Below are 70,184 nucleotides of genomic sequence, written 5' to 3'. Positions count from 1 at the left end.
TTTGCATCTGTTACACAGTGGATCAATTTGTGGGTACATTTGGGCTAATCTGGCTTTACAGAGGTGAGCACGATGCACAACCTTAAACTGCAATAGACAGTGTTTTGCACAAATCGAGGATGAGTTGATGTTCCTCACTATATTTTCCCAGTCTGTTTCATTAATGGTTTCATCAAGATCCTGCTCCCAATATGTTTTAATGGTTAGCATCGAGGAAGACTCTATGGCTGAGATCATGCCAAGCAATTTAGAGATGGATTTCTTCCGGGTGGGATTGAAGATCAAAATGTTATCCAGAGTATTTTGAGGAGGTTTAATAGGGAACCCTGTGATGGAGGTCATGATGAGATGACGCACCTGCAAGTATCTAAAAAAATCTGAGTTAGGAACATTATATTTGTCGACCAGTTGCTGAAAAGTGGCAAATTGATTATCAAAAAATAAATCGTTAAAGGTCGTCAAACCGTGTCGCCGCCACCTCTGAAATGCAGCATCCAACAATGAAGGTTGGAAAAATGTATTGGATGCTATTGGAACTTGCAGGCTCATCCCTAAGTAACCAAAATGTTTCCTGAATTGATGGCAGATTTTAATCGAGTTATGTACTACAGGATTATCAATAGTCAGAGGTTTAGTCAGTGGGAGTGCTGCACCAACGACCGAGGGTAACAGACCAGGTCCAGCAGAAAGTTTTTCCATCTCCACCCACGGCGGTCCAACATCATAAGAGTAATGTGCCCAGTATGTCACACAAAACAGATTAGCAGCCCAATAATAATAGCGTAAATTTGGAAGTGAAAAACCACCATGTTGTTTTGCTTTCTGCAGATGTTCCTTGCGCAGCCGTGGTTTTTTGCCGTTCCATATGAACGCTGAGATAATAGAGTCAAGTTTTTTAAAGTAACTATTAGGGATATATACGGGGATGCTCTGAAATAGATATAGAAATCTGGGTAATACAGACATCTTAACCACGTTCACTCTCCCAACTAGCGAGAGGTAGAGGGGAGACCATTTAGCCAGGTCCTGTTGTATTGTCACCTGCAGTTTCCCAAAATTTTCTTTAAACAGATCACAGGGTTTTTGTGTTACAGTTATTCCTAAATAGACAAAGCTAGTTTTTGTTATCTTAAATGGGAGAGTAATTTCCTTCATGGCTGAATCAGATATGTTAAGTGGCAATAGCTCACTTTTCTGCAGATTTATTTTGTAACCGGAGATAGTTCCAAACTTACCAAGCAGTTCTAAAACGTGAGGGATAGTGTCTTTAGCCTTAGATATAAACAGCAGGAGGTCATCCGCATAAAGGGCTAACTTATGTTCTGTACCCCATCTTGAAATGCCACAAATGTAATTATTTTTCCTTATTGTTATTGCTAAGGGCTCGATGGCTAACACAAAGAGTAGTGGGCTGAGGGGGCAGCCCTGTCGGGTACCACGGTGCAGACTAAACGGTTTGGAGTAGGTATTATTAGTGAGTACTGTAGCAGATGGACAAGTATACAAAAGCTTGACCCATGATAGAAAGGATGACCCGACCCCAAATTTGTTTAGAGTCTCAAAAAGATATTTCCATTCAATCCTATCAAAGGCTTTCTCAGCGTCCATGGAAAGAAGGCATTCAGATTCGGTTACACTAGGGGTGTATAAAATATTGAAAAGCCGTCTAATACTAAAAAATGACCGACGGTCCTTAACAAAACCAGATTGGTCATTAGAGACAAGACTAGGCAGGACAGTTTCGAGTCGGCAGGCAAGGACTTTAGCCAGGATTTTATAGTCAGTATTCAAGAGTGAAATTGGCCTGTAAGAACCGCACTCTAGTAGGTTTTTATCCTTTTTAGGGAGTAAAGTAATACTGGCTTGGTTCAAACTATTAGGAAGAGTACCTTTGCAGAAAGAGTCTGCAAACATTGTGGTCATCAAAGGGGCCAGTTTTTCAGCAAAAGTAGAATAAAACTCACTTGGCAGACCATCGGGGCCTGGTGATTTCTGTGGATGTAAAGCCCTAATTGCTTTCAAGACTTCCTGCTGTTGTATAGGCGCATTCAACCTCGACAGTTCCTCTGATCTCAGGGTGGGTATTTGTAGGTCTCTAAAAAATTCAGAAAGAAGGTTAGAGTTGCACATATTATCAGAGCTATATAATTTGTAGTAATAAGATTGGAAAGCATCATTTATTTCCTGCTGGTCAGTCAAAACTGTGCCATCTGGTGCAGCAACCCCATGAATAACTTGCTTGGCCCTCGCACTTTTCAGTTGCCTCGCCAGTATTTCACCTGCCTTATCCCCATGTTCATACATGTTGCTCCGATTTTTCATTAACAAGTATTCAATAGAGTGTGATGTGAGCCTGTCATGCTCAGCACTGAGTGCCAAGCGCTTTTTATATAAATCTTGTGTGGGGTTTTGAGAGTGCCTTTGATCCACATCAGCTATTTGTTTTTCCAGATCTTTCTGCCTTGATACAGAATCACGTTTCTTTTTGGCCATAAAAGATATCACTTGACCTCTAAGATAGGCCTTAAGAGCCTCCCAAACAGTTGCAATAGGGACATCAGATGTTAGATTAAATTCCAGGAAAAAGGAGATCTGGTCTGAGATGAAATCTACAAATGTTTCGTCACTCAGTAAAAGAGAGTTAAATCTCCAGTGTCTCCTGGGAGAAAAGGAAGCAGGTATATTCAGTTTTAGCACAAGAGGGGCGTGGTCAGATATTACAATTGGTTGATAATGACATAGCTGAATATTTGGAGTCAATTTGTTATCTGTAAAGAGATAGTCGATTCTGCTGTAAGACTGATGCGCATTTGAGAAGAAGGAATATTGCCTGTCTTGTGGGTGTAAAAAACGCCAGATATCCAAAACGCCATAGGTGGAGAGGAATGATTGAACATGGGCAACAGATTTAGGTACAGAGTATCCAGGTTTCACAGACGACCTATCCAGCCCAGGGTTCAGGCATAGGTTAAAGTCTCCTCCCATAATAAGGAAATGTGTGTTAAGGCACGGTATCTGACCAAAAACGCGTGCGAAAAAGGAAGGATCATCGCAATTGGGAGCATAAATATTGACCAAAATAACACCAAGATTATAAAGTGAGCCAGTAACTATGATGTATCTGCCAGCCGGATCAGCCAGGACAGAGGAGCATGTAAAAGAGATATTTTTTCTTATAAGTATTGCAGTCCCTCTAGCTTTCCCTTGAAAGGAAGAATGAAAAAGCTGCCCCACCCAGCCACATTTCAACCGGTTGTGATCCGAGATTTTGAGGTGAGTTTCTTGTAGGAAGATTATATCCGCGCTCAAATTTTTTAAGTGTGTCAGAGCCTTCTTTCTTTTAATGGGGTGATTTAAGCCCTTTACATTCCAGGTGATAATATTAATGGAACCAGCCATTACAACTTGTGTTGCTAGGGAGGGATGAAATAATCACCAGACCATTTATACAACGTTCGAGCTAGAAACATAGACAGCAAACCCCAAACAGCCCCCTCCCCCCCAAAAAGACAACAACAACAAACAAAAAAAAAAAAAAAAAAAACAGGTGAAACTAGCTGCAAATGTCTGCAGCACACCTACCTTATCTAAATGCAAACCTTCCATACTCAACCTACCTATCCTACAAATACTTAAATAGTAAGTTAAACTATTAAAAAAATAAAGATAAAAAAATAAAGTTTAAGAGAACAAGGTAAACTTTAAAACAAACACACAGAAACAGCAAGTAAGGAATGGACGTAATATCTTAAAGAGTATTTATGAAATACCCATTGTAAACAATTATTGGCAGATTGTAGCGTGAAGCATGGAGCATCACGCTTAGCTACACGCTAATGGTTTGGCATTAGAGCAGCTCCATACTTCACCTGAAGTAGACAGTTTAATCTCGTCCAAAGTCTTCCACAAACTTTTTAGCCTCATCCACAGAGTTGAACATGACACGGGTGCCATCCGTTTTGATGATGCGTAACCGTGCTGGGTAAAGCAGAGAGGGCCGCAAGCCTTTCTGATACATGTCCGACATCACAGTTTTATAAACTTTCCTCTGTTCCACCACCTCAGGGCTGTAGTCTTCATATACTCGGAAAGCCATTTCCTGGTATTTCTAATATTAGCTTTTTATTTGATTAATTCAGCAATATTTTACATTGATTAAAAAAGACTTTTTATTAACTTATCCTTTAATGCTTTAGATTACCCAAAGTGAGCGTTTATTCCTGATACTTGGCGTGGCGTAAAACTATTTTTTTTTCAAGTAATTGCATGCATGCTTTGCTAATTTGTGCACACAAAATGCTCATTTATGTGCACAAAATGGATACAAAATGTTAATTTGTGAACAGAAAATGCTAATTTGTGTTCACAAAATCTAAATTTGTGTTGGCAAAATGCTAATATGTGCGCTGAAAATAATAATTTGTGCCTATATGATACAAAATATGAATTTGTTCACTGAAAAAATACTCATTTGTACCCACCAATTGCAAATTAGGGTACACAAAAAACAAATATGCCTGCATTATATACTATTTTATATCCACAAAATTCTAATTTGTTCCAAAAAAAATTCTAAAAAAAATGTTTATTTGAGTACTAAAAATATTTTTGTGTATTTGTGGCGAATAGTTTAAGGGAGCAAATTTATCATATTTTTTAGATTAAAAAAGATGAAATTGTAAAGAAGCCCCAAACGTAGTTTTTTTTCAAGGTTATATTAGGCAGAGAAGATAACTAAAATTAAATTAAACAAAAAATCAAAAAACAAAAATCAAAACATATCTTTATAACAAGCTTAAGTGTCAAACAAACACCCCCCCCCCCCCAAAAAAAAAATCTTAAATGTCGTTTTAGTTAACTTTTTGTATATTTTTTCCTATATATCTTTTGATATATTTGAAGGATTTTATACACATTTCCAGATTAATGAAAAATAGATTGAAAATGGGGTTTCTTTTCAGGAATCTTTGTTTGGTAGAAGGATTCCAATTGTATCATCTCTAGAGCCACGGGAACTTCTTTAGCTCCAACCAGTTTTGCAGTTATGCATGTAAAATGTTTGTGTTTTGGTACAGACCAACAATAAATGGTCTATTGTGTCATATAAAGAGCATAGTTAAGTCTAAATGTATGAATGACATTCGTCCTGAACAGAGTTGTTGACCTGATTTTCCAACTCTGCTTCGGTGGCGCCCTCTTGTGGTCAAGTTGCTCAGCACAGCCTCTTCGGGTCCACGCGTTCAGGTGAGGTTAATGTTTCACCTGCGTGACCACGTCACGACATTCTCAGAGGTGAAAAAAAAACTGCCTCGGCGGACTGCTCTCCCACTTATGGTTTTCTCTGGGGTTTGATAGCGAAAGGGAAGACGGAACCACCGTAAGCTGAAAGTTGTTTGCTTATTAGTGAAGAGTTGCAGGTTCGAGCACGATGTCCGCCTCAGCTATTTTTGTGTTGGACCTGAAGGGAAAGGTAAAGATCGTCACCGGGGGTTAAGTTATTACTCTCGTTTTAACGGACAACACGCACATTTATGTCTTTATCTATTTATTTATGACATCGAAGCAACTTTTGAACCGACTTCAGGTCATTTTCCTCAGCCATTAAACATTCATGTATTCGTTAAAATGTAATGACGCGCGTGCGTCGGGATCATTATTCATTCACGGCTTCTTTCCACTTCCGGTTTTTAGCGGCTGCTACTCGGTGCGCAGCTGGCGCAGCATCTGCAGGGCGCCTGCGGGTGTGGGTGGGAGCCTCGCAAAGGCTTAAAGAAGATCGAGTGTGTTAAAGGGGGCGTCTGACGCCAAGATCATGAAGGAGTTGTGTGACATGCAATCCTGTCGGAGCGTTTCTCCTGCCTCCTCAGAGACCCGCAGCAGGTTTTCAGTTTTGCTGCTGCGTGTGTGGGGTGGGGGGTGGGGGGCAGGTGTCAAGTTTAGGGCTGCTTTGCATAGTGGAACTGGGAAATGTGAAAGCCATTGTTCTCAAAATAAAAGGAAGCTGCTTTGGTCTGCTTCAAAGTCTGATTTAGCAGTCCTGGACTGCAGGGATCATATCGTTTTCGTGACTCTTCTTCTTTTTACTGCACCTTGGAGCAAAAATGTTGCCCCCGCCACATGCTCATAATCTCCTTAAAATTTACTTGCACCTTGTAAATGCATGTAAATTAATTAATGGGCATAGTAAAGCATTTCCCCCCACCAAAAAAAAAAAGAGATGACAGTGTGCGAAAGTGTCTAATGGGGCCAAAATCTTATTTGAGGCTCAAAAAATATTTCTATATCCACTAACAAAGCACACCTGTGGGGGATACCCAAAGGAAGTTTTGAAAGTATTGTGGGATGGCCACAAGACCTACGACTTGGCGGCCATTATCGCACAATATGAGTAAAAATTTTCACACACCCCACTACAGCTCTGTCCGAATTCCCACCCTAATCCCTAACTACTAAAACACTATATAGTACTGGACTATGTAGTGCCCTGGATTTTAAAAGCAATTCGGACACCATGCTTACTACTTTTCTTTTCTTTTCTTTTCTTTTTTTATGGCGAATATGTTGTCATGGATTTCACGAAGTTAAAATATAATTGAAATGATCGTTTTGTGAATGCACTGTCTTATGAATACAAAAACGTTGATGGTTTATTAAAAAAATACATTTAAATACAATTTTTTTGGGCAAAAATTGTTCCTACGCAACACATTGTTGTCTATATTCACCAATCTAGTGACCATCGATGCACACTGGTTTTTCGCAGAGGCTTCTGTGAAATTCCTAAAGCACTTGATTTTTGTATTGAAGATTCAGACAACACTACAAAATGGTGAACGTACTATATAGTGAACTATATAGTGAGTAGTAAAGGAGTTCGGACACAACCTAAGTCTGCAACTCCACCGAAGTTTCGTTGACCTTTGACCTGTGGCACAGGCCGCCTTCTTGAATTTTCTTTAAAAAAAATCACCTTTTAAAAATAAAAAGTCCTAGAAATTTTCCTATTTTCCTATTTTCATTCTTAACTCCTCAAGCATCATTAGGAAGCCATTTGAAAAATCAAAAAAGTTGATTTTAAAGTTTGTAGATTCTGAACAGCATTAGCATAGTGAGCTTACAAATGTAGAAATTTAATTCAAGAATTTTTGGCTGAACGAAACGACGTAACATACAAAATCAACAAATTAGGAATGTTGACGTGGTTTACAAACAAACAAACAAAAAAACTCAGTTGCCAAGGAAAACCAAAAGTTTACTTTCGCAGATTCTTTTAAATATAACACAGATCTGTTCATCACCCCCAGGCAGACCCAAAAATTATATGGTTGCTATGGAGATAAAACTAACAAAAAAGCCGTCATTCTAAAAAAGGTGTTTTTTCGTAAATTTGCCACGCGCAGCGCTGACCACGGTGGCAAAGGCAGAGGGGATGAGTGAGGGTCATGTAGCAGCTGGTCAGCCACTACGGCGAGCGTGGGAACTGCCTGCAGGCCATGCAATGATGTTTGCAGCCTTTATTTGTGATGTTTTTTTTCAATTTGCTCTTTTTTTTTGGTGTGGGTCAAGATGCCAAAACAGGAAATCAATCTATACAAAAATATGCCATATTCTAAACTAAGTGCATTTGCAGGACTCCATAAGTAGCATGCTTTATGTGTTGCAAAGGTAGAATTATTCCTGTTGCCTCCTTTGTGAGCATATTCTAATGAACAATAGTTTTAAAACTTATGAAGATGTTGTAAAAATATTTCCAGAAAAGTTGCACGCCGATATTTTGAAGTAAAGCTTTTGTAATTGGTCTCCGAGTAGAGACATGAACCCTACTGACCTATGATTCGTGCCCAAGACTTCCCTGAAGAGTTTGAAAAAAGTTTAGGAATCAAAAATACAATTTTGTCCAGCTTCGTCAGCTGGTTGGTCATCTAACAGTTTTTTGCGTTGGCTATTTTTTTTAATGAAAAATAGGTTTACATGATACCAATCAAAGCTTTCCTATCCCACATATTTTATTCCGAACATGGCTTGTCAGACTTGTCTTTTATCCCCAACCGACAGCGTTTTGTGCTTTTCTACTTTCTGCTCAGGTGCTGATATGTCGGAACTACAAAGGCGATGTGGACATGGCAGAAATCGACCACTTCATTCCTTTGCTCATGCAACAGGAAGAGGAAGGCATGATCTGTCCTGTGATAACACGTGGCACCGTGCACTTCATGTGGATCAAACACAGCAACCTGTACCGTATCCTCATACTCTGCTTTGTACACATTAAAACAACGTTGGCTGCAGAGGAGCTGATAACGTCACCTGACCGTGAACGTGCTGTTGTTAACCAACCTTGACTCAGACTGTGTGCAGTTGTGGCAACCACGAACAAGAACTCAAACGCTTCCCTGGTTTACTCATTTCTTTACAAACTGGTTGAGGTGAGTTAAACTTTGCTTTATCATTTCAACCGGTTTGATAGATTTGCCATCTATCTGCTAAGCAGGTAGAAGTTTACAGAGAAATCTTTGTGTCTACCTAAAACCAAACCTCAGCTGCTCAGAGCACCAACAGATAAAGGATCTGTTTCTGTGATGCAGGTGTTTACGGAGTATTTTAAAGAACTGGAGGAGGAGAGCATTCAGGATAATTTTGTGGTTGTCTATGAGCTTCTGGATGAGCTGATGGACTTTGGATTTCCTCAGACTACTGACAGCAAAATCCTACAGGAGTGAGTGAGACACAGGCGCAGACAAGGCAAATTTAAATACAGCATGTAAGCGATGTTACTCCATAGAACTGAATCTCTTGGCAATTTTTTTCCCCCAGATACATTACTCAGGAGGGGACGAAGTTAGAGGTGGCAAAGACCAAGGTGCCGACCACAGTGACCAATGCCGTCTCCTGGCGGTCAGAAGGCATCAAATACAAGAAGAACGAGGTCTTCATTGATGTCATAGAGTCCATCAATGTACTGGTATGTTAAAGGATGAAGGTCCAGCTCAATTCAGTGCACTTTGAGTTTAAAGAGCAAATTCACATCCAACGCCTTGAGGCAATAGTGTTTCCTCGCTTATTGGGGGGTTTACGTTCTAAAAGTAACCTGTGAAAGGTGAAATCCGCAAAGTAGGATTACAGATGCTGTAAAAGCCTTCACTACACACTTTTCTCAGACATGAACATTTAGACATTTTTCTCTTTGGTTTAAACTCTCAAAGTTCAAACCTTCATAGAAAAATAAGTCCAGTGTCATAGAATGAAAACAAAGATCTGAGCGTGATCAAAGATTTATGTATCTCTGGTAAGCTGTACACATTCTGTACAGGAGACACAGCATGGAGGAGATTGATTGACAAGGTCAACAGCCAATCCAGATGCAGAACACAGTGTACTGTTAAGAAAAAAAGCATGCAAATCTGTTTTATGTCAAGTCCCCACATTTTGTTTCAAACCGTTAATAAATTCTGCAGTTCCTCAAATGACCACTAGAGGCAAGTTTCAGTAGGGAGCAACTCCCATTGACACACATGCTAAAAAAATGTACAACTTTACTACAGAATTCAATTTAAATAAAAGTCTTTTTGTGCTTTTTTTTAAGTAACAGATGGTTGAATCCAACAAAACTTTCATTTTACTTTGCCTTATCTAAGAGATCATTTTAGGAACTTTGTTTGTAGCCGGAATACACACTGATCAATAAACATGGTTGTTATTCTTTAGTCTTTATTTTACCCTTCAGATCCAACAAGTGAGATATATTGTTTTCAGTTTGTATAAGTGACATATTTAAAAAATATATTATTGGGTGATTACGATATGGTTACCTATTTGCCTGCCTCTAGAAAATATTTTACAAGAAGATTGTTTTTTAGGACTATATATCATTTCTACAGCTGCAATTTTTTTGTTGTTGAATTTTTATGTTTATATACCTTTGACTCCTCCCAAAAAGTACCAGAGAGCCTGGAAATATTTGAAACTGTTGAGACATCTCAGAAAAATTACCCTCTATCCACTGCTCTTTTGTTCAGCCGTGCATGCACAGATCAAACCTTTTAAAAGAAATTCTCAGAGGAGACGCTTTCACTATAATCCTTTAGTGATGCCAAACGCTAATCCCAGAGCTGGATCTATGATGCCTGTGCTGCAGCCAGCAATGTGGGCAACATTTCACTGGTTTGGAGAAAACCCAATTCAGTGAAAACAGCAGATTCTGGAAGCAGATTCTGTGGGGCTGCCATTTTTCAAAAGGAGAGTGCTGGTTTGGAAGTTGGAAGATCAGCGGTTGGAGTCTGTGCAGCTTGTCTTTTAAACAATGGTCTGCAGGAGACGCTGTCATCGCTTTGTGATCGTACCAACGTGGTAGACATCAAAAGACCGATGCAAAGATGAGCTGGCCGAGAAGAAAAGAGAAATCAGGCGGTTGAAAAATGGCATCAGATTACAACCTGTTGTCAAAACCTTTAGTGTAAAACTTCAAGGTGACTAAGTCAAAGCTTTTGCTTTGGCTCTTGCAACAGGAAAACCTGAACACAATTTACATTTATTAAAATACCAGAGAAACAAAAAAACCCTTAGTAAAGGGAAACCAAAAAAAAAGCTCTTGTTATTTCCAAAGTGGAGTTACGGACAGAAATAAAATACTTTTTGTTTGTGCTTTTGAAACCATGAACAGCAAAAAATTGAAAAGTCTTATTTACCACTGCACCTTCTAACAATATGATCTGCTATATTTATTACTAAATTAACTTTTTGTAAGAGCAACACAATATTTGATTTGATATTTTTATGTGTGTAGATTTCTCCATTTTGGTATTTGAAAAGACTAAAATAGGTTGTTTTTAACTCTAATTGAGTTCATCATTACTTATTTATTCCTCTTTAAGGTGAATGCCAATGGCAGTGTGATGAGCAGCGACATTGTGGGCAGCATCAAGCTGAAGACCATGCTGTCTGGGATGCCTGAACTGCGTCTCGGTCTCAACGATCGTGTGCTTTTTTCTCTCACTGGCCGTAAGCACTTTTGCTTTTTATGTCTGTTCTATAGCAGGAAACTGAATAGGATCTGTCTTCATTTGAAGCACGCCGGTTGTGTGTTTTGTGTTCAGGTGACAAGGGGAAAACGGTGATGATGGAGGATGTGAAGTTCCATCAGTGCGTCCGTCTCTCACGCTTTGACAGCGATCGTACCATCTCCTTCATTCCTCCTGATGGAGAGTCTGAACTGATGTCTTATCGCATCAATACTCATGTAAGGTTCACCACATTACTTTTTACCTTTGGAAAATGCAATTATTATTATGCGTTTATATAAATAAATAACAGACTTAATGTATGTTTTGCAGGTGAAACCATTGATATGGATCGAATCTGTGATAGAAAAATTTTCTCACAGTCGAGTGGAAATCATGGTTAAGGTACTTTGCTGCTTGTTTAAGACTAATTACAACTCTAAATTTTCATATATTTTTCATATATGTATTTATTTTGAACTCCATGTCAGCTAAAACAATTTATGTCAAAATGTAAGCATGGTGGTTGATGATTTGGGCTTGTTTTGCCCAGTAAACTTGATCAAAGCATAGCAAGGTTGCAAACACATTTACAACATTACTGGGTTCAAAATATGCAGAATTTCATAGTTGCAGCTTTTATATGTTACATTGGCTGAATGTCTGTACGACTTTGCATCTGAACCTGCTTGATGCTTTAAATTTCATTTTCAATGTTGCATCTTACAATGACATTTAAAAACAGTTTTATTTTTATATGGAACCGTATTAGTTTGCCTGAATATTGTTTTTTTAAGAAAGATGGAACTGTTAGATGTTTACTGAGTCTTGTAAGGAAAAAACAACTTTGTGTACTTTCTTAATAAGTTTTAAAACCATTCCAATATTGAAGTTGTATCCCAAAAAAAAGAATAATAACCATTAGCGATAATTTCACAAAATGACTTTTTGTCCTGTGTTTTTTAGGCAAAGGGGCAGTTTAAAAAGCAATCTGTGGCAAATAATGTTGAGATTCGGGTCCCAGTCCCCAGTGATGCCGATTCACCCAAGTTCAAAACCAGCACAGGGAGTGCTAAGTATGTGCCTGAGAAGGACCTGGTGCTTTGGACCATCAAGTCCTTTCCTGTGAGAAACACACAATGGAATGAGAACATTTCACTCATTTTACATTCTCTCCATTTACCATAATTATAAACATTTTTAATTGTCCTTGTCTACATCTAACCATTTAGGGAGGAAAAGAGTTTCTCATGAGAGCTCACTTTGGGTTACCCAGTGTTGAAAAGGACGAGCTTGAAGGCAAACCTCCCATTACTGTTAAATTTGAAATCCCATACTTTACAGTGTCAGGAATTCAGGTATGAATGCTTCAAAGTGTTTATTATATCAGTTGCCAATTACTGTATTGTCATTAAGACTTTTAAATAGTTTTTTTTATGTCCATTGACTTGTTTTGTCTTTGCCTTCTAATCTATATGCGATAATAATGTGTCATTTAACTTTATGCATTTTTTTTCAGGTTCGGTATATGAAAATCATTGAAAAAAGTGGCTACCAGGCTTTACCCTGGGTGCGCTATATAACACAAAGTGGAGGTATACTATAATAATTACGTATATTTGATTAAAATTCAAGTATGAAGTAGACACTATCTGTGTTTTAAATTGTGTGCATTTGTTGTTGTTTTAGATTACCAGTTGAGAACAAATGCCTAAGTAAAGCCTGCAAGATGCTTTACTGCATATCTCCAGGACTTCCAGAAGAGCACAATGAATTTTACCTTTTATCTGCACCTGAAGAATTTCTTTAATTTACTTCTTTTTTGTGTGTTTTAACTGTTTTATATTAAATCTCCATGCAATTTGATTTTATTGTCACCTTTTCAGATCTTTTTAAAATTGTTGAAATAAGATTATTCCTCTGAAAACAACTTGTTTTTTGTGCACCTGTTTCTTTGTGAGTTGTTCCTTGAGGACTTTATATGCTGAATTTAGCAGCCGTGGTGTGGTTCACCACCGTGCAATCAGTGCCGGCAAATTCCGCCTAAAACGAAAGACATGAACCCGCCTTTTTTTCCACACTGTTGTGAAGAAATACAACCAAAGCGTGGAAATGTGAATGGACTGTCTTTGAAGAAACAAACGAATACGAATCGCCCGCTTTCTTCGCTTCGCGCTCTGATTGGTCAATCCCCACTGTTACCACAGTGATAACGTAGTAACAGAGTTGTAACCACGCCTCTCTTACCATTTATGGAAGTACAACGCCTATTGGGCCACCTGTGATTGGCCAGCATATCTACTCTCCAATGTTTGTAAATTGTCGGCTAGATCCACTACTGTTTGGATCTCAGCGCGCAAATGTATTTGTCAATGTTTATAAACTCTTCCATTTTGAATTGTATTTAAAAAATAACCGGACTGCGGTGTCGGCGGGCTGAAAATTCGTATCGAGGATTCGGATACTAACGTATTGACGAAGGTAGGATTAAAGAGCTCGGTTTTTACGGTTAGCTTTTAGCTTTTCTGTTAATTTTCATAACTCTCTGTCGATGTGACTTAAGTGTCGGCCAATTTTCTCAATAAAAAAAATATGGATTTGGATATTTTCTGCCGTTTGATTAGCCCAAACAACCAAGTCAAAAACAGTACGCTTACAGTCACGTAACATGGCGTCACCGTAAAAACTACAAGTTACGTTAGCCGGATGTTGTTGTTAGCTAGGTGTAGCCGACAGCAATCTTCCTGGCTTTTTCAGTCTTCCTCGTGCATTTATGTGTTTTAATGGCCCAACTGTGGTTGATTTTCATGGTGTACGGGGCGCGTGTGCTGTTGAACAGGCAAGAACGGAGTTTATAATGGTCCTCAGTCAGATGGACGCTGGCAAAGCGTTGACGGCGGCGGCAGCCAAAGGGAATACCAGCGAAGTGCAGCGGATCCTGGAGGAATGCAGGGTGCATCCTGATACCCGGAATGAGTTCGGCAGGACGGCGCTGCAGGTGAGACCTGTCACGGTAGTAAGACATTAGTCATCTGTAGGCGGTTGGTTTGCTCCTCCACTGTATTTACAGCCCGCTATAAACATAAAACTCTCAACACTTGTTTCTTATAAAATCTTCACATCAAAAAGTGAGCTAAATATTTTTTTAAACCATCGTAATATACAAGGAATTGACTCTGCGCAATAAATAAGTCGCGCATGTTGCCAAATTAGTTCAGTAATGAATAGCCGCTTCCAGGAAGTTGCGCTGTTCCTGTTTTTGATACTTTTCACAGTAAAATGTTCGACGACACTTTCTGTAATTTGCAGACTTGACTGTACCGGAAATCTGATTTAGGCAACGGGGGTATTTTTTTTTTTTTTTACATTTGAGCTGCTTTAATTACGAATAAAAACTGTAAACACAGTAACCACACAACAATTACTATTCCAATATTTAATTAACCCAACATGCAGAGATTTCAAAGTAAAATAGTGGTATTTGGGTGGGAAAAAGGTTAGAAATTGTCCATTAATATTTATTACTAAGTACTGTATTTTATTTAATATATACTATTTATTGGTATACTATGGTAAACTAGTATACTATTAAATATAAATACTATTAATACTAAATCATCAAACAAGAATTATTGTTTTATTATTTCAATCCTTCACTGTGTTATGACTCCGTATTTTTAGAATTTAAATGTATTGTTTAGATGTTTTAATGTATTTGTAAGCAGCCCAGTACTCCCTTGGAATCTTAATGGGAATATCCTGATTAAATAAAGGTCAGAAAATAAAATATATTACTATTATTGCTGATGTCTCTGGAGCATCAGTGCCAGTGGTGGAGATACTAGTTGGTGCAACTTTTTCCCTATTTCCTTCATGGTCGAGTCTGTTTATATACTTTTTTTTAATGTACACTTCTATTATTCGGTAATTTTCCATTTGTGTTTTTTATGAAAAAGAATAAGTTAAAAAAAACGTGACAGAAATATTTTTTTTCTCCCACTTTTTATTTTATTTAATTAGAAGATTGTAAAACATGTTAAGTCAGGCTACTTGACGTGATGATACTGCATTTTTATAGCACACATAAAAAAATAAATGCTTTAACAAACTGTAAGCAGAAAAAATGAAAATGTTCTTTTTCAGGTTTAGTGCAGATCTCAAAGTAAAAGCTGTATTTTATTTAGTGTATTTGTTTTTTATGACAGTTATATTTTTATTTATTTCTATCTCTTATTATGGATGGATTTTTCTTTTCAAGCAAAAGTGAAGGCGTTCTGTAAAGGAAGTTGCTGATTTGTGCATGAGGGCTAATAAATATGCATACAATATTTATTTTTGAACAGGTTATGATGATGGGGAACTCCAAAATAGCAAGCTTGTTGCTGGAGAAAGGAGCAGACGCCAACGTCCAGGACAAACACGGCATAGCGCCTGTCCACGATGCAGCGAGGACAGGGTTCCTGGACACCCTGCAGGTCCTGGTGGAGAATGGAGCTTCGGTGAACATCCCTGACCAGAACGGCGCCCTGCCCATCCACATTGCCATCTGGGAAGGCCACCGCGATGTCGTGCAGTTCCTGGCTCCGCGTTCCAACTTGAAGCACGCCAACCAGAGCGGTCAGACGGCGATAGATGTAGCCCGAGCTTCCTGTGTGCCGGATATGATGGACTCACTTTTTGCTCATATACATAGTTAGAAAAGTTTTCTTCTCACTCGTCGTCATTCTTCATTTTTTTTTGGCTTCAAACCTTGTGACTTGAACTCATTGCTGTGTAAAAGATTATTTTTTTTTGTTATTTGTAGCTCAGCATTAATATGTGACACAAGACATATTGTCTTGGCAGCTTATTTTCAGTGGATGGGTGTCTATATACTGTAGATACCTCTTTTGCACAGTGCAATTTAGGCACCTTATACTTATGCATATATCTGTTTTCCCTTTTGACTGGGAGTGCACATTTGTATAAAGTTTCCGCAGTGTTTCCTAACTATTTCTATTGTGTAAGAATTCATACACGTGTGTTTCTTTTTAAATTACAAAACTTGACATGGTGCACCCTCGTTGCTTTGCCTAGTTGTTAATCTGAATTAGATGTACTTAGACTTTCAATTGACTCTTATTTATTGTTGGACTGAACATTTCCTGTGACGTTGTAAATACAAACATATTGTGATTTGTTTAAATGTTATTTATATAAAAACTTTTACGGAAAAAAGTGAGATTATTCACTTTAATATTTGAGGAAAAACAATAAAAGTGTTGAACTTCAAAGCGAAGTGTTTGAATTTTTCTTTTTTTAACTGATACTTTAAGTGTTCATAGCAACAGGAAAGTAAATGTGAAAAAAGGGGAGATGAAGTTAAAAAAAAAAGAAAATCATGTTGTTGCCTTTATTTTTACTGATTTTGTTTTCTTTTTTTTATAAGGAACCCACCTTTTGTATTTTCTTTCCCCCCCATGGAATTGAAGAAGAGTTTAATCAAATTCTTACATTTCTGAGATAATTTTAAGTATTCTTTAATAATTAAATTGTATAGATAGACATTTACTCCTAGTCCTCCAACACCCTGGATCTAATTTTGGCCTGAAATCTAGAAGAGAGGAGGAGTTAATGGGAATAAACAAACATGGAGTTACTAAGATGTATAGCTTAATAGAAAACGTGTTATTCTTTACTACTTTTTGAGCACAGATCCAGATTTTTCTCACTTTTAAATTTTTTTTTTCTACAGAAACCCGTTTAAAAATTGTTTTCATCTTTTTGTTAAGTTGAAGTGAATGTCTTAAGGTGAGTCATCAGAGGTACTGCTGGTGACTCCAGGCTGACATGAATGACACAACTAAAACTATTTCCAAGGTCAAAAAGATAACAGCACTGTGACCAAGTGAATGAGGGGATTGTTTGTTCGGACTTGGAGGTAGACGGCACGGTACAATGGCTATTTTGTTTCCTTCTGAGCCACCAGCCAACTCTGCTGGCCAAGAAGGAAAATAAAACGCAGCTACTCAGCGTAACCGAAACTCATCAAACAATTATTATACTTCTTCAATTTTTAATAACAATTCAGACATTTTTAGAAAGAATATTCATATTAGAATCAGTGGCAATTTTTTAAAGCTTATTATGAGCTTTTTTTAATTTATTTTTTTTAGAACTGGAAAAGCAGCTGTGATGTTTTTCTTTTCACAAAATTGAAAAAGTAAAAAAAAAAGAAAATTCAGCTTTAAAATCAGGCACTAGATAGAGCTCCGAGACTTCTCTGTGGGGAGTGTCAGCTGAGTAAATCCTTGCCCAATAAATGCTGTTTTGGTTAGTTTGTTCTGGAAGTATGGAGATTAACAAAAGCCCCCAGGTAGGCTCAGTTGAAAGAGGTGGGCGGATACATGGTAAAAAAAAAAAAAATGGGTCCGTCCCCCTTACCCCAGTGACATGGCATGTCATATCATGATCTGCGTGAACATATAACAAAAGAAGGACAAGTGGGCGTTCACCAAACGGTTGAAAGAAACATGCTGAGATGTGTGAGTAATGACACGTCCACACCCACCTGACTCATACACATATGAAACATTTGTGTTCTGAAGCAAAAATTCATTCTGAGTGACACAATATTTCTAAGGTGTTCGGTAAATGTAGGTTGTCTTTTTGTCTAAAACCCTTATTTACCCACCCAAACCTGATTCTTGAGGTTAAGACACAGGTGTGTCATCTGTAATCAGCAGCAAGCGGGGCAGAAAACAATCAGGGCAGTGGCTGGCGAGTTTGGGGTTGGGCAGACCTGTGACTGCTTAGTCATTCTTTTTTATAGTTCCTTACCGCAAGGTCAAAGGTTAAAAATGACCAAATAAGATTAACGTCTAGGCTGGCAAAAAAATAACCCCATCGTAAATGTTTTTGTCCGTATCAACACTGATTTTATAAAATTGAAATTTCTAAAAAAAAAAAAACTCAATGTAAAGACCAATGCAGAATGATGCTTTATAGATCCTTAGGGAAACTGCATGTAATTCTTCACATTTGACCCACCCCCTGAAAGAAAACAGCAGGAATTGTTGGTTTAACCCCCAATCCAACCCCTTAATGCTGAGAGTCAAGCAGGAAGGCATTGGGACCCATTTTTAGAATCTTTGGCATGACTCGGCCTGGATTTGAACTCACAGCCTTGCAGTCCCAGGGTGGACACACGGCCACTGAGCTTGATAAAATAAAACATTTGGATTCAAAACAGCAAGTTAAGGTAAATTCTTAACTGGTCATCTTATGATTGACTGATTGTAATAAATCCCTGCATGAAGAATCTGAACAATAAACACTTGCAGCCAACGAAGGTAAAGGTCTGATCCTCTAAATGCTTATATTGTAGGTCTACTGTAGAGGAGCTGCTCCCAATTTCACCTGAATAGGTGACCTCTGTCATCCCGACCACCTCAAATTCATGCTATTTCTTTACTGCAAAGCCTTTACCTCAGTTGCAGCCATATTTGTTTTGGTTAACGCCGGTGACACACTCGGCTGCCACACTGACTGCAAGGAGAAGAAGAGCCAATGATTGACTAACGCCTTGGTCTTTCCATTCTCTTTTTTAAACTGTCCCCAGTCTCTTCTAACTATAAAAGATTGAGCTGAACTGAGGTTTAATATACAGCCGGATGCTTTTCAGCTGCTTCCTACACTGCAAGCACAAACATGACTGTGCAGAAGTTCAGGCTTGAATGTTTAAGCTTCATCCCAGGAGATCTGCTGCTATCCCAAAGCATCACTAAGACAAAAACACAAAAAAATTGATAAATCTTTGCGAGACTTGAGAGACTTCTACAATATCAAAAGTTTATTGCACTACAATAAGTAATTACAGGAGTTATCTTGAAGCCATTTGACTTTCAGTTAGTTTGTCAAATTTTTTGAGAAACAAGTCTACAAACTGATAAAAAAGTTCATTTAACCAGTTTTTCTAGTGTTATCGAAACAATATAATGATTTGTCAATGGTATTTCGCAAAAAGTTTACATTTTACTTAAAAGTAAAAAAAAAAAAAATTAATTGGGTTTTTTTCTATGTCTACAAAAGTAAAACTTTAGTCCTTTCTCCGTGAGTCTGAACAGAGAGCTTTTATCAGACAACCAACAGACCTTTTCTGTTTGTTCTGAACCTGAAAGGGAGCAACATGAGCCAATGCAGAGCTGGATGCTCCTCCTCAGGCTGAATTAGCCTGTTCAACATGACAGCACACAAATCTCCCCCCAAAAAACAACGCAAAGCCCTGGATGATTGTGGCCAACGTTAGCTTGCTGCTCTGTTTGTGTAGTGTTGACTCCATGTTTTGTCCCCACACTAATCCAAGCCAGAGTTGCTAATCCTTCATATGTAGAACATTAAGTAACACTTTCGTTTACAGTACAGAACTTACAGGGTAGTGAAGTGGTAATTAGTGTGTCGCTACTCTCTCCTTACAAATTGTGAGTACCACAAAACACACTATAACAACTCGTAAATTTAACATACATTAAGCGGTACTTTCTGTGTACTTACCCTCTTCTTATTAATGGTAATAACCATGAAAAACACTATAAAGTACCAAATAAAATATCTACCTTTTTACATATGATAAGTACCATTAAACACACATAAACCTACTAAGTAAGTAAATGAATTCTGGTCACTCTTTTCAGGATATTTCTAAGATAGTTTTGGTTTACTTACTATCTTATTACACATGGAAAATCCTTAAAACATAGTAAGTTTAAAACATATTCAAGATACTTTGTTTGTACTTACCCTGTCCTCACATGTGATAAGTACAACAAGGGACTATTAACTCAAAGTGTAAGTACCCAGTAGGTACCATGTAAAGACCCAATGAGTACATCTTAAATACCCAGTAAGCACCAGGTAAGTATGAACCATATAGCACTACCTTATTGCACATCAAGTACCACGTAAGTGGTTACTACAAAGGTACCATGAAATAACCACTTAAATACCCTGCAAGAAATGTGCTGTAAAAGAAAACATTACCCATTTCGTTCATCTGCACCAGTGACACTAAATGAAAAAATATAATATCTGCAAAAACACCTGAAGTTTTTTTCTTGAACTCTCTCAAATCCTTGGATAACACAAAGTTTCTTCCAGGTTCTCTTATAGTTACTCTTTTTCTGTCTGTATTTCAGGTAATCCTGGGCTTCCCTGAGGAAACACTCGTGCAGTTTCTGGACATACATCTTCTTCTGAGAAGAGTCAGTAACGTCCTCGTCTCCACACTCTCATCCTTCAGTCAGCTTGTCTCGTAGGTCTGAGGGCAGCTGATCCAACAAACTGTCCTCAGCCATCAACCCACTGGATTTAAGCAGTGGACAGTCCCCAATCTCCACAGGTAAAGACTCCAGGCGGTTCCCTTTGACATCTAGTCGGACCAGCTGGGGAAGGTTGGCCACTCTGTGGCTGAGATACGATAAGCGGTTGTTGCCAAGATTGAGTGTTTTTAATTTTTTGCAGGAGAACAGCTCCTCCGGGAGTGATTCCAGGGAGTTAAAGGCAGCAGAGAAGAACTGAAGACCCTGAAGGATGTTCACCTTGGGGGGCAAACAGGTGAGCTCGTTGTGGGAGACATCGAGATGCCTCAGCTTAGTGCAGTAAAAGAGCTGAGAGGGCAGATTTTGTAGCTTGTTCCAGCTGAGGTCGAGAGTCTCTAAGGCGCGCAACTTACTGATGTGATCTGGAATGTAGGTAATTTTGTTGTGCCACAGTCGGAGCGTCACTAGGCGCCGGCAGTGCTGTAGGCTCAGAATCTCTTCCACAGTGTTCAGTTTGTTTTCCTTCAGGTCCAGCTCTTCAAGGTTGCTGAGGCTAAAGACAGCACTTGGGATGCGTTCAAGATCACAGGCCACTAACTCCAAAGACACCAGGGTGCTGAGCTTCTTCAAGCCACTAAAGGCCTGGATCTTGAAGCCCTCGTTGTGGATGCACAGCTTCTGTAACTTTGAAGCAACATCCCCAACACTGGGGGGAATCTTTCGGAGATTGGAGCGCAGATAGAGGACTCTCAGAGCTCGGAGTTCTCGCAGTGATTCCAGAGATGGACTCTTGGAAACTTCGTTGGTTAAAGGGCCAGATAGATACAACTCTTCCAGACTCTGAAGGGTGTAGATCCACAAAGGGATCTCCTCTGAGCTCTCAAAAGTCAGATGTAGAATCTTCAAATGGCCTCTGAAGTGGTTCAAGGCAGACTGTTGGAGCTTTGCAGTGCAGTAGATCAGCGATAGTTCCTGCAAGAGCTCCAGCTTTGTCACACTTACTGGGATAGTGATGTTACTAATTTGCTCTAGTTTCAGGGACTGGACTTCAGGAAGTTCAAAGACGGTGTCGGGAAGCCCAGGAAGCCTTGACAGGTGAAGCTCTGTGTTGTTGCTGGAGTTTTTGGCGAGGCGGGTACGCAGTTTTTTGGTCGTCCACTGATGGTTTAGGTTGAGCTGGTGGAGGCGGCTCTCGCTGACTTCCGAGAGAAAAACAGCAAACCTTTTGGGATAAAGAGCATCATACTGGTCCACAAGGTGGAAGAGAAACGCAAAATCATTTTTTACATCTGGTATGTCATTAATGCCAGTCTCAAATCTGACATGATCGAAGGAATACTCCCTCAGTGGTCGATGAAACAGCCAGTAAAGGGTGTAGATGCACATAAGGCCATACACTCCCACAAAGCAGATATAGGCGTAGGCAAGTTTGGAGAAGAGGTGGGCTTTGTTGTGGTTGCAGCAATAGATATCAAATCCAGTCAGCTCAGGAGGAACGTGGCATCGCACGACAATTTCAATGTTTGGTACTAGCACTGCAGTGTAAATGATGATGACAAGGAACTTCAGAACTTTTAGTGATGTCTGCAGAACATACATGTGATACAAAATGTCTGCCTCCTCCACATGAGTGCGAAACTTCTTCACCTTTTCAAAAAGAGCTTTGGCCTGCTCTCCTTCTTTCTTGTCCAAGACAGAAGCAGGAGACTGAGAATCCGAGACCTTCTTGTCAGGGTTAGACTTGACGGAAGCAGAACGAAGAAGCCCTACATTCTCCTCTTCATTCACTCGTCGCTCTCCAAAATCTTTTGACATGGTGTTATTTCTCAAAATAACCAAATTCTCTTCTCCTCGTTCCTCAGAAACTTCACTGATTGCCCTTGTGGTCCATGGCGAGTCAAAGCACTTCCCCAGAATGTTGACAAATAGGTCAATTTTAGAAGATGTACCAGGGAACTTGAACCAAAAGCTGCTCGCCACCATGAAGATCAGGGTGTGGATCACAACAAGGTAAGGGAAGTACTTTGCAAACCAGTGGACAGAGCGTTCGTAGCAATAAAAGTTGACAAAGATGTACTGGTGAATGTCCAGGTTGTTCTTGCGTCCAAACACCTCTGTAATGATGGGGTTGGCTGGTCTGACTGGTGTGCTCTGTGACGTCTCATTGTCCCTGTAGTTGCGGACGTGGCTGCAGTCGATGACCTCGGGGGTCGGGCTGGTGAAGTGGCTAGGCAGACAGGAGATGTTCTCCTGAGTGAGCTGTACAAAAAGGACAAATGCAATAAAATGATGCAATGCTGGAAAAGTGATGATACATTTGATCTGTTTAAGAACCACATTGTTATGGTGCTTGGAGAAAAGAGCTAACACCACATAAAAGAACTCTTGCACATTTGTTATTATTGATGTTCTTAACCCTTTAACACCGGAGCTGCTGTTAATGACAGCAAATAACCACGCTCTTTGAATCATGGGAACTGTTCGATCGTTGATGCTCTCAATGTAATTCCAAGAGATTAATAGGAAGAAAGGAAGATATGCAACATATTGCCCTGATGCAGAAGGGTGGCAATGGTGCAGAGGTGTGACAATCAATCTTTTGATATTCTGATCAGAAGATCGCAGGCTCAGTTACTGCCTTACCCACCCATGTGTCATTGTGTCCTTGCGCAAGACACTAAACCTCCCACTGCTCCTGGTGGTTAAACACTGGCACCATTGTTAGGCAGAAGAGCCGGAGCTGAAGCTCAGTTGTTTAATGGTTAAAAGCAAAACCAAACTTTCATGCAGAACAGCAATGATTTTTAGGGAGGGGCCCTCCAATTTCAGTCTTTTTTACTGAACATACCGGTAGTTAAGGCACTAATGAGGGATGGCCATGTTGCAGAGGTAGAGGGGTCGGGGTCAATGCGTCTTACACATCGCTCTTGGTGACGGCGCATGGCAGCCCTGCCCTTAATAGTGTATAAATCTGTGCAGGATAGGATTGTTACGGCAAAGTGCTTTGGTTCCTAAAGAGGGTTGATAATTGCTACATAAGGAGCCACTGGTTATGTCCAAATTCCCTCACTGCTCAATACAGTGTATACGGCGTTTTCCATTTTGTCGGATAATCAAAATCTACAATTCCAAATTTCAGTGTCCTGGAAATTTTCTAAAGTCTCTTCAAAGAACTAGTGTGCATCAACGCTGATAAGATTGGTGAATATAGACCACTATGGATTGCGTTTAAACAATTGGCCATTTCAAAACGGATTTTAAAGTTTTTATGATCTAAACAAAGTGGTTTGATGTTCATATTTATTGGATTTTCACTTTGGCAAATGTGTGACATTTTAATTGCCTATTAAAAAATGTAGAGTGTCCGAGTTCTGTTCAAATCCAGGGTAGTCTTAAAAAATGTAATTTTCTGGGGCTTAGAGAGGGAATTTGGATATAGCTATATACTTGTTGCAGGTCTATTTTCTCTGGGAGTATTTCTGCCTAATCTTTCTCCCACTGTTTACAACTATGACCTTCATTAGTGATGGTGTGTGCAAAGGTGCAGCTCATTATGAATGATGTCAAGAAACGGGGCTAGTTCAGGAGCTGGATTAGGTAACCACTGACTTCAGGTTTTCTCACCTTTGCTGCTGTAAACATTTAGTCAGTACAGAACTAAATGCATTTTATGTGCTTGATTACCTTTTGTGCTCAAGGAAAAATACAAAGAAGTAAAAGTTTTGCAGTACACAAGAAAATTGCAAGTTTGATGCAGCAGAGGTAACTTTTAGTCTGTTAGTTATTGGTGTCATAATTAACCAATCAGTTTTCATGCATCTTAGTGACTGCTTATTAACCTGTAACCCAGGGTTTTTTTTCTGTAGGAAATAGGTCAAGAAAACCATAATGACTTTTTTATCTGTAAGTTATCTTCTACTTGGCATTTTCCTTGAAAGCTGTACTCATCACCCTATAAATCCCCTCCTCCGTGTCCTCAGATGACTTTTTATTTTGCTTTAAAAAGGCCCCTTTATTAAAGTATTGTATTTTATATACAGCCAAATCTTTACATTTATGTTTTATGTAAACCTTCCTTTCTTTCTTTTTATATGATGTATTTTATGTTGTTTTCTTTAACTGAGTTTTACCATTTGATTGCAAGAATTGCAAAGATTGCAAAGAACAGATTTATTTTTGTTAAAATAGACAATAAAATAATTGCTAATATTTTTAAATAATAAACTGAACTGGTTTACAATGCTAAAGCTTAAATAGTGTCGGTATATTTTGTTTGAAAACTTTTTACATCTTAAAATGGCTAAAACAGTTTCAAGAATAAAACCACTTAAAGCATTTTAGGTCAATGACTTTGCTTTCTGTGTCATCAGAATTAAGTGCAAACTGAACCAAAATGTATGAATATTTAAAAACGTCTATAGTTTTTTTTGTAGATTTAACAACTTTGAGAAGTTCTGGACTTAAAAGAGGCTATGCCTGTGTGACCCAAACTCCCACCCTCAGGCTTTAAGGTCATGGTTTACTGTCCTCCACATGAGGTTTGTTTTGGTCACAAGTATCTGCATTATAAACAGGTCAACAGTGCCTGGGGAGGGGCTTAACATTTGCTTTTAATACATACAAGTCTCATATTAGTGCTAACTCTTATCTGACACATCTTCCCTCGTTTCCTTTCAAACCATCAGTGTTTGGTAGTAAATATGGATCATGACAGGAGAAACCTTTTTTCCACTGATTGTGGATTTTTGTTTCAGATGATAATAAATGAATAAAAAAGTTGATTTTTGTTGACTTTGGTGAAAGCTCTCTTAATTTCTTTTTTATTTTACAACTGATGGAAAACATGGAAGCTTTTCATTTTTGTCACAAGGGGAATTAGCATCACCTAAACAGGCCTTTTTATATTAAATGTCTAAATTTGCAATAATTTTAAAGGTAAAGTATAAAAACGGATTCATTTCGGAGTAGATATCGCTTTGTAATCATCTAAAGCAGTGTTTTATCAACCAGTGTGCCGCGGCACACTAGTGTGCCGTGGGAGATGGTCAAGTGTGCCGTGGGAAATTGCCCTCAATAACTGATCTAAAAACATTTCCCATCTCCAGGAAATCAGCTCTTTGTTCATCCAAACAGGTCCTGATAAAACACTGAGTAGTTAGGAATATAAAAGATCATAAAATACTTTTTTCTTTGTGTTTATTTGATTCTATTAAAGACATTTTGATAAGAATGACAGTAACGCGATTTAGCTGCAGCTATAACTGTTTTCTGAAAAGTCCCGCAGCTTTTACTGTCTCCACGACTCCACCAATCATTCTTGAAGGCTTAATCACATGTCATCAGTCTGACCAATCAGAAGTGTTTGAAATCTTCACTTCCTTGTTCCAATTTAGCTCATAACTCTCTCAGTTCCAACAAAAACACCAGCCAAAGCTCGTATTTAGCGGTGTAGCTTTCCACAGAACCCGGTATCAGACCGTGGAACAAGTGAACAAAACCATGAAGCTCAGAGACGCTAGTCTTTCTGCCGTTTTTTCGCAGTTTTCGCACTACATCTCCCATGATGCATTGGCTTGAAAGGGACAGCGCCTCAGCGTACAATGAGTCGTCCTTGTTACACGTCTTGAAAACACAACGAACATACAGTTTGTATGTAACTTAAATTTTATTACATCTTTTAGAAAAAAACATCTGCAACTTCCTGCTTTTTCTGCCACAATTATCACAAAAATGCACGTCAGATTGCCGGGGGGGGGGGGGGGGGGGGGGGGGCTGTAGATCAATACAGTCTATGAGTTTCTGCTTTTTTTTTTTTTGGGATGCTGGTGTGCCGCGGGATTTTTGTCAAGGTTAAAGTGTGCCGTGGCTCAAAAAAGGTTGAAAAACACTGATCTAAAGGGCAGGAATGTCAACAAGATGATAGCAGGCTTTTGATAGTAAGATTAGAATTCTTTTATCTTGAAAGTCTGAGATGTCTTACATGCAGGGTGCATCCGAAGACTCCAATCATAAGCATGGTGACGCACAGGTACTCGGAGAAGACATCCCACCACGGCTTGAGCACCCGAAACTGTGTGTTCTGCTCGGAGAAGCTCTTGAGTTCTGCCACTGGGATCATCGTGCTCCTTCTTCACACTGATTCTGTAATTAGAAAAAAGAAAAAGATCTACTAACATTATAGTAGATGTTACTCAGTATGTTTGTGGTAGCTAGGGGTGCGTTCTAAAAAAATACCTACTCTGGAAAACAGAGAAGTTCTGGTTAGGGTTTAGCTTATCTAATTTCAGCTACAATTATGTCCATTGAGAAGCAGCTTATTTGATTTTGTGGAGTGACATATGACACATTTTTACTTTATATTTTTACCTTTAACTGTTGTTTAATTTTTTTATTTAAAAATGAGGATGAAGGGTGGACCTTTTAAAAAGGCTGTGGACACCCCGCTCCTACAAAATCTTGGAGCGCCTCTGGTCGGTGACACAGGAGTTTCTGCTTCGGACAAATGAATCAAGTAGAAAAACGAGTCAGGTAACAACGTGAAACATCTTTGGATTTTATTGTTTAAAGCTTTAAAATAATTGTTTTTTAACAAAGCCAAAATCACAAAAAAAAGGATTATTTAAAAAAAGCAAAAAGATAAAAGTCACTTTTTAGCCTCCAAACAACACGGATGGACAGACTTTAAAAATACTTTTCTACGTAACACGTGTCCTTTACCGAATCGTTTTTAATGAGGTATCAGGTGATCACAGATCGTTCGTGCAGCGGCGGGGGTCAGGTGAGTTCCGCGCTTACCTGCGTCTGGGCAGACTCCGCGGGGGTCAGTCAGTCAGATAGTCAGTCAGTCACTCAGGGCAGCTTCGTCTGCTCAGAGGAAATCACCGGAGTGAAGGAAAACAAAGTGAGTCCAAACATCCGGATGTGAATTTCAGAGTACTCCCACCAGGACCTCTTTGCATGTTGCCGAGCTCAGCAACCCATGAAGCCATTTAGATACACAACTTGCACAAAGAGTTTTTTTCCCCTTCTTATTAAAACACTAATGCTCGTACTTTAAAAAAGGAAATCAAAATGTTACTCAATTAAGTCATTTTCTGTTACATGTTTGTAATAATTTCTACTTTCAATTGAATACCAAAGGTCAGTAATCCGTAAAAAATTAAGATTTAAAAGGAGGATGAAGTTTTCAAAGAAAACTTTTATGCTTTTGCTTCATTTGTCTTTTTCATTAAGCTACAATAACAGGTCCTTTAATTTCTATACACACCATTGCCGGCAACACTAACTGAAACTGTAGCACCATCTGGTGGTCATTAAAGGTTACGACAACATGTAATGACAAAACCTTATTTTGATAAGATAGAAAGGGAAAGTTAAAACTAAATTCCTGAATAATTATTGAGTCAATAATGACATTAGTGGTATATGTCATTGACCACCAACTTATTTGGAAACCACATGATGAATATATAAAAAAGATAAATATCTAAAGCTATAGATATATTGCCAAAAATATCAAAAGAACACAGTAAAAATGCTTGCATATTCCAAGTGCAACATTAATTCTACCATTTATTCATTCCCGTAATGAAATTGAGGGAAACATATACAAAACAAATATTGATCTGATAAATAAACAAAAAAAGGAGCAATTACAGCCTTAAATAAAGCCATATTTTGTGAATTTACAAGTGCACAATTTAAAAATATAGTGTGCAGATGTTAACATTTTGTATACATTTAGTAGTTTGCCCAAAAGATTGCAGTCATTTTTTAAAAGAAGAGAGGACGAATATAATTATTTTATGTCATGAATTAATGCAAAAAGAAAATGTCCTTCTGTTTTTGGGACAAAACTTTGGAATTGTTTGGATAAAGATCTAAAATGAGTACTATAAAAAAACTAAGCTAATGTTAAAATGTCAACTAAGTGGTTGTTACTAGTGAAATTTGACTAGAAAAGATATATGTATTCATTTGCATATGTGCCTGTGTGAACGCACACACATCTGTTTGTCCACCAGCTTGTCCATCATTTCTTTTTTTTTCTGTCGGTTAAATTATTTTATTTTATTGTTTTTTTTTATTGATTCAGAACAAAGGTGACATACTACGACAGAGTTTTAGGGCCACCAAAAAAAAGTAAAAGTAAAATTACGAGATTATAAATCGTTACTTTATGAGAAAAACTCGTAAATTTATGAGATTTTAAGTCATAAATTTATGAGAAAAAACCCTGTAAATTTACGAGATTAAAGTCGAAGAGAGCATACAGAGCAGCAAGTGAACGCCGCGCAGCAGCAGAGCAGACCGAATAAACTTAGTTGATCAGGTGAGCTGAATGTTTATTGGTAACGTTCCAAAGGTTTGGAAGCTCATTAGTTTGATTTAAAATTTATTAATGTTTTATTTAATGATGGGTGGTTTCCAGGATCTCTGCAGCCCAATGAAGGCAAGGCAAGTTTATTTGTATAGCACAATTCGTACACAAAGTAATTCAAGGTGCTTCACAAAACAGAAAAATGCATTAAAATCACAATACATCATAGAAATAATCAACATAAAATTTACTTTAAAAGAAAAGAAAAAAAAATTGAAAATTGATTTAAAAATTAAGGAAGGAAAGGAAAGAAAAGTGCAGATAGGACCTTTCAGTCATATACACGGCTAAACAGAAATGTTTTAAGTCTAGATTTGAACATGAACACAGAAGAGGCCTGTCTTACGACTTCAGGGAGGCTGTTCCAGATTTTTGCTGCAGAATATTGAAACGCTGATTCCCCTTGTTTAGTTCTGACTCTGGGAATCAACAGGAGGCCGGCCCCTGAGGTCCTCAGAAGCCATCGGTATCCCTGCAGCTGTTCATCTGAATCATTTCTTCCTCCAAAGACAAGATCTCTACATCTTTGTGATGCTTCCGTCTGAGGAGGAGCCCTTTTTGGCTTTTCACCGTTCTAATGCTAAGATAACAGACTATTTTCATTCATCTTTGTTGTTTTATGTTGAAACGGGACATTTTATCTGGAGGAGGAGGCATATGTGACACTGTTTACTTCCGCATTGGTGTTCTGATGACAAGTTCATGACGTAATGAGACAAATGAACTTCAGGGTATGTGGATAAAAAGGGGTCAAAGATCGAGATGCTTTCTTTTGCATAAACATGTTATTATTTATGGCTAAATTTCACATTCACAAAAGCAAATTTTCTAATAAAAAACCTGATTTCTTTGTGTTCAAACTGGAACTGCAGCAATATTTAAACTTGATTTCAGCTTCAAAAAATACAAAAGCTAACAAAACAATTAACATTTGTAAATCTTTTGGAATGATAACATAAGTTTACTCTCGCATTTTCTCTTTTTATTTTATCTATTTATTTATTTATTATTTTTTTTTTCTATATTTAGTTTTATTTTTTTTTATTTTTTGTATGTGTTGCTAATATTTAGAATCTTTCTAAGAATGTAACACGTTTAGTCTGTATTCAGAAGTGTAATTGTTGTTAATTTTTCATTTTGTGGTTCTGTATGTTGCAATTATTCAATAAAAAAAGAAAAAAAAAATGTTTATAAAAAGGAAAATAAAGGCTGCAGCGGTCCTCTACACCCAAACGTGTCTCTGAGCTCCTAATTTTACATATGAAACTCCGCTTTACAGACACTGAACCCCGGAAAGCCGCCTCTACTGACAATAATCTGATTTTGAGTCGCCAAAGGTTCAGAATCTCTGTTTTAAACATATAATAATCCGGAAATAAAGCTTCACAAAAGGCTCCACATATTTCATCTTCTAGCTAGGCTCCAATGAACGGAAAACTTTGGTGTTTCCTCTTTAATCAATGATTTTTTTCTCGTAAATTTACGAGATTTTAAGTCATAAATTCATTACATATAAACTCGTAAATTTACGAGTTTTATCTCGTAATATTACGAGATAAAAGTCGTAATTTAAAAAAAATTTTTTTTTGTAAACTTGCCCTAAAACTCTGTTGTAACATACGGCAAAAGAACAAGGAACAATAAACTGTACATCAATTGTTCAAAGTAAACGCCAGGGGATCTACAAGCAAGAAAATAAACTTATGTTAGATTATAAAGCTGAGCAAGGTGATACGTTTTAATTGCTTACTTTTTATTGTTCCAACGTTGTGAATCATCAACTCACAACAAATTTTCCAATTTTTTTTTGAATTGAAAGACCGCTGATGCTTGATTTTGACTTAGTATTTTGTAGCTAAATTTTTTTTTAAAAAGCTTAAAATTCTCAATCTGGTCTAAGAACAAAAGAACATTGAATTTATTTTAATAATGCATCAAAATTAATTTAACTGGATTGAAAGAAACTGTTCTTAAAAATTGTACACTTGTTTTTACTCTAATCAAATGGAAAATCCCACATTTAATATTTGCCTAAGTCAAAGATTAATTGCCAAAGACTTGTTTCATATCCGAAAATTGTGACAAAAATGTTGAAAAAATGAAAATTACAGTCACTTGTAGGAAGAAAAACATTAACAAAGTAGACTTTTATTTATTTTTTCATTTTAATTCCAACTAAAGACAGAAAAAAATCTCAGAGTGAAGTCTAGAACATCAGAAAATAGCATCAACAAGATTTCCACTTAGTCACAATGCAAACTAGTTATTAGAAAAGGCTACACAAGGAGTGTGTAGTTACAAAGAAGATGTCAGTTTAAAGCCACTGGAAAATCACCGCGTCTCAACAAATAAATTAAAGAATGAACTCTGGAATTCTGTACAAGACTTTTCAGATTATGAATGAATGTACAACATCTGTCTGTAACCCTTGTGCTATCCTAGGCACTTTAACGTTGGGAGTTGGGTCATCTAGACCCACTAGACAGGGCTCTGAACCTTTTTTCTTCAATGATTTGTGATCTTCACTGGTGTCCATGAATTACATGAAATCTTTTCACCTTTATCCACCTTTGTCATGGTAGGGAGAACACGTCAATGTAAGGGTGGAGTCATCTAAGATAGCATAAGGGTTAAAAACATGTTTGTTGCTTTAATTGCTGTTACAAATACACTCATTTCAGCAAGGTTTTGTCATTAGTATACAATATTTGAACATTAACGCACAACCATGCTTACTACTATATTTTCTAAGGTCTCCAAGACGTTGAAACCAAAATGACTCCAGGTTGTGTCGTTTTGTTCACACAAACACAATCGGTGGGATGCTGATGGCAGTTTGCTTCAACTACAACCTAAACTTTTTGTTTTTTTTGGGTCCGCACACCACTAAACTGTTCCTTTCTAAAATTCTTCTGCAGTTTAACTCAACATGTTTGCTGCTATGGTGTTACTGCTAACCTTTTCTGTCTTTGTCACTCAATATAAGACAGTGTATTTCAACCAGTGTGCCGTGGCACACTAGTGTGCCGTGGGAGATGGTCAGGTGTGCCATGGGAAATTGCTCTCATTCACTGATCTAAAAACATTTACCATCTCCAGGATATCAGCTCTTTGTTCATCCAAACAGGCCCTGATAAAACACCGAGTGGTTAGGAATATGAAAGATCGTAAAATACTTTTTTTCTTTGTGTTTATTTTATTCTATTAAAGACATTTTGATGAGAATGACAGTACCGCGATTTAGCCGTAGCTTCAGCTGTTTGCAGAAAAGTCCCGCCCCTTTAACTGTCTCCGCCAATCATTCTTGGAGGCTTAATCACACGTCATCAGTCTGACCAATCAGAAGTGGTTAAAGTCTTCACTTCCTTTTTCCGATTCTGCTCATAAAGTCGCTCAGTTCTAACAAAAATACCAGTTAAAGCTTGTCTCCAGTGGTATAGCTTTCCACAGAATCCGGTATCAGACCGTGGAACAAGTGAACAAAACATTGAAGCTCAGAGACGCAAGTCTTTCTGCCCTTTTGCAGCAGTTTTCACACTACATCTCCCATGATGCATTGGGTTAGGTAGCGTCTCAGCGCACAATGAGTCATTCTTGTTAAACGTCTTGAAACCACAACGAACACGCATCAAACAGTTTTTAAATCTTCTAAGTAAATTTTATTACATCTTTTAGAAAAAACAGCTGCATCTTCCAGCTTTTTCTGCCACAATAATTATCACAAAAATGCACGTAGGATTCTGGAGGGGATGTAGATCAATACAGACTAGAAGTTTCTCCTTTTTTTTTTTTTGGATGCTGGTGTGCAGCGTGATTTTTATCAATGTTAAAGTGTGCCGTGGCTCAAAAAAGGTTGAAAAACACTGATATAAGACAATGTGCTCCGTGCAAAATGTAGATGCTGACATTTTTTTTTCTTCCTGGGGACATAAACCATTTCTTGTGAACAAAAAAGAAAAAACGGCTTACTGTGGAAAACCTCTAAATGGTCACTTCGCAGATATTTCCATATTTGTCTTCTATTCATAAAGGATGTTGGTACTGGTGAACTCAAAGTTCTAACATTGTTATTAATTGTGACCATTTAGCTTATTTCCAAAGGTTTTTGCATGACTTGAGGAGCACAGAAAGGAAAAACATGGTTGTTTGAACTTGATGTTTAACATGGAGACCCTAAAAGTGGTCATGTCTTCTACTACCTAATAATACAAAGATTCATGAAAATTTAGGGACTTGAAGGAAAATCTACTGTTTCTGTTAGAAATATGTACAAAAATGTGCAATTGATTCAACATAAATGATCAGTAGGTACCGGGTAAGTATAAGCCAAATAGCAGTACCTTAATACAAATCAAGTACCACTGGGGCGGCAGTTTAGCTCAGGCGGTGGAGCAGGTCGTCCAACAACCAAAGGACTGGCGGATCAATCCCGCTCTCCCCAGACAGCTGTCCCCCCCTAGCGCGGCTAGTCTGCAGTTCATAGACTAGCTTCTCTTCTCTAGGATTAATGAAGTATCAATTATTATTATTATTATTATTAAGTACCCAATGGTTACAACAAAGGTACCATGAAATTACCACTTAAATACCCTGTAAGTACTGTACTGTAAAAGAAAGCATTACCCATTTCGGTCATCTGCACCAGTGACACTAGATGAAAAAAACATATCTGTAAAAGCACTTGAAGTTTTTTTCTTGAACTCCCTCACATCCATGGATAACACAAAGTTTCTTCCAGGTTCTCTTATAGTTACTCTTTTTCTGTCTGTATTTCAGGTAATCCTGGGCTTCCCTGAGGAAACACTCATGCAGTTTCTGGACAAACATCTTCTTCTGAGAAGAGTCAGTAACGTCCTCGTCTCCACACTGTCATCCTTCAGTCAGCTTGTCTCGTAGGTCTGAGGGCAGCTGATCCAACAAACTGTCCTCAGCCATCAACCCACTGGATTTAAGCAGTGGACAGTCCCCTATCTCCACAGGTAAAGACTCCAGGCGGTTCCCTTTGACATCTAGTCGGACCAATTGGGGAAGGTTGGCCACTCTGTGGCTGAGATACGATAAGCGGTTGTTGCCAAGATTGAGTGTTTTTAATTTTTTGCAGGAGAACAGCTCCTCCGGCAGTGATTCCAGGGAGTTAAAGGCAGCAGAGAAGAACTGAAGACCCTGAAGGATGCTCACCTCGGGGGGCAAACAGGTGAGCTCGTTGTGGGAGACATCGAGATGCCTCAGCTTAGTGCAGTGAAAGAGCCGAGAGGGCAGATTTTGTAGCTTGTTCCAGCTGAGGTCGAGAGTCTCTAAGGTGCGCAGCTTACTGATGTGATCTGGAATGTAGGTAATTTTGTTGTGCCACAGTCGGAGTGTCACTAGGCGCCGGCAGTGCTGTAGGCTCAGAATCTCTTCCACAGTGTTCAGTTTGTTTTCCTTCAGGTCCAGCTCTTCAAGGTTGCTGAGGCTAAAGACAGCACTTGGGATGCGTTCAAGATCACAGGCCACTAACTCCAAAGACACCAGGGTGCTGAGCTTCTTCAAGCCACTAAAGACCTGGATCTTGAAGCCGTCGTTGTGGATGCACAGCTTCTGTAACTTTGAAGCAACATCCCCAACACTGGGGGGAATCTTTCGGAGATTGGAGCGCAGATAGAGGACTCTCAGAGCTCGGAGTTCTCGCAGTGACTCCAGAGATGGACTCTTGGAAACGTCGTTGGTTAAAGGGCCAGACAGATACAACTCCTCCAGACTCTGAAGGCTGTAGATCCACAAAGGGATCTCCTCTGAGCTCTCAAAAGTCAGATGTAGAATCTTCAAATGGCCTCTGAAGTGGTTCAAGGCAGACTGTTGGAGCTTTGCAGTACAGTAGATCAGCGATAGTTCCTGCAAGAGCTCCAGCTTTGCCACACTTGCCGGGATAGTGATGTTACTAATTTGCTCTAGTTTCAGGGACTGGACTTCAGGAAGTTCAAAGACGGTGTCGGGAAGCCCAGGAAGCCTTGACAGGTGAAGCTCTGTGTTGTTGCTGGAGTTTTTGGCGAGGCGGGTACGCAGTTTTTTGGTCGTCCACTGATGGTTTAGGTTGAGCTGGTGGAGGCGGCTCTCGCTGACTTCAGAGAGAAAAATAGCAAACCTTTTGGGATAAAGAGCATCATACTGGTCCACAAGGTGGAAGAGAAACGCAAAATCATTTTTTACATCTGGTATGTCATTAATGCCGGTCTCAAATCTGACGTGATCAAAGGAGTACTCCCTCAGTGGTCGATGAAACAGCCAGTAAAGGGTGTAGATGCACATAAGGCCATACACTCCCACAAAGCAGATATAGGCGTAGGCAAGTTTGGAGAAGAGGTGGGCTTTGTTTTGGTTGCAGCAATAGATATCAAATCCAGTCAGCTCAGGAGGAACGTGGCATCGCACGACAATTTCAATGTTTGGTACTAGGACTGCAGTGTAAATGATGATGACAAGGAACTTGAAAACTTTTAGTGATGTTTGCAGAACATACATGTGATACAAAATGTCTGCCTCCTCCACATGAGTGCGAAACTTCTTCACCTTTTCAAAAAGAGCTTTGGCCTGCTCTCCTTCCTTCTTGTCCAAGACAGAAGCAGGAGACTGAGAATCCGAGACCTTCTTGTCAGGGTTAGACTTGACGGAAGCAGAACGAAGAAGCCCTACATTCTCCTCTTCATTCACTCGTCGCTCTCCAAAATCTTTTGACATGGTGTTATTTCTCAAAATAACCAAATTCTCTTCTCCTCGTTCCTCAGAAACTTCACTGATTGCCCTTGTGGTCCATGGCGAGTCAAAGCACTTCCCCAGAATGTTGACAAACAGGTCAATTTTAGAAGATGTACCAGGGAACTTGAACCAAAAGCTGCTCGCCACCATAAAGATCAGGGTGTGAATCACAACAAGGTAAGGGAAGTACTTTGCAAACCAGTGGACAGAGTGTTCATAGCAATAAATGTTGACAAAGACGTACTGGTGAAAGTCCAGGTTGTTCTTGTGTCCAAACACTTCTGTAATGATGGGGTTGGCTGGTCTGACTGGTGTGCTCTGTGACGTCTCATTGTCCCTGTAGTTGCGGACGTGGCTGCAGTTGATGACCTCGGGGGTCGGGCTGGTGAAGTGGCTAGGGAGACAGGAGATCTTCTCTTGGGTGAGCTGTACATAAAGGACAAATGCAATTATATGATGCAATGCTGGAAAAGTGATGATACATTTGATCTGTTTAACATTCACATTGTTATGGTGCTTGGAGGAAAAACTAGGACCACATAAAAGAACTGTTGCACATTTGTGATAATTGATGTTCTTAACCCTTTAACACGAGCTGTCGTCAATGACAGGAAATAACAACGCTCTTTGAACTAAGGTAGCTGTTCGATTGTTGATCCTCTCAAGTAATTTCAACAGAATAATGCGAAGAAAAGCAGATATGCAACATTTTGCCCTGGTTCAGAAGGGTGGCAATGGTGCAGAGATGTAATAGATTGAGATAGATAGATTTGCTTTATTGTCATTGTCCGTTGTACAATGAGATTGAATAGTCAATAGTCAATCTTCTGATTTAGTTTTAGGTTTAGTTTTAGGTTAAGTTACCGTAAAGACACTGAACTCCACCTTGCCTCTGGTGGGAGGTTGGGGCCAGGGTTCAGCAGGGGAGCCGCCACCAGTGTGTGAATGTGTGTGTGACTGGGTGAATGGGTCTGTGACTGTAAAACGCTTTGGGCCTTGTAGGTAGAAAAGCGCTATTTAAGTATACGGCATTTACCATTTACGCCATTTTATCCACCCATGTGTCATTGTGTCCTTGGGCAAGACACTAAACCTCACACTGCTCCTGGGCAGCAGAGCCGGAGTTAAAACTCTGTTTTGGTTAAAAGCAAAACCAAACTGTCATGCAGAACTGCAATGATTTTTAGGGAGGGGCCCTCCATTTTGCATTGGGTTTAAACAATTGGCCATTTCAAAAACTATTTTTTAAGTTTTTATTATCTAAACAAAGTGGTCTGATGTTCATATTTATTGGATTTTCATTTTGCCAAATGTGTGACATTTTAATTGCCTATTAAAAAAAGTTCGAGTGTCCAAGTTATGTTCAAATCCAGGGCAGTCCTAAACTATGTTTGACACCAAGAGCCGAAGTTTTTAACTGTGAGAGTCTAAGAGCCACACTACGCACTGACCTGCCAAGACGTACACACAAGCCCGCGATTAAAGCCATATCATTTTCCATGAAACACTCCTCTCCCTACAACACAACAGCAAGTATTGTACTTGTGTTTATTTCAAGGAAAGTGTCCACCCTAAATACACTCATCAAATGCAGCTTAGCCAGAGTTAACAGAGTTAACCCTGGAGGCCAGATACCCCCTCCACACACACACAAGCACCTCTCTCTCATCTCATACACACACACACACACCCACACGCACACTCTCTCTTTTCTCTACCTCTCTCTGACACACACAACTACTCAGTGACGGGCTGTGTGGTTGATGCCTGGTGAGCCACTGACTCCTCTGAAGTCAGATTTATGATGATAAAAACTGAATATTTCACCATTCATCCAACAGTATTTAACTGGTAATTCTTTGTATCTCAACATTCCTCTTTCAATGACCCTTACATCAACAAATACACAAACGTCTGGAAAGAGCATCCTTCTGGTGTCTAAGTCATTCATATTCACAATAAACACATTAAATACATTACATTTCAGATGTGTGTAGCATAAATTTAATTTTAACCTTCAGTAAAAAAAAAAAAACTTTTTACTTAAATACTTCATTTAAAAACTAATGATTGACTTTTTGCATGAAAAACTGATAATTGATGGACTGTTAAATTCACACAGGCATGCTCAGTCAGGTGTGTTTTCCAAACTACATCTTGAAAATAAAACGGTTAATGGGTTGCTAATTAATGAAATTAGTGACCATCTTTCAGTTTTCACAGTATATGACAGTTGTTATGTCAACCACAGGTTGCATTTCTCAATGGGATACAGAAGAATTAACAGAAACCTCCATCAATGCATTTAAAGCTGAGCTACTTGAGCATAATTGGGATGTAATTTATAAAAAAAACACTGTTGATGAAGCTTACAAGTATTTTTTACTGATAATTGGTTTGTTGTATGATAAACGTTGTCCAGTTAAAAAATTCAAGAAAAAAATTAGGTATTTCCATTGTCCATGGATTACAAAAGGATTGCAAAATGGATGTAAAAAAAGAAGAATACCCTTACAACTTCAAAAAGAGACCCAAAGAGGCAGAAATTAAACATAAAAATGCACAAATAAATTAACGCAGATCATAAGAAAATGTAAGAAGGAATATTATGGAAAACCTTTAGAGGAAAAAAAAACATGGGGCATACTTAATACCATTCTAAAGAGGTAACAAGGGAAATACCTATCTAAAGTACTTCATTAGTAAGGACAAAGAAATAGATCAAATGGAGGATATTGCTAAAAGATTTAATGATTTTTTTTGTAAACGTGGGACCTGAATTAGAAAAACAAATTCCGGATCCAGGAACATTTGAAAAGGAAGTGCAAATATTAATTGACAGAAATCCCAGTTCAATCGTTCTTAACCCAGTAACTGAAAATGAAATATTAAAGACAGTGAGAGGAATGAAGGGTAAATTCTCTACTGATGTTAATGGCATTGATTTGGCTTTGAAAACAGTAATCAATGGAATCCTGAAACCATTAGAATATATTTTTAATTTATCATCCATGGGTTGAACAAAAAGATTGCATAAAAATGTGAAAAACTAAAGCATTTTTAACCACAATCCCTTTATTTCATGGGCTCGTAAGTAATTGGACAAATGAAATAACTGAAAACCAAATGGTCATTACTAATATTTGGTTGAAAACCCTTTGTTGGCAATGACAGCCTGAAGTCTTGAACTCATGGACATCACCAGATGCTGGGTTTTCTCCTTCTGAATGCTCTGCCAGGCCTTTACTGCAGCAGCTTTCAGTTGCTGTTTGTTTGTGGGCCTTTCTGTCTGAAGTTTAGTCTTTAACAAGTGAAATGCTGCTCAATTGGGTTAAGATCAGGTGACTGACTAGGCCATTCAAGAATATTCCACTTCTTTGCTTTAATAAACTCCTGAGTTGCTTTGGCTGTATGTTTTGGGTTGTTGTCCATCTGTATTCTGAAACGCTGCAAGTTTGGCTGCATTCACCTGGATCTTCGCAGACAGTCTGTCTCTGAACACCTCAGAATTCATTGGGCTGCTTCTGTCCTGTGTCACGTTATCAATAAACACTATTGACACACTAGTGTCCCAGTGCCACTAGCAGCCATGCATGCCCAGACCATCACACTGCCTCCACTGTGTTTTACTGATGATGTAGTATACTTTGGATCATGAGCCTCTCCACGCCTTCTCCATACTTTTCTCTTGCCATCATTTTGGTAGAGGTTGATTTTGGTTTCATCTGTCTAAAGAATGTTTTTCCAGAACTGCGCTGGCTTTTTGAGATGCTTTTTAGCAAAGTCCAATCTAGCCTTCCTATTCTTGAGGCTTATGAGTGGCTTGCATCTTGTAGTGTACCCTCTGGATCTACTTCCATGCAGTCTTCTTTTGATGGTAGACTTGGATATTGATATGCCTCCCCCCTGGAGAGTGTTGTTCACTTGGTTGGCTGTTGTGAACAGGTTCCTCTTCACCATGGAAATGATTCTGCGATCATCCACCACTGTTGTCTTCCGTGGACGTCCAGGTCTTTTTGCGTTGCTGAGTTCACCAGTGCTTTCCTTCCGTCTCAGGATGTACCACACTGTTGATTTTGCCACTCCTAATACTGTAGCAATTTCTTGCATGTTTTTTTTCCTGTTTTCTCAGCTTAATGATGGCTCCTTTCACCTGCATGGAGAGCTCCTTTGACCTCATGTTGTCTGGTCACAGCAAAATCTTCTAAATGCAAGCACGAGTCCTCTAATCAACTCCAGGCCTTTTATCTGCTTCACTCATAATGACATAACAAGGGAATTGCGCACACCTGCCCATGCAATAGCATGGAAGTCAATTGTCCAATTACTTACGAGCCCATGAAATGAAGGGATTGTTTTTAAAAATGCTTTGGTTTTTCACATTTTTATGCAATCTTTTTGGTCCACCCATGGAATAAAAGCTGAAAGTCTGTACTTCAATGGCATCTGAGTTGTTTTATTTAAAATTCACTGTGTTAATGTACAGAAACTAAATTAGAAAGACTGTGTCTCTGTCCAAATATTTATGGTCCTGAATGTATTTTAAAACCATGTTTCAACGAATTAGTAACTTAATTTGGACAATAGTTAGAAATTACATTTTAAAATCATAATAGTAATAATGATAGATTAACTTTAAAAAACACATCTCTCCCAAAATGTTCCGATCATCAAAATGAACCCCATGTCTTTTTTTTTAAACTCCTTAAAGCATTTTAGGTCAAGGACTTTGGATTCGGTGTCAACAGAATTAAGTGCAAACTGAACCGAAACGTATTATTTTTCTAAAAACTTCTATGGTTTTTTTTGTAGATTTAACTAACCTATGACTGTGTAACCCAACCCCCCACCCTCAGGCTTTGAGGTCATGGTTAACTGTCCTCCACATGAGGTTTGTTTAGGTCACATGTATCTGCACGATACCCAGGTCAACAGTGCCTGGGGAGGGGATTTACATTTGCATTTAATACATACAGGTCTCATATTAAGCATCACCTTAACAGGCCTTTTTATATTGAATGTCTAAATTTGCACTAAATTGAAAGGTAAAATATAAAAACGGCTTCATTACGGAGCAAATATCGCTTTGTCATCATCTAAAGGACAGGAATGTCAACAAGATGATAGCAGGCTCTTCATAGTAAAATTAGAATTCCTTTTTTTTGAAAGTCTGAGATGTCTTACATGCAGGGTGCATCCGAAGACTCCAATCATAAGCATGGTGACGCACAGGTACTCGGAGAAAACATCCCACCACGGCTTGAGCACCAGAAACTGTGCGTTGGGTTGGGAGAAGCTCTTGAGTTCTGCCACTGGGATCATCGTGCTCCTTCTTCACACGGATTCTGTAATTAGAGAAAAGAATAAGATCTATTAACATTACAAAAGATGTTACTCAGTATGTTTGTGGTAGCCAGGGGTGCGTTCTAAAAAAAAACCTGCTCTGGAAAACAGAGAAGTACTGGTTAGGGTTGGATTGCTAGACTATTTAAATATGTCTCGTAGAGTTAGATAAGCTAATTTTCTCCAAGAGTTCTGGTACACTGCCTGTCCGTCCTGGGGGACGATGACACGGTTTTGGTTTCTTTGCTTTTGTGTTCTAGTTGTTTTTTGTTCTGTGATGCTTTGAGTTAACTTTCTGTTTTATTTTGTAGGATTTCCTGTTTTGTGTTGGTTTCGAGTTTTACCTTTTCCCCATCTGTCCTGATTGTGTTCACCTGTGTCTCGTCTTGTCTGTGTGTATTCTTGTCTTTCCCTTCCTCCTGTGCTGCTCCATAATTTGTTATTATGCTCTTTCCCTGTTTTGAGTGTTATGAAAGTTTCAAATTTTCATTTATCTACTTAAGCAGTGGTTTTTAGTTTGTAGTCACAATCCCTCCTTCATGTGGACACCCCTGAGGTTTCTTATTTTTTTTACGGAATCCGTTTTTTTATTCCTCACCGCGAAGGAGGGTCTCAGGGCAAGGATACCAAGTTTAGTTTAGTCTGTTTAGTATAGTTTAGCAATCAGCTATTGAATAATGTGACTTATGTTCTTTATGATTCATGTTTATTACACAATCACCGGCATGAAGCCCATTGAGATGACTATTGTTGTAAATATTGGGCTATATATATATATATATATATAATTGAAATTGAAGGTTTAGCTAATCTAACTTCAGCTACAATTATGCCCTTTGAGAAGCAGCTGATTTGATTTTGTGAAAACTGGCAAAAAATAAATATTTAACACATTTTACTTTAGAGGCCATTTACTGCTGTTTTTTTTTTAAATAAAAAAGACTTTCATTGCTTTTAGGCAAGTATTATAGAATTAGTTACTTCAACTATCTGACATTTCTTTATAATTTTTATATTTCACATCTATGTCCTCAAATTCAATTGCATTTGTAGCCAAATTACAAGTACAAACATGTAAAGTTTTTTATAATTTAATTTAATTGTGAATAAATGAAGCACTGGATGAAACAAGGTAATGATCTTTGCTTTTTTGTTACTGCCATCCCTCATGTGAATATAGTAGAGCTTAATCAGCACAGATAAAAAAAATAAAAATACAAACATTATAGAAATTTCATACTTTTCAGCTCTATTAAATATAAAGAAACAACAAAACATTAAAATAAAAAATTCAAATTTTGTAGGAAATGAAAATTGCAAAACAAGATTGGCGTTAATAAAACACAGAAAAGTAAAAAAAGAAAAAGAAGAAAATAAAGGGTTTCACTACTTTTAAGTGTTACGCTTTAATAAGTATCTTCTTTGGGGTTTGTTTTGAACTATTTTTTTGGAAGAGTGCCAGTCATGACAGGTGTGATCTTATGGACAATATTTTAGTGAAATCTGTTTTTTTTTTTTAAAAACAGTTTAAAAAGCATTTCCTGGTTACAAATATCAATTTTGTAGGAGAAAATTGGTTATTAATTTGCATCTTTGAGTATATTGATATTACTCTTTTTTTCCCTCCATATATTTTTACTTATTTATTTATTTTTTATCAGGTGAGTCAATTAAGAAACAATTCTAACTTAAAAAAGGTACCCTCTGTTCTTATTTATATTCTGTAGGATGAAGGGTGGACCTTTTAAAGAAGGCTGTGGACACCCCGCTCCTACAATACTTAGGAGCGCCTCTGGTCGGTGACAGGAGTTTCTGCTTTCAAGGATTGAATGAAGTAGAATAACAAGTCAGGTAACAACGTGAAACATCTTTGGAGTCCATTGTTTAAAGCTTTAAAATCATTTTTTTTTATCAAAGCCAAAGTCACTAAAAAACGATTATTTTAAGAAAGAGAGATACAGGTCACTTTTTAGCCTCCAAACAACACGGATGGACAGACTTAAAAAAAAGCCTTTTCTACGTAACACGCGTCCTGTAACGAATCGTTTTAATGAGGCATCAATGAATCAGGTTCGTCTACAGGGAAACAGCGGCGGGGGTCAGGTGAGTTCCGCGCTTACCTGCGTCTGGGCAGACACCGCGGGTGTCAGTCAGTCAGTCAGATAGTCATTCAGTCAGATAGTCAGTCAGTCACTCAGGCAGGGCAGCTTCGTCTCCTCAGAGGAAATCACCGGAGTGAAGGAAAAAAAAGTGAGTCCAAACATGCGGATGTGAATTTCAGATCACTCCCACTTTAAATCGAAGGAACTCTTTCTCAGCAGTCTATGATGAAGCCATTCAGATCCACGATTGAACAGTTTTTATTATTATTTTTATTAAAACACTGATGCTCATACTTAAAAAAAGGATATTAAAATGTTACTCAAATGAAGTCATTATCAATTAAATGTTTGTAATGAATTCTATTTTTAATTGAAATACCAAAGGCAGTAATCCGTAAAAGATTAAGATTTTATTGGAGGATGAAGTTTTCAAAGAAAACTTTCATGTTTTTGCTTCATTTTTCTTTTTCAGGAAGTTGCCAGAACAGGTCCTTTAATTTCTGTACCAGGGGTGTCAAACATACGGCCCACGGGCTGTATGCCCGCCAGACGGTTCAATCTGGCCCAGTCATGAAGAGTAAAAATTAAAAGGATAAAAAAAACACGTTTCTAGTCCATTCCTGGGGCGAGTTGTGATTTTCTTTTCAAAGAAATAACCGAAATGTGCAAATCCGCCACTAGGGGGAGCTAAGGAAAGGCAAAACAGGTTAAACAGCATATCTTTGCATGTGCCAAATGCGAAACCTAACAGCTCTGTCTGAGTAAGATGTACAGAAGTTTGGTTCCGCGTGAGCCTCACTGCTGTTACATTGCTATAAGAATGATCAATAGTGACACCCTAATGACCAAGATGTTGTCAAAAACAAACAAAAAAGGTTGAAGTGGAGGGCTGAGCTTTTCAGGAGAAATGGAAAGATTTTTATTTGTTCACAGAGTTGAATGCAAGACCTGCATGCTTGGTATCTTATCAAAAGGTGCTCAAACACTACAACAGTCAGCACCACTATGAGACTCACCATAAAGAAAAGTTTCACCATTTGCAGGGGGAGTTAAGAAAAGAAAATATTTATCAACTGTTGCTTGGATTGAGAAAATAACCGTCTGCATTTACTGCAGCCGTGACACCAAGCTACAGAATTCCAAAAAAGTTGGAGCAAACATCCAAACCATTTTCAGGTGGTGAACTTATTGAAAAATGCTGAAGGCTGCAGAAGTCACAACACTAAATTGATGAAATTCTAGCGCCATCTGTCGGTCACTACAGGTTGTGACATGTATACGTACACACACACACACACACAGACACATAAATATATACATACACACACACACACATATCCCTTGTGCTATCTTAGATGACCCCACCCTTACATTGATGTGTTCTCCCTACCATGACAAAGGTGGATAAAGATGGACAGATTTCATGTAATCCATGGACACCAGTGAAGATCACAAATCATTGAAGAAAAAAGGTTCAGCGCACTGTCCAGTGGGTCTAGATGACCCAACTACCAATGGTAAAGTGCCTAGGATAGCACAAGGGTTAAGGGTGGGGTCATCTAAGATAGCACAAGGGTTAATTGCCGTGTATCTTCTGCCCGAAGGCAGCAGTTTGAACAGAGAACGTTCAGGGTGTGATGGATCCTGCAGAATGTTCCGAGCCTTTTTTAGGCAGCGGGAATTGTACAGTTCTTCCAGGGACAGGAAGAGGGCAGCTGATGATCCTGTGGCCTCTCATGGTGACTCTCTGGAGAGCTTTCCTAGCCGCAGCTGTGCTACTGGCAAACCAGGCACAGACACAGTATGTTAAAATATTCTCTATTGAGCAACGGTAGGACACTTGCAGTGGCTGAATGTCTGTTTTGTTCCTCCTGTAGTCCACCACCAGTTCCTCTGTCTTTGTTGTGTTGAGAATCAGATTGTTTTTTCCACACCAGACACAAAGCCGCTCCACCTCGTCCCAGTAAGCAGACTCATTTCCAGAGATAAGCCCCACCACTGTGGTGTCATCAACAAACGTAACCCTTGGGCCATCCTAGGCACTTTAACGTTGGGATTTGGGTCATCTAGACCCACTAGACAGTGCACTGAACCTGTTTTCTTCAATGATTTGTGATCATGGATTACATGAAATCTTTCCACCTTTATCATGGTAGGAAGAACATGTCAATGCAAGGGTGGGGTCATCTAAGATGGCACAAGGGTTAATGATGGTATTGCATCAAATATACACATTTTGAAATAAATACAATTACAGTCATTTGTAGGAAAAAAAACATTGAGAAAGACTTTTTTTCCATTTTAATTCCAACTAAAGACAGAAAAAAACTCAGAGTGAAGTTTTTTTTTTTTTAATCAAACATCAGAAATTAGCATCAACAGGATTTCCACTTAGTCACAATGCAAACTAGTTATTAGAAAAGGCTACACAAGGAGTGTGTAGTTACAAAGCAGATGTCAGTTTAAAGCCACTGGAAAATCACCGCGTCTCAACAAATAAATTAAAGAATGAACTCTGGAATTCTGTACAAGACTTTTCAGATTATGAATGAATGTACAACATCTGTCTTTAAAAACATGTTTGTAGCTTTAATTGCTGTTACAAATACACTCATTTCAGCAAGGTTTTGTCATTAGTATACAATATTTGAACACTAACGCACAACCATGCTCACTTCTACATTTTCTAAGGTCTCTAAGACGTTGAAACCAAAATGACTCCAGGTTGTGTCATTTTGTTCACACAAACACAATCGGTGGGATGCTGATGGCAGTTTGCTTCAACTGCAACCTAAACTTTTTGTTTTTTTTGGGATCTGCACACCACTAAACTGTTCCTTTCTAAAATTCTTCTGCAGTTTTACTCAACATGTTTGCTGCTAAGGTGATGCTAACCTATTCTGTCTTTGACACTCAATATAAGACAATGGGCTCCGTTCAAAATGTAAATGTTGACTATTTTTTTCTTCTTCCTGGGGACATAAACCATTTCTTCTGAACAAAAAAGAAAAACCGGCTTACTGTGGAAAACCTCTAAATGGTCACTTCACAGAGATTTCCTTATTTGTCTTCTCTTCATAAAGGATGTTGGTACTGGTGACCTCAAAGTTCTAACATTGTTATTAATTGTGACCATTTCGCTTATTTCCAGAGGTTTTTGCATTAATTGAGCAGAACAGAAAGGAAAAAAATGGTTGTTTGAACTTGATGTTCAACATGGAGACCCTAAAAGTTGTCACGTCTTCTACTACCTAATCATACAAAGATTCATGAAAATTTAGGGACTTGAAGGAAAATCTACTTTTTCTGATAGAAATATTTACAAAAATGGTCTTGTGTGGAGCTTTGTCTTCAACAACTGGATGAACTGGACCAAACCTGGGGAGTGTCTCGACACTATACTGATAGGGGAATGGCCCGCAGGCTCTACAATGGCACTTTAGACTCGTCTACCTATGAAAAGGACCATGTTCTGTTCCCATAAGGAGGTGGTTCTCTCTTCCATCTCGTGAAAACGACTCTTTGAGCCTACAGGAACCTCAGTTTGCAGTTTTTCCACAGCAGAGAGAACAGATGCGCAGAGCTCCATCATCTTCAACCATAGACTAATGAATCACAATTGGAAAAATGGACTTGTGCGGATCATACTTGGTTTACAGAATTCAGTGCAGATGGCTTTAGTTAAAACCAGAATCATCGCTGCACTGATAATACTAATGACTTTTTCTATGTGCGTTTCATTTTCCTCTCTACAATCAGTCAGGATTTGTGTCCTCATCCGTCTGTGTTTTCATTCTATTTTTAGGGTTCTCGTGATCGGAACCGCGGCTCAGAATGAGGCGTCTTTTCCGAAGGGTCCATTCGAGAACTGACAGTGTGGCCTATCGCAGCCAGCAGATGGATCCGCCGACGGGTCATTTTCACACTTCTGGCTTTTCGAGAGACCCTTTGGGCAGGGCTCCATGGTAACGGCCACGCCCACGCCACTCCGCCCTGATGTCATGTGAGTGACCTCCATCCAGGTGTCCTCTTTTGGGTCATAGCACTCCACGCTGTCCAGGAAAGTGCTGCCGTCATAACCTCCTGCAAGGGCAATGTTCAAAATGTATGGTTTACAATAAAATCCATTCGAATTTTTGTTTTTGTCCGTGAGAATATAAACGGTTCAAAAATTGCTCTTCCCATCATAAGTTTTCAAAGTTAAACATCTTTTTGTTAAATGTGTGACAGCTTGGGGAAAATTGACTCACCTAAGACGAAGATGCGTCCACATAACGCAGTGACCCCCAAAGCACTGCGCCTGTGCCTCATGGAGGCGACAAAGCTCCAGGCGTCCGTCTCCACGTCGTAGCGCTCCACCGTGTTCAGCTGGTTGGTTCCGTCATACCCTCCCAACACGTAGATGTGGGTGTCCAGAGCGCACACGCCTGAAACGGGACAAAGGTCACTCAACTTTTCTGCTGACTTTGTGGATGGAAAGTTTGAACGCAGCACATGTTCTTTTACACCCAAACAGTGAAATACCAACTCGTTTCTCAGAGAAATGTCTCTGTTATGACTGCTTTTTTAGATAAACGAGTACAGTTTATTCTTGAAGATATCTTAAGTTAGTCTTTATGTCAATGACGGGCCGTTTCACATTAATCTCAATGGTTCAGGTGTGCGACTTTCTTAGCATTTTTATCTGATAGATTAAATAAGCAGCATAAATATAGCTAAATATAAAAACAAAGTACATGTTTTTGACAAAAAACAAACCCCAACGTCTGAAAGGCTCTTTTTCCTACAAAAATTGAAGAAGTATTGAAGTATTAGTCTTTGTCACATGTGTAAAAGTACAAACTAAACTGTTCAGCTCCAGTCCTTTCCCTGCAGCTGTGTGTTGGTAAAACACAGCCGACCCCGGCGATCAGCAGCAGCAGCAGGTTTGGACTGCCCAGCACTGAACAGTAGCGGCATAATCTGCACATATTCAGATGCAATGTAATCAGTCCATCAGAAGCACATGCACGAGCTTCTAAAAGTAAAGGAGGGTCAAGCCTGCTACGGTTATAAGAAACCTTAACACTAGCATGAAGGACGACACCTATTTGAATTAATGTTTGCAGACGTCTTCCTAGAAGGGACAGAACATCTTAAAAAAAAAAGAAAAGGTGAAAGAAGAAAGGAACTGTAAAACCACACACTGCTTCAGCAGGACCCTTCTTTTACAAGCAGCCTGTTTGTGAATGAAATGAGTAACATCGCTGATTCTGTGGATGTTCTAACATTTTCCTCTGATTTTGTGGTTTCTTCCTTACCGGCTCCGGACCGCACAGTGTTCATGGAGGCCATGGTTCTCCACTCATCCCTGTCAGGGTTGTAGCACTCACAGGAGCTCAGCCGGTTTGCTCCATCGAACCCCCCCACGGCGTAAAGGAGCCTGTTCATGACGGTGACGCCCACGCCGATCCGTCGCGTTAACATGGGGGCCACCAGCTGCCACTGGTCCCTCTCTGGGTCGTACCTGTGGAGATCAGATAATTATCATGAAAGACCCACTAAGGTGAAAATTTTTAGTGTTTCTAATATGTATTTTTCTCATGATGGAGGACATATATAAAATAGCATTTCTGAGTTTTTCTTTTTTCAAATTATTGTGAATCAGGAGCAGATGAAAAACGCTACAGTCGGTGGATAACAAGCCTCATGCTCCGCTTCATTCTGGTGCTTCCACTTGCAGACAAATAGATCAACGTACGTCTTCATTTTCCCCGTCTGAGCTGGCATCTGACTCAAAACTGTACAGCTGGGTAGCTCCGATATTGCTAGTAATTTTTGTTGCAATGATAGATTGGGGGTGTAATAGGCCTGCACAATAAATCAAACATTTGTCGTCACGATATCAAGCTGTGCAATTCGCATATTGCAAAAGTCAGCGAAAATTGCAGTAAATGGTTAACTTTAATTTGCTGGAACAATCTTATTTAACGAATCAAATAAATCTCTTTATGCATTTGACCAATCAGATGGACTCCTTTCCATCATTGACCAATCAGATGGAGCCCTGTTATTTTAGATGTTCGCCTCCTATGTAGACTAGGGTCATTTAGAGTACAATTTAAGTTATGTTGACTCTTATTTAAATGAAACTGTTGCAGTGAAATGGAAATTCTGTTTTTGGTTGTTTTGCTATTTGTTCATGCATCGCAATTCTGATCACTAATAATGCTCAGAGTTTTCCTCACATCGTGCAGCTTTTGGCTGTAAGCTAGCGGGAATGTGTATAAACAGAGGAGAGGTTGCTACACGCCGACAGCCTCAGAGGGGAATTTTTAGATGAACTACTGCCGCTCTGCAGATACTATGTCATAGAAAACTATAGTTTATTTGATTGAAAACATCATAATCATAAGTAATAGACCACAGGGAACGGTTTGAAAATAGAACAAAAGATGATTGGAGTGCATCTTAAAGGATTTTTCTTAAAAATATGACACTTGATTTGAAGAATTACTCCACATTAATGCTGGATTAAATTATATGAACCATTTTAAAAGGGGAAGTTTGCTAATGTGATAAGCTAGGAAGAGAGGGTGTAATGATCAAACTGCCACATCCCAGTCAGCAGGTTCATATAGATGACTATGCTGATAAACAAACACAATCACAGCTACTTCTACACATTTTCTTTAAAATACAAGGACTCACTTTAAGGGCGAGTTATAATTCTTGTGTAATATTCTCACATCCCTGTTAAATCTTTCACTTTAAAAAATAAGTTGTCAAACAAGCAAACATTAACAGAACATTTTTAGCATTTTTTCTCTTCGTTTTTCTTCAAGCTGGCAGACTGGCGAGTCCTTGAATCAAAGGAAGTTTGTTCTGCTTTTTGCTGTTGATAGAATGCAGCACCTGGTTAAATGAATGACTGTAACCAAGTAGCAGACGTTTCTTTTCTCAACATCTAGTTTGCACTTCTGTTGCTGTAGAACTAAGCTTCCCTGACGTCATCACCTGACCATGTAGACAGGTTTGGTTTGTTCCTCTTTCAGCGTAACTTTGGCTAGCTTAGTTAATAATTGCAGTTTTAGAACTAAGGTCACGCTTTAATGTTATTTCTTTTAGTTAAAAAAAGAAAGAAAAAAAAAGGAGATCATTTATTTAACTGAATGTAAAACAAGCCAGTTGAACCAGTTAAAGATTGTTCCCCAAATCTAAACCACAGTAAATATTTATGAAACCAAAAGGAATTTAGAATATAGAAGTTGACCTTCAATTTTCTGGCATAAATTTGTAGATTTTTACAAGAGTCAACCTGTTGATAAGACAAGAATATGCAACATTTTTAAGAAGTTACCAGACACTTTGTTTGTGGCAAATCCAGCTTCATACAGTCAACTAAATAAACCACATGTCTGTAGTACAAACACAGCTGTCTGGACGTCAACAGACCGCAGAGCAACCAACATACAGAGGTTCAAATCCTCTCACATCAACAGGCTTAAAAGCTGTGGAGCAGAACGTCCTGATCACGAGTGAGTTTGATGAACCGTCTCCTTAGACTTACCGCTCCACACTGTTGTGATGAATGCAGCCGTGGGAACCGCCGACCGCATAAATCATGCCGTCGATGACGCCCACCCCGATCCGGTTCCTGGGGACGCTCATGGGCGCGCACGGACACCAGCAATTGTTCATGGGGTTGTAGCAGTCCAAAGCGTTGGAATCCATGTTGCCGTCGGGCGCGTTGTTTCTACCGCCGACGGCGTAGAAAAGGCCGCTGATCACACATGCGGCCAAACCACTGCGGGGCACCTGGAGGTCACTTAGCCTCAGCCATGCTCCTGTACAGGGGTTGTACGCCTCCAGATAGCTGAGGGACTGACGGAAATACCCCCCTGCCGTGTAGATGAGCTGAGGCACCTTGGGTGTTCGGCAGGGGTTTACTTTGGTGGGTTTGTGGAGGGTGAGCTCCTGGAAAATCTGAGCCAAGTAGTCTTTGCATTGTGGGTCCCAGTCTAAGGACTGGAGCTGGGTCTGCAGGAAGTTGGGGGTCAGGGAATGGCAGCGCACAGCCTGGAGTAAGGCTTGGACGTAGGGTCTACGGTTTTCGTGATCGTAGCGCACCCAGGCCACGCACGCCTGGAAGACTTCAGACTCGCACCGCACGTTGAGCTCGTCGCGGCTGATGAGGGTGACCAGCTGGCACTGAGACAAGTTGAAAAACTCCTCCTGGGTCGCTACCTGGAAGAAAAAAAAAATACAGCTCAATTACCTTCTTTCCACAAATGAAAATCATAAAAACAAGTTTTTTTAAACAAGTAGATGACCTGAGCAAAACGGTTTTAAAACATATTCTGTAAAAACTACTAAAAAAACAAAACAAAAAAAAAAACAGTTATTTTCATCTTAATAGGCATTTACATGAAAAAATATTTCAGTGTTTACCTGGAAACAGATTACAGTTGACTTCCTGAACAAACTGACTCAGCAGGTTCTATCATGTACCCATTTTCACTTTTAAAAACTTTTGCAAAAACAATACTCTGACTGAACAGAAGTAACCATAGACTTTTACAGCTATTTCCTGACATTGAGAAAGAATAAAAGAACCTTTTACACTTTCAAACACGTTTTTTAATTAAAAAACAAAAACAAAATGATAAAAGCTCTCAATGACAAATATTTGTGCAACAAGACTTTCAACTCGACATGAATTTGCTTGCTCATCTTGTCAAAGATCAATTAACTCTGACGTACAGTCATATTTTGCCACCACGTATGCTCCAACCATGACAAAATAAAGCTCGCCATGGGTCATGGCCCACTGCAGCGGGAAAAGCACCCACCAAGAACCACAATGGAAGATGTGAAACAGGTTTCACTTCCAAAACCACTTCAAATTCCCCACTTTTTCTGATTGGTGGCAAGTCAGTGGAAAAATACAAGCAAGATTACATAAAAGTTATCTTTGCTCTGTGACACTGCCTTACTTGGCTGAAGTTCATGTAGATGTACTCCCTGGCTTTCTGGTGGAGCTCTGTGCAACCGATCTGCTCGGCAAAGTTGGCGATGCCGATGGCGTTGCTGGGGTCGAGCTGCTGGACGAGGAAGTCGCAGCAGGCCTTGACCACGCTGTCTATCTGGTACATGACGGCGCCGTTCATCACATGGATGACGCACTTCTCTCCCACGGAGATGCTGGCAGTGTAGGCAAACTCAATCAGTCGCTCCATAACCTGAGAAGGAGTTGTTTGAGAACTTTTTCATTCCTTAACATAGAAACTAACAGTTACATCTTCAAAAGGGAGTTAAACATTTAGATTGGAAACGAGTTAAACTGAAATCCTCTGGAGACAGAGCAGTCCCTCCATATTAAAGCAGTTGGGCATCTTCTCTTTGACATCTATCCTGTTTACATCCACTTCACTGCACCACAAAACGTAAACTGTTATTCCAAGGCGTGACATGGAAATAAACCCCTTAAAATGATGAATTCTAAGCAAATGCCACTGACCTTGGGGTGAATCCCTTCGATGGGAACCAGCTCAATCCCGCACTCCTTCAGCCCGTTGGTGAACATGGCTCGGAAAACGGGCGAGGAGGAGGCCAGGACCACCTTGTGCGCCACAAAGTCCACTTCGTCCAGGTCTTTGTAGCGCACCCGCAGCGTGACGTCGCATAGCTGCCGCTCCAACCGCAGCTCGTTCATGATGGCGAAGGCGGCCGAGGTGTGGCTCTCCAGCGTGTAGCTGAAGACGCGGTGACCGTTGCGCGTGGAGGGCGTCACCAGCGCTTTGCATTCTGTCAGGCACTCTGTCATTTCCTAGAAAGGGTCTTTCTCCTCTTTAATGTCTTTGCTTCAAGATCGGTGGACACGGTTATTGGGCATCCTGGCACCACATGTGAAATGAAGTCGAGGTGATCGTTTTGCAGAGCTCCAGTCTTTCCAGTTGTCACAGCGTCTCTGTTGTCCTTCCTAGTCTCTGCAAAAGTCTTATTTATGACCACATGAAGATGTCCTGGCTCTGTTTAGCACTCAAGCTGAGTCATGCTGCGAGTTATGACATTGAAAATAGCTTGAGAGATGCCAGTTCCAGCTGGGCACGCCGTTATACACTGGCCCTCCAGCATGCTGAATGGGAGTTAAAGATTGATGTTGCTGTAATTAAGTTTAAACTACAGAGTCGGGAATCAAAGGGATTTCTTTTAGATCAACTGCATTTGTCACAAAACTCTCTGTCTTTCCACACCTGCATGATACTGACAGAAGCCTGTTAAACATGCCTGTTTGTTGGAGGAATAAAAAGAAATATATGGCAGTAGCCAATTAAATCATGCTCTGAAAGTCTCTTATTAAATCTATGTTGGTCAGTTAAATTCCCTAAAGGAACCAACTCATCAGATGGATCAAAGCTAAACTATGACCGTTAAAAGTAAAACAAATGTTGAGATAAATGTGTAGGAATCCAACAGTTTGACTGCTTGTTGTTTGATAATCAAGAAGAGATCCAAAGGCGTCACTGGTGGGTCTGAGAGCTCTTTGAAACGGAGAAGGAAGAACTGAAGTCTATACTTGAAAAAAAAAAACTTCCTTAAGATTTTCCAGAGCTGGATATCGTTTGTTGTGCCGCTGCTTTCAAGCAGGCAGGGAATTTAGCCGACAGCTGAGGGGAGAAGGAGAGAAAAGGTTTGTGTTAGGAAGCCTCAGATAAATTCTGTGGTCACCACATGATCCCAGTTAAGAACCTTTTAACATGCCACTGTAAAGATATACTTTTTATACAGACGTGTACAACAAAAGTCTAAAAACACTAACATTAAAGATATAAAATAAAACAACATATTTGACTTTAAAAACACACTGCTAAAGTACCTTCAATTGGGCATAAATCCAGCTGACAAGTATTTACTCTTATCCTGTGACCAATCCAGCTGATAGTAAGAAGAACATAGAAAACACTAATTATTTTCAGTTAATCAAACCCATTGTTTTGTTTAATTATTACATGTCATGAAGATAGACATGAACATGAGAATTTTTCAGGCTTGGTGGGGCAAGAACATGACTGAAACATGGCAGAGATTGCTCTCCAGGCTGGTTTGGACAAAAGTACGTCAGCAAGGACAGAATGGGCACGGGTCCACGGGAGGACAACAACTCGACTATTGCATAATGTTAAAATGACAGAGGGGTGGAGGGTGCAACAAAGTGAATGCAGGCCAGTTTACTGTCATCACAACTTCTCCTTTACAGAACATGAAGCAACAGGGATATGAAAGACAAAGAGCAGACTGTGGCCAATTTGACTGGTGAACTCTGAATAGGAAGAGTCAGTCCGTCAGCAACAATCCTAACACGATTACTTATATAACCAACACACCATAGGTTGTATTGAGGGACGAGATAAAAAGACAAGTGTTTTACAGTTCGTAGAGTAGGAAAAAGACTATTTTGTTATCAAAAGTCATGTGTTTAAAGGCTGCTGTGGAGTCAGCCAGTGACACTTACAGTAACACGAAACACACTTTATGACACTGATTTGAAACTGCACTTTTCTTCCTCCTGGTGACTAACAAGGAAAACAGAACATTCCAGAACATATTGCTCAACATGCTATCGCTCACAAACAAGCAGCTAGCGTATCAGTCTGGTGAATGTGGCATTTCATCTCTTTGGTATTGAACTGAGAGGGTAAACTTATTTATTTAGCTGGTGTTCAGAGCATTTTGTTTTGGTTCAAATCTTTTTCCAAATGAGCAAGGAGCTCAAAAAGTGTAACATTTTCAATAACATAAACATTATTATGTCATTTTACTTTTTTCTCAAGATATTTATATTGCAAAAAAATGAGAGTTTGTGTTGCATTGTCATTTTTAGTAACAAAAAAGTTCAATAAACCCCTGCACCTCAATTTGGGAACCCCCATTTGAATCAACTTTATTTATAAAGCACCTTTCATACAAAAGGTGCAACTCCAAAAAACGGGCCTGCAATCAATAGCTGTCACTTTAAAAAAAAGCTGCAGAAAATCTGTGGAGACCACAACAACTTGGAGAGACTTTCACTTCTAGATTCGTCGCCAAACTTTGTGCGAAACAGCCAACGCGGAGGGGGCGAGGCCGAAGACAAGCAAAGAGCGTCCAACGTGTTTTGTTGGCATTCGTGGTGGAGGAGGAGAGCTTCCCTCGTTGGTGACTCATTGCGAGCTATTCGCCAAGCCAGAAAGAGTGGAACTGAATGTACCAAAACGCGACCCAGAAGTGGAGCTGGTTCTTATGTAAGCCCGGGGATGGAATTAGATTTCCATCCCGTGCACCTTTCCTAGAAGAACTTTCACACAACGCGAAGTTTAGCTTTCACTCCACACTGACTAAGGTCATCATCTACACTTACTACAAGCTTGTTTTCGGCTGAAACTGCCACAGAGCTGGCATGCAACAGCAAAAACACAGATGAAGGTGGACCAAACTGAGGTCTAAAAAGATAAAAAATTCCGCGGTCTCATTGATTGGAAGAAAACACCGAGGTGGAGGTAACGCTATCGGCAGCAGCAAAATAAGCCCCTAAAATAGACAGTGGAGTAACGTCTGAGAACTGATAGCTACAAACATGCTAACAAAGAGTAAGTACTCAGTCTTACCGCCCAAAAAACCTACTTTCCGTTCAACCGAACTGACAAAACCGTACTGATGGACATTTTAAAATTTAACTGTAAAGTAAAGGCAACTCACGTACTCTCTTATTTCCAACGTTTTCTGCCGAGCTGTGCGCCACATAGGAAGGAGGAGGGGAGGCTGTAACTCACCGTGACTAAGCATTGTACTAGTCAACTGGCCTTCACAATAAAAGCATGCTTCCTGAACGTCGGGACCGCCTCCATTGACGAGCAATGAGTCGTGTTTGCGTCAGGGGGTGGTAGGCTTTTATTGGGAAAGGAGTCTCAGAATTAAAAAAAAACAAAAAAAGAAAACCAGGCCAAAAGGTTAACTTTGAGTTAAAATTGTGACTTATTGCTTAACAAAACTGTTACAACCATTACAGTTATACTTTACTCATATGTTTATCCTCTTAAATAAGCATTGCATCTACACAAGAACAATTCAATCTTATAATAAGAACATACATATGTCACTCATACTCAGAAATCTCTGAACCAATCTACATTAAAAGAAAACATGATGCAGCTCTCTCGCAATCATCTTATCTAACAATTATTTTTTATCAGAAAAAAAATCTGCCTTGCTTCAGATGGGACCAAAACACATTTTGGCTTGTGCTGACACACCAAGTTTTTTCACTCCTGCAAACTGTGAAATCCGGGTCAATAGGGTAGTAGCCTACATAGCAGCCTTGTTTTTAAAAGAAATCACAAGGTGGCAGTAAAAGCCAACAGTTACAGCTGCAAAGGTCAAGCCTCTGTTGAGTCATGTCAGTAAGCTCATTTGTCAGCAGAGATAAAAACAACCGTCTTATAGATTATTTCTGCACACGTGTTCAAGTGTGGGAAAGAAAGCCTGACTGCTGTCTGCAGGAGTATTGCAAAAACCTGCAATCAGCATCTGGGAAAATTTCGATATTGTTAAAGAATCAAACGACAAACAAAACCAGAGCAATGAAACCAAGTCTTTTGTTAACCCACTGATAAACTGTGCTTTGCTGAGACAATAAGAGCGGGATGCATGTGAGTCAATGTCTCCTCCAGATGTGTTTTCAGACCACATAAATCACACACAACAAAATGCAAAAAGAGTGATGGTTCGCCTAAGAAAATATTTTATTATTTGAATGAAAAGGAAGGTAACAAAATACAATTCACATTACAAGTGTTATAAAAAAACATATTTTTCAGTAATGAAAAATTTGTCGCTACATTAAGTTCAGCACAAAATAGAAAACTGTCACATTCATCCACTTCGACTGTATTTCAGCCGCAGATATCTCAAGAAAAATGGAAACGTTTGTGATGATTGACAGAAAGAAGTATTGTAGTTACAGCCCTGAAGTTTTCTTGAATTCCCATAAAATAAGTTACAAGTGCAGATAAATTCTTATCCTTTAAACACCCGCCGCAGCTAATAAATGAAACTTTATTCACAAGATAAAAATTCCGAACTGTGTTTTCATAACTGAGTGGTTTCAGTCACAGTCTAAGTATTACCATATAACATTCAAAAATCTTTTTTTTTTGGCCACATCTCGGATGTGTTGACATTTTAATGCAACTGGACAGAAAATGCCAGACCAACAGAAAATAGAAAGACTTTTGCTTTGTCTGGTTGGTTCACTTTCAACTAAATCAAGAGAATTAGAGAAACTTTCATCCCTCCCACAGTAAAACTACAACAATCTTCATGTGTTCTTAAAATAAAACTCCCTCTTTTCAGAGTCTTTCTCTGCAAAGCTCCACTGCACCACGTACACAAACAAAAGCAGTTATGGTGCTGAGGATTTTATCAGAGCAGGAGTAGCAGACCATTCAACTTGAAGATGTGGATGATACAGGTTGACCTATTTTCTTACCTGTTCCACACCATCAGGACAAGAAGTCATGTTTAGTTCACATTTTGACCAGAATACTGTGGCCCTTTTTTTCTTACCTAAAAAAGCTAGTTCATGGTATTGTTGCTGTTCGCACATTTATTTTTTATTTGTAAAATGTGAAGCATTTGTCAAAGCATGATTCAGCTGCACCTCTATCATACTTCTTAACTTTTTGGCTTTACTAAATACCCCAAAATACCATTGTTGCCAGAGTCTATGACTTGAAGAGCTTGGGATATATAGATTTAATTGGAGATGAAGTGTTGATTATGTTTCCAGTGGAAATGATCGACTCCTGCCCCACGTCCAACCTCTGAGAGCCCACTTCACTCCTGCTGAAACTGTACTCCAGGAACGTCCCAAACCTGTTGATCTGTCCGCCTGTGGCAATCAGACATGGCAGACACAGCAGCCTCAGAATGGCTACTCTCATGTCTCTACTGGTCAGAGTGTAGATGATGGGGTTGAGGAGTGAGTTGATCATGGCTAGCCCGAGGAAGTAGTCGGCTTTGTATAGTAGTTCGCACTTGCCACTGGAACAAAAAAAGTCTAAGAGGAAGAGGACAAACAGAGGCATCCAGCAAGCGATGAAGACACCCAGAACAATAGTCACTGTCTTTAGCAGGGCTATGTACTTCTTAGACTTTCTTGATAAACTTCTTCTCGTGGGTCCTGTCAGGCCCTGCCTCTGGCGCTGTGTGTTGGTGCGCACAATGTGAAAAACTCTGGCATAAAGAACCACAATGGCCAAAAGCACTGCACTGAACACGGAGACGCAGAATAGGATGTAGCTTTTGTCATAAAGTGGGAACACTGTTGAACATTGGTCCAACTTTCCAATGCAGTTCCATCCCAAAATGGGAAGCACCCCCAGAAAACCTGCCAGGGCCCAACTTGCTATGATAAGTGCCACCATCCGTCCCCGCTTGGCCCCGTGGTACGGACGCATGGCCATCATAGTGAAATGCCGTTCGATTGCAATCGCCAGCAAACAAATAACAGAGGCGGCCAATGTGATGAAGACTCCCCCTTCCCTGAGGAACCAGAGCAAAGGCGTCAGTTTTAAGGTGTGAGGTCCAGACATGAGAATGTTAGCTATATAAGCAATCCCAGCCAGAAGGTCGGACAGAGTCAAGTTTCCCAGAAGGTAATACATGGGTAGATGGAACTTCTTGTTCCTCCAAATAGCGATGAGAACCACAGCATTCTCCAGGATGATGATACCACACAGCACCAACAATGCGATGCTCTCAGGTTTCAGCCCGACATGGCAGCGGTCGTCCTTCAGCTTGCCAGTGTAGTTGTAATGATCCACAATGACTGATTTGTTTGGGCAGCTGCAGAGCGGCACTGAGCAGCCAGGCGAGGGACTGAGGGAGGTGGAGAAGTTTTCTGGAGAAAGAGAACTTGAAGCCGTCATCCCGGCGGTTTGTTTCTGTCAACCCTCTTGGACTCGGTGGCTAAAGAGTCATGTTTGGCACTGGCAGGGGGCCAGTAAAAATTTCTGGGATCAAAATAGATGCAAAAAAAGGCACCGCTTCCTCAGCAAATTAAAGGGTTACATGAATTTGATATACAGTAAAAACCATGTAGATGTTTTGCTTTTCACCAAAAGGTGGTGCTCTTGAGTTCTTGTTGATTATGCAGCTCGGAACCTGTGGAGAGAAAAAAAGAAACTATTTAGACTTTGGAAGCAGCGAAATTATTCTGCAAGAAAAAAAAAACTCCAAAAACTGAAGAGAAGGGCAGAAAAAGAGTCAGAACTTCCGAGATTGTTCATAAAGTTCAAAAACTTTGAGTAATAGTTGTTGCTTGCAGGAAATAATCGAAAGGCAGATGGTTGGTTGTCAAACAAGCCTGTACATTTTTTCAGTTTTCTTTTAAACTGCATTTGTCCCTTGTAAAATTGTTGAGCAGGAACCCTTGCAACTGATTTTATATACATTAAGCTGATTCTCATGGTGTAAATGAAGAGTTTCTGCTTGACCAAAATAGCTACTACAGTTAAAATGGGCTTGAGGGGGGAAAAAAAGAAACAGAAGGCAGTGTGACTATCTAAAATTCCTTGTTTTTAAAATTTTTAAGGAAGTTGTTCAAAAGGATATTTACTCATGCCACTGTACTTAGGTTAGTACACACATTCATGATGAGTCCTTTTGCATTCACTCCATGAATGACGAAGAAAATCTTCTAAAACAGACCTTCAGAAATTGAGTGCTTTTGCACTCTCTATTTTATTTTTTTCATTTTATAAAGTGTCCTTTAAGTTTAATGTTTAACTCGTTTAAGTTTGAAATAATTATCTATCATGAATGTAAATGAGATCCTTTTAGAAACTTAAAATGTTAGCAATTTCAATTTTTTAACTAAAGGTTTAACCCAAAAAAGCTTAATTTTCTTTTAGCAAAAAGTAATTTAATCTAGACGTTTCATTCACATTTTAACCCCTCTGAAACTTTATTTACAGTTAACTTAAAATAAAAGCTTTATCTGTGGTTCAGATTTTTGTTTTAATTACACCAATAGTTTTAAATGACATGTCAAATATGTTTACAGCAATAGTTTAAAAAAAAAAGTTTAAATAATTGTTTCTTCGACAAATTACCTGGGAACTGCGTCGGCGCCGCTCTTATCCTGCACTTCATCTGCTTTTTGGTCGGCAGAATCCGGCCGAGCGCCGTCAGGGAGTAAGTTATTGTCAAACTGACAAGGCAGAGGGAGTGAGGACTTCAGTTGAGACATGCTGCAGCTCTGGGGGTTGGCCTAAAACTCAAACTCTTCCCCCCCTTTACATTTTTCTGCAAGCTTCCTCTCTCTCACACTCATGCTCATGTTGCACTGAAGTCTCATGATCCCAAACCTCTTGATATCTCTCTAATTGGTTGGTCCTCATATTCAAAATGTGCAGGTTCTGCATATCTAAGGACGTATTGCAAGTCTTTAAAAAGTGGGTGCTTCTCGCTAAAATGATCATAAACTTTGTTGGTTGCATGAGATTTAAACGTTTGTAAGCTGTCAGAACAGTGTTAATCTTAAAAATTGCAATACAATAAGGCGAGACGAAGCTGTAACACACTAATTAAAAGTATCAATGGCAAGCAAGTCCTGTTTATTCCCATCATGAGTTCTTATCTTTGCATTGTTTCATACTTCATTTCACTTTTGCAACAGGTTTACCGGAGGAACCAGTTCGTCACAGACACAGCCCGGTAACAGTTTTTTCAAACAGCCTACGCCGGATTTGAACACTGAGCTTTTGTATTTTCATTGTAGTGCGTCACTCCCACATTTACCCAAGCGAATGAAATCTGATTTGGTAGTTTAATACGGACAAGATGACATTCAAATTTTATTCACAGGGCTCATCAGGGAGGTTGCGTTTGACGCGCCTCATTGGTTCACCTGTGAAACGAATCAACTGTGAAACTCACAGTTCCCAAACAAGGCAAGTGGAAAAGAATTTAGGACATTTTACCGGTTTGTCTGAGATTTTTATACTGCCCATATCATTGGACATGAGGCTGCATGTGCATCAGTAACAGCTGGGACTAGAGCAACTTTCCCTTATCCACAGTGTTTGAAGTGTTGGGAATCCTCTCCGGAAGAATCCCAGGGATACTAAACCACAGAGAGACACAGTTCAAACAGTCTCTTCCTCCTCTGTGCCTGTTTGGTGTGGAGTTACATGGCTAAACATGGGGATCCTCTGTTTTCATATTTCCTTTTCTTTCTTCGTTACAGCCATTTTTTGTTTTTGTTTCTCACACCTCTTGCCTCTGTTTCCGTGACTCGTCTGCAGCACATGCTTTTCATCCACATTCATGGTCATATCTTGACAGGTTAAATGGGCTGCTTTCCAAGCTTCTGATAGTGTGCGCCAAATCTGACTGCTGACATGTTAAAAAAAGAAAAAGCTGCCATCCTGCTGCACCTTCAATCAAAACGTCAGTCCAGCAGCAGACGTGGAATCATTTTACGGCTGTAAACTGTAACCCAATCAATGCGTTATTTTCTGAATTAATGGGTATCGTCTTATCATTTGACTGTGCAAACTTGCCCTTGAGTGTCTAAGATTAAAGTCTAGAGTGAGGAAACACCAGTCTGACACCAAAAACGGGTAGTCTAACAGGCAGGACTTGCAGTGTGCAGGAAGGAAACACTGTGGTCTTTCATCTTTTCCTAATACTTGACCCATTCTTGTCTGTCTTTTTCTTCATTATTATTTTTCTCTTTGCATTTTAAAACTACTATCTCTTGGTCCATCTGTTTTTTATACGCTGAAAAAGCACTCTCCATGGCTTTTCCCGTCTGTTGTTCTATATTTTTTGCCACACACACTGTTGTAACACTAGCAGGTTTGCACTGAGCCGGCTCCTCCTGGGTGTGGATGTGATGGTGTGGGATGAAATACAACACTCTATGTATGTTTGTGGGGCACAGAGGTTTATACTTGGACTACAGAAACAAGTCTAATGGGATTCTACTGGAGGAAGGATAGATTATCTGAATTGGCACTGCAATGCTAAATGTTCCAGCTGCAGTTTTAACTTTTCTGCATATTCGATCCAACAGGCTGCTGTTAGGAATGTTTTGCTGTAGCAAAAATAACATTAAGGTAATTTCTATTTTAATTTAACAAAAAAAAGATGAGATCTCCCTGAAGATAAAACTTTACAATAATCCATATGTTGTTTTTATACTTAACTTGTGCCATGACAGATATTTATTTTATGGTTGTGATCTCCCACAGAGAATTGGACCACCACCGAAGTGGTCCTCGTCTGAAAGCTTTCCACACTTCAAACTGTTTCTCCCAGAGATAATCTCAGTCCTGACCATCCTGGAATCCATCAGTCTGCCCTCCTCTACTCTACTGATAAGGCCACAAATTAGACCACATAATTCATGATAACAGAGCATTTATTCCTGTTTTTAATTACATGCTTATCTCTTTTCTTTGTTCTTAATTTTCTGTCATTTACTCACAGAGCAAGGAGTAAACTGTTTCCATATTCTGGGCTACGCAGAGTGCTGGTTGCAGCACCTGCATCACTGCAACAGGCTTTTTCCATTCGCATTTTTTTTCATCTGCTCCTGATTCACAACGATTTGAACAAGGAAACACTCAGAAATGCATTTTAAGCTTAATTTTCCTTATATATGTCCCACATCATGAGACAAATGCTACAAGAACAAGTTATAAACACCAAAAACTCAATTTTGAACAAAGTGCTTTTGTGGCCTGTGATCCCAAACAGCACCCACGTGTGAGTCAGTTTCACATACAGGCATTGTAACGGTCTGGATATAAAGTCCATAATGAGCTAATGACGATCTGACTGCTCCAATAACATCTGATTGCTTTGCAGTATCAAATAATGAACTGTTGATGCATTGATTGTCAAAGTAAATCCAGACAGTATAGATGGAGGTATTATTCTGAAGGGATTTCAGCAACAAGAAAGATCTCTGTGTGTTGTTTTAACAAATGCATCATTAGTTTGATGTATCCTCCACCTGTCATCATGAGCGTGACGAGGAAGATGTAGTGCAGGAAAAAAAAAATATCCAGAAACGGCACCCTTGAGCTTCATCGCAATCAGACGGTAAATTCATTAAACAGCCAAGATGCCTCGGACGTGACATCACAACCAAGCTTATTAGATCCATGTTTTAGTGTGGCTTCAACAAAGGCTGATCAGGAACCTCTGTGCTTTATAGTCTTTTCTCTGCAATGTTTCATCTACTCCAGACGAGTGAATGTTTCCTTTCAAACATCCAATCGCTTGACAATCTCTTCTTATGACCTAAGACCATCTAAACCACTCATCAGCCTGATGTTTATTTGGATTTTCCAGCCAACTTGCAGTGGTTTGGAGGCCACTAAAGGGTGATCTATGAAGATCTGCATCCTTCTTGCATGCTCGCCTCAGATGAAGGGATGAGTTGAAAAAAAATGGCGAGAGAGCTTCTTTTGACAAAAGATTAAATAGTTTCCGGGAGAAGCACCATTAGTGACCACAGATGATCTCAGGAAATGAGCACCCATTGGTCTCATTACAGTGATAGGAGCAGATAACACCTAAAAAGAAAGGAGCCGGTGGCCTCGCTCTGCATGCGTCTGTGTTAAAGCTTACATCTGTTCTCAATTTTTCACTTTTTCCAAAACACCAGACATTAAAAAACCCAGTTTTCCTTTTTCAGCTGGGGTTCAGATCAGTAAGCACTCACTTGGTGATCTGGTATTTTACTCTGGGTTTGTCTGAGTCCCGAAGGTTTGTTAGGCGTTTGCGGCTGCAGCCTGAAAGCGTTCATTGCGTTGCAGGCAGACTGAGATCTTAATGAGATCCAGGTTTTGGGAACATTTGGGGTTTTTAGTGCTATGCTGACACCCCCTTTTGGCTCCTCCAAGCTGTAACCAAATCACTCATCCATCAAGATGATGTGTTCATTCCTGCAGTTGCTGAAAATTACATAAAAAAAGTGAACCATAATGACATTTTTGAACATGAAACATCCTGCATCTGACATACGTTTTGCCACGCTGTTTATGTAGGAGTTTATGAAGCACATTCTCAAAAAAGGTAACTCTTTATATAGTTTAAATAGTTTGAAATAATTCTGGTTAAACATTGGCAAAGTCTTTTGTGAAAAGGAGATCTAAGCTCATTCTGAACCTTAGGTCCCTGTTATTTTTTTTAAAATAATTCAATCTTCTTCTGTTCTCCAGGTTTATCTTTTTTACAGGAGTTGCTCTCAAACTGATTAACAAGGGAAATATAATTCATTTTTATAGAAAAACATTCAACCACTAAGTGTAAGTCTTTTTATTGTGTGATTTTTTTTAGGTCATTGTAACAGTCTTGCCCTCTTTTGAAAAAAAAAACATGATGGTGACAGAAATAGTTAAGAATGTAAATAAATTCCAGGTTTCAGAGCTTTCACCTTTTTATGCTTTGAAAAAATAAGCAAAAAAGTGCAATCAAGATAAGCTGGGAACAAAGAGAAGGGCGCAGGACAAGCCCTGACTTGATAACTGCATTTTGGTTTTATTTCTCTGTTACTATTTTGGAGGTGTGTTAAAGGTATGCAAAGCTCTATCGTAGCTACTCTTGAAAGAATAAAGTAACTAAAGGTAATCCTTGATAAAAAACAGTTTCTCTGTCAGTGCTTATGTTGGGAAGTTATTATGCGAACTTGCTGTGTTTGGATTAGTACTTAAAAATGTCTCTGGACCGGTGCCAAGGAATAACCCTGCCTTAGCCTTACAGTAGCTGGGATAGGCTCCAGCAACCCTGGAAGGGATTAAGTGGATTTAGAAGATGGATGGATGGATGACTATATCAATCAAAAAGACAAGATCAGGTTTTCTGGTTCAAAGACTCTTCTTCAGTGCTGCTTCAGTTACATTAACGGAGAGAATTTGAACCAGGTTTTCTGGTCAAACAAGACACTTTGACATAGCAGAAAACATCCTGATTCCTTTTCCAGGGAAGGACCAGGAGATCCGTGCTGTGCTAAAGAAGCAGACGATACCAGGAAGTAATTTGTTTGGCTTTGCATTACAGCTGGAAATGCTTTGCACAGTGACTTGTCAGTTATTGCTGGGAAAAAAAAAACAGTCACAGTAAGTGTCTGTCTGCTTTTTTATTTGTGCATGAAACTTTGCAGCTTAAAACTCTTGAGGTGTTGAGAAACAGTTTCAATTCAAGAGCCAGAATGTGTCACAAACAGAACTCTTCTAACCTCTGTTTTCACATCGCAACCCGGTTTCACATGAGTAAATTCACACTTTTTTTTGGTGGCTCCACCATATAAGATGTAATTTAAGACTACTGTTGCAGGGCACAGAAAAACTGTTAATATCAGACTAAAAACAATGACCTAAAAAAAAAAGAAAAAGAAAAAGCAATCATGACTGAGAAGTCTCTACCTAGTTTGTTTTTCTTCTCTGTGAGAACTGGAGTGAATCCATGACCTCACAGCCCTCCTCAAGGGAGACATCTAATGAACGTCTGCTAAAAAACAATTTAAGAATCCGTCTACCCAATCAGAGATTTGCAAAATGCAGGATTTACTCATTTTTTATGATGTTGTTTTATATTCAATCTAACTTTATTTTTTTCACGTACTGAAGGTTTAAATATTGTTTGTTTAAGCCTTAATGCACAAGGTACCTTGAACAAATAATTGCATACATATTCAACCTTTTATTCACAGTCCATAAGACTTTCCAGGCCACATTTGGTGAGGGGAGAATGAGTTAGGGCCAAATAAACTATTTAATCAAAGTACTTTTTTTTTGCAATGGGACACTTTAAAATCATACATTTTTTGGTTCACATGATATGCTAAATAAAATAAACTTTTAAATTCTCACTGAAAACTTCCAACCATCCATCCGTTTTCTGGATCAGTTTGATCCCTCACGAGGTCATGGGGCTGCTGGAGCCTAACCCGGCCACTGTCTGTCAGGCGAAGGCGGGAAACACCCTGTACAGGTCGACAGTCTGTTGCAGGGCCACTGTAAACTTGTAAAATGGAATCTTGTGAACAGGAAAATAACACAAATAGTTATCTCTTTCAGAAGCACAAACTGTTGTGGTTTTGACCACAGAAATAAATACATCTGTTGATCTTGTTTGGCCCTTAAGGCTTTGAAGTTCAAGTTCACTCATGTTCACGTCGTTGTCTCAAAATTTTCAGTAGCCGAGCGGTGTCAGATGCTTTCATCACAGACTAATGAAAAAAAATGTCTCTAGTTCACAGTGGACCACAGTGTTACAGGCTCAAGACAAATTTTCATCATGCAGTCTTTAATAAATTCATGATCAGTAAAAGGTTTGTGGTGCTTGGCAATCAGTGTTTCTACCGGTTTCGCTTTGGAGGTTTTCCTTTTACTCAATGGTTTTTGTGAAAAGACGCTGCTTTTAACAACAATGTGTTGTTAAAAGGCTTTCCAGTGGCTTGAATGTTTTGCACTGTTCTTTCCAAGTTAGCTTGTCATGGATAGCATAATGTAATTTAGCCAATCAAGAAATAGTATATGCAGTTTTTTAAATTTAACGCGGGCCGCATTAGGACTTCTGGACATGCCTGCTTTAGATGAATTCCCTTACCATCTGAAATAGACTAAGACAAACTTGTCCCTAGATACATTCTTCCAAAAGTTGCTGAACTAATCTAGAATTCATAGAAACCTAAACAATGGGTTTAGCTGTCTGTTACAAAATAACTACCATATTTTTGTCAATAGTTCCAAACTACTGAGCTTTTGTTAGAATGGTTCTGCAGTAATTTGAGCTTCTCGTGTAACTACAAGTGATGGAGCTGCTTTAGCTTCTGCTTTCCAGGGTTAAGGTCAGGACCTCACACACACTGACAACATATTTCTTAGTGGGGATCCTCTCTGCTTTAGGTGTACCCCCTACAGGTGGCTGCACAAAGGTCTGTAGCTAAAGGCGTCCAGCTGTGATCGATGGTGCGTTCGGAAGGGATTAAAGAGTGGGAAAAGCCAGAACCCAACAGAGACTGGGATGTTTCAAGTCTTATCTTATAGAAAACCAGTGGGTCCCAGATCACCAACGGTGAATTCCAAGTTATTTACGACCTTTGGAAGCATTTAATCACCTTTAAAAAAAAACACTTTTCGCTTTAGTAACAGAAAATCATGAAAACTTTTGTGTTGCTTAATTTATAAGGTACTCGATTTCTCATGTCTCAACTTGCAATAACAAATTTTATAGAAGAGTTTTCCAAATTGTGTTGTTAGAACGCCTTCATCAGAAACATGACGAAACCTTTTCCACTTCCAGCTAGTTTTAGAGCCTTACTGAATTTTTCCCACAGTCATAGAGCTGGAACTGCCAGTGGATTAAAAAATAGGGATAAATGGTTTGAAATATTTCAGTTTACGCTATAATAATCTCAATTGAAAATCAATAAACACTATACACACCTTAACATGATTATACTTTTATTAGAAAGTGATTGCTACTTATATATATAGCAGTTTAAATTATGGATAAACCAGAAGATGGGGTATCAGTAAGTGTGAATGACAAAAATGTTGATTACTCTGCAAAACCTTTAAAAGTATGTCAGGATTATTTTTATTGCATAAAAAACCCACTCTGAAAAATATGTTCTTGTGGCATTTTTCTCATGATAAAGGACATATATAATTGCTTTGCTGAGTATTTCTTTGTTCAATACATGATCAGGAGCAGACGAAAAAATGGCATTGGAAAAAGTTTCCAGCTGTGACATAAAAATACATCCATGTACGTCTTCGTTTTCCTCATCAGAGCTGGCATCTGGCTCAAGACTATACGGCTGGATAGCTCCAATATTGCTCGCCATTTTTGTTTCACCCTTAATGTTAGGTTGGGGTCAAGGGGCTATAAGCTAGTGGGGGAGAGCGCAAACAGGCTTACTCTGCAACAACAGTACAGTCAACAACTCAGGCAAATTTCTAATGAACTACTTCCGCTCTGCAGAAACTATGTCCAGAATCAACAACAGTTTTTTGGGGGGGATTTTGACTAAAAACTTCATAGTCATAATGAAAAAAACCACTTGGAACACTTTTACAATAGATTAAAAGATGATCGAAGTGGGTGGAGCGCTCAACTTTCTTTTCCTCCTGCTCCTTGCTCTGCAATCCATTTTACCTTTAGAAGAACCTGACATGTTCACATTTGGCGTATTCTCATCCAAAAAAACTCCAGTTCACAGCTCTGCCCATTATTAATGCTTCTTAAAGGTTACCCTGTTCCTCCAGTGATGTATCTCATAGGAGAGGGCAGATCTTAGGCCAGCTGAAAAGAAACCAAACTCCAGAATTCCAGTCATGTTCTGACTTTGACCGTTATTAACTGCTTTGTTGAATTGCTCCACTGACAGTTTCATGAAGTCAGCTCCTGCCAACATCTCAACTAAACTGCAGCAGCAACACCATGTTGAAAAATGTTCAGGGGAAGAGAGATAGGAAAAACTATATATTCCTGGCTGTCTCTGTTGTTGAAGGCTTTCAAATCTGCCAGGTGGAAATTGCAGTGAATGCTGACGGTCTTGCTCTACATGAATTTGTGTGAAAACGATCCGGTTAGTGTTATGTTTGTGGGTCAAAAGTCTTCCCAGCTCCTCCATAAATGAATCCCTGATGTGCTGCACATGCGTGTGTTAGGGCAGCGGGCTCATTTTCATAACGACAGAGGCACCATAACTGTTACCTTGACCTCCAAATACACCAAATAGAAATCAGATTCCTCCTCGTAACTCCCTTCTTTGCCCTTTAAAGTCGGTTATTTACTGAATTTCCTAGCTTTCCTCAAGTTTTCGTCAGCTTTGCACTGCAGAAAGGTCAGCAAACTTTGTTCTGTAAGGAAAAGAAAATGTTTTGAGAGAAAGGGTTAGCTTCCTTGTTGTCAGATAAGCAGTTAACGGATAGCTCATCAGAGGCTAAATGCTTCATGATAAGCCCATCTAGGGAAAACAACTGATTTCTGGTGAGGGTCTAGACATTTAAAACAAAAGTCAACCTGGAAGGATTTCAGAATCTAACGAGGGAAGTTGCTAATCACATTTATTAAGCAGCTGTTTCCCTTGAGAGCTCTGATAACACAGCTCTATTCATCTTTAACATAATCCCTAAAGTATAAATCTTTAACATCACATGCCAACGTAACTTCAAAGTTTGGCAGGATCACGTGTTTGCCTGAATCAAAGCGGTTCAGTGCAAGTTAAACATGTGTCAAACATCTGCCACTGTTTATTCCTTCTGCCGTCACTTTCTATGTGTTGAAAGGAATACATTATTTGGAATCCTTTGACTGAAGTTGTGTTGTGGGTTACAGTTCAGAACATATTTCACTTTTCTGTAAACCATCACTCACATCTCAGTTGCCTTGAAAGTAACACACCATTAGAAATAGTAACAAAATAAAAGAACTTCTGCATCTACAGTCTGTAATTACACCAATACCTACATATTAATTACCCTGCAATGGTTTTGGCACCGAGTTTCATGGATGATCTGCGATTGTTTGGTTTTCCATCAGACGGCCAATCAGTGACAGGCGACGCACTGATGTCATTCAAGCTCTGCTAACGATTACGGTGGTTTAGAGATATTTAGGCACAGAGACCTTTTGCGCTCCTCAGCTTCAATGTCTCCACATCAACGTGCCAGTCACTCATGTCTTTCCGTCCTGTACCCATCAACCACATTTCTAAACCACTGGTTCAGGCAATCAAAAGTCGGGTCACATGCGCAGCAACAACAGCAGCTGGCTCCTGTTTCAGCTGCATGCTCCAAGTTCAGCAAGAGTTTTTTTTGGTAAATGGGGTATCAGGAGCACATGGGCAGAGTGTGCACAGATACAAAACAGCTGGCCTTTTAAGCTGATTTCCTTTATGACCTTTTTTTAAAAAAAAAGGAGTGGAACGGTAATTGATTTAGAAGATGTTCTCATGGTTCTCTTTAGTTGAGAGTGATTGCTGCATGAGGATAAACACCAGCCTTATGGTGCATATAAGCATGTGCGCAAACACAAATGCCCTCAAGGGATTGTAAGGAAATTCTCCTGAAGCCACGTTTGATTCTTTACTGTGACGCAGCCACTCGCTGCTCTTAGAATTTCAGAGAAAATAGATCACAATCACATCAAGGAGAGACAAATTCAATAATGAATTTGTTAATTTCTTGAATTTTTTGCATTGGAAGTAAGGAATGAAGTTGCCTAAACCTGATATCCTGAGATTTTCCATCCGTCCTCCAACTGCTCTGCATTTAGGAGATTTTTT

The 70,184-nt window shown here is 39.2% G+C and overlaps 6 protein-coding genes across 11 annotated transcripts; 2 read left to right on the top strand and 4 right to left on the bottom strand.

Annotated features, from left to right (window-relative positions):
* Positions 1-5,272: 5,272 nt before the first annotated feature.
* Positions 5,273-12,927, top strand: ap1m2 (adaptor related protein complex 1 mu 2 subunit). Its single transcript, XM_023955732.1, has 12 exons — positions 5,273-5,470; positions 8,085-8,241; positions 8,359-8,426; positions 8,586-8,716; positions 8,815-8,962; positions 10,872-10,998; positions 11,094-11,236; positions 11,331-11,402; positions 11,964-12,122; positions 12,230-12,355; positions 12,517-12,592; positions 12,687-12,927. Exons 1-12 carry the CDS (start codon positions 5,429-5,431, stop codon positions 12,710-12,712), a joined length of 1,275 nt encoding a protein of 424 aa, XP_023811500.1. The 5' UTR covers positions 5,273-5,428; the 3' UTR covers positions 12,713-12,927.
* A 324-nt stretch (positions 12,928-13,251) lies between these two features.
* cdkn2d (cyclin dependent kinase inhibitor 2D) lies at positions 13,252-16,270 on the top strand. Of its 2 annotated transcripts, XM_004065698.3 has the most exons (3): positions 13,252-13,478; positions 13,837-13,995; positions 15,341-16,270. In XM_004065698.3, exons 2-3 carry the CDS (start codon positions 13,855-13,857, stop codon positions 15,692-15,694), a joined length of 495 nt encoding a protein of 164 aa, XP_004065746.1. In that variant the 5' UTR covers positions 13,252-13,478; positions 13,837-13,854; the 3' UTR covers positions 15,695-16,270. The 2 variants fall into 2 exon arrangements, with proteins under 2 accessions (XP_004065746.1, XP_011472587.1); XM_011474285.2 differs by lacking the exon at positions 13,252-13,478 and having other exon boundaries at positions 13,651-13,995.
* Positions 16,271-18,805: 2,535 nt separating this feature from the next.
* Positions 18,806-28,531, bottom strand: LOC111947535 (volume-regulated anion channel subunit LRRC8E-like). The gene is made up of 3 exons (XM_023955725.1): positions 27,089-28,531; positions 26,274-26,434; positions 18,806-22,552 (listed from the first exon to the last, which is right to left on the bottom strand). Exons 2-3 carry the CDS (start codon positions 26,409-26,411, stop codon positions 20,264-20,266), a joined length of 2,427 nt encoding a protein of 808 aa, XP_023811493.1. The 5' UTR covers positions 26,412-26,434; positions 27,089-28,531; the 3' UTR covers positions 18,806-20,263.
* Positions 28,532-32,580: 4,049 nt separating this feature from the next.
* On the bottom strand, positions 32,581-43,070 carry LOC101161032 (volume-regulated anion channel subunit LRRC8E). 2 transcript variants are annotated; one of them, XM_011474268.3, is made up of 3 exons: positions 42,869-43,070; positions 40,590-40,750; positions 32,581-35,831 (listed from the first exon to the last, which is right to left on the bottom strand). In XM_011474268.3, the coding sequence occupies exons 2-3, from the start codon at positions 40,725-40,727 to the stop codon at positions 33,543-33,545; spliced, it is 2,427 nt and encodes an 808-aa protein (XP_011472570.2). In that variant the 5' UTR covers positions 40,728-40,750; positions 42,869-43,070; the 3' UTR covers positions 32,581-33,542. The 2 variants fall into 2 exon arrangements, with proteins under 2 accessions (XP_011472570.2, XP_023811475.1); XM_023955707.1 differs by lacking the exon at positions 42,869-43,070 and having other exon boundaries at positions 40,590-40,951.
* Positions 43,071-45,185: 2,115 nt separating this feature from the next.
* Positions 45,186-55,690, bottom strand: keap1 (kelch like ECH associated protein 1). Of its 4 annotated transcripts, XM_023955714.1 has the most exons (8): positions 55,572-55,628; positions 53,709-53,767; positions 52,350-53,499; positions 51,826-52,071; positions 50,400-51,076; positions 48,151-48,356; positions 47,101-47,277; positions 45,186-46,933 (listed from the first exon to the last, which is right to left on the bottom strand). In XM_023955714.1, the coding sequence occupies exons 3-8, from the start codon at positions 52,653-52,655 to the stop codon at positions 46,680-46,682; spliced, it is 1,866 nt and encodes a 621-aa protein (XP_023811482.1). In that variant the 5' UTR covers positions 52,656-53,499; positions 53,709-53,767; positions 55,572-55,628; the 3' UTR covers positions 45,186-46,679. The 4 variants fall into 4 exon arrangements, with proteins under 4 accessions (XP_023811482.1, XP_023811478.1, XP_023811485.1 ...); XM_023955710.1 differs by lacking the exon at positions 53,709-53,767 and having other exon boundaries at positions 55,572-55,690; XM_023955717.1 differs by lacking the exon at positions 53,709-53,767 and having other exon boundaries at positions 55,568-55,648.
* An 896-nt stretch (positions 55,691-56,586) lies between these two features.
* On the bottom strand, positions 56,587-60,105 carry LOC101155005 (sphingosine 1-phosphate receptor 1). The gene is made up of 2 exons (XM_004065697.3): positions 59,983-60,105; positions 56,587-59,032 (listed from the first exon to the last, which is right to left on the bottom strand). Exon 2 carries the CDS (start codon positions 58,795-58,797, stop codon positions 57,592-57,594), a length of 1,206 nt encoding a protein of 401 aa, XP_004065745.1. The 5' UTR covers positions 58,798-59,032; positions 59,983-60,105; the 3' UTR covers positions 56,587-57,591.
* Positions 60,106-70,184: the final 10,079 nt, after the last annotated feature.

The sequence above is a fragment of the Oryzias latipes genome, chromosome 1, assembly GCF_002234675.1.
Source record: "Oryzias latipes chromosome 1, ASM223467v1".
Lineage (NCBI taxonomy): Eukaryota > Metazoa > Chordata > Actinopteri > Beloniformes > Adrianichthyidae > Oryzias > Oryzias latipes.
Note: the sequence above shows the minus strand (reverse complement) of the source record. Positions and strands in the feature narration are given on the sequence as shown.

Bases quoted from the DNA above. Each gene is read 5' to 3' on its own strand.
- LOC101161032 (XM_011474268.3), bottom strand. From the start codon at position 40,727: ATGATCCCAGTGGCAGAACTCAAGAGCTTCTCCCAACCCAACGCACAG. The intron at 35,832-40,589 runs GTAAGACATCTC...CTTTATGTACAG, and splicing joins TCTTCGGATGCACCCTGCAT to CTCACCCAAGAGAAGATCTC.
- keap1 (XM_023955710.1), bottom strand. From the start codon at position 52,655: ATGACAGAGTGCCTGACAGAATGCAAAGCGCTGGTGACGCCCTCCACG. The intron at 52,072-52,349 runs GTCAGTGGCATT...ACTCCTTCTCAG, and splicing joins TCGAAGGGATTCACCCCAAG to GTTATGGAGCGACTGATTGA. The intron at 47,278-48,150 runs GTAAGGAAGAAA...GTCCCGTTTCAG, and splicing joins CACTGTGCGGTCCGGAGCCG to GCGTGTGCGCTCTGGACACC.
- ap1m2 (XM_023955732.1), top strand. From the start codon at position 5,429: ATGTCCGCCTCAGCTATTTTTGTGTTGGACCTGAAGGGAAAG. The intron at 8,242-8,358 runs GTATCCTCATAC...GACTGTGTGCAG, and splicing joins CAAACACAGCAACCTGTACC to TTGTGGCAACCACGAACAAG. The intron at 12,593-12,686 runs GTATACTATAAT...TTGTTGTTTTAG, and splicing joins CTATATAACACAAAGTGGAG to ATTACCAGTTGAGAACAAAT.
- LOC101155005 (XM_004065697.3), bottom strand. From the start codon at position 58,797: ATGACGGCTTCAAGTTCTCTTTCTCCAGAAAACTTCTCCACCTCCCTC.
- cdkn2d (XM_011474285.2), top strand. From the start codon at position 13,771: ATGTGTTTTAATGGCCCAACTGTGGTTGATTTTCATGGTGTACGGGGC. The intron at 13,996-15,340 runs GTGAGACCTGTC...ATTTTTGAACAG, and splicing joins TCGGCAGGACGGCGCTGCAG to GTTATGATGATGGGGAACTC.
- LOC111947535 (XM_023955725.1), bottom strand. From the start codon at position 26,411: ATGATCCCAGTGGCAGAACTCAAGAGCTTCTCCGAGCAGAACACACAG. The intron at 22,553-26,273 runs GTAAGACATCTC...CTTTTTGTACAG, and splicing joins TCTTCGGATGCACCCTGCAT to CTCACTCAGGAGAACATCTC.